The following is a 72,089-nucleotide window of genomic DNA, read 5'->3' on the forward strand; positions in this document are numbered from 1 at the left end:
TGGCAAATGGAATTTAATGTTGGCAAGTGTGAGGTGGTCCACTTTGGTAGGAAGAATGGTAGGAAGGACTATTACTTACGGGGCGAAAAACTGCAGCAGGCGACGGTGCAGAGGGACCTCGGGGTCCTTGTGCATGAGTCGCAAAAACCCAGCCTGCAGGTGCAGCAGGTGGTCAGGAAGGCGAATGGGATGCTGGCCTTCATAGCGAGGGGGATTGAATATAAAAGTAGGGAGGTCTTGCTGCAGCTGTATAGGGCATTGGTGAGGCCGCAGCTGGAGTACTGTGTGCAGTTTTGGGCGCCGCACCTGCGCAAGGATATTTTGGCCTTGGAGGGAGTGCAGAGGAGGTTTACTAGGCTGATACCGGAGTTGAGGGGGTTGAGCTATGAGGAGAGGCTGAATAAACTAGGCTTGTACTCGTTAGAGTTTAGAAGAATGAGGGGAGATCTCATTGAGACGTATAAGATGATGAATGGGATGGATAGGATAGAGGTGGAAAGACTCTTCCCGCTCAAAAAAGACAGTAGGACTAGGGGGCACAGCCTCAAGATAAAGGGGGGGCGGTTCAGAACGGAGTTGAGGAGGAACTTCTTCACTCAAAGGGTGGTGAATCTCTGGAATTCTCTGCCCGTTGAAGTGGTGGAGGCTGCCTCGCTAAATATTTTTAAGAAGCGGGTTGATGGGTTTTTGATAAGAGAGGGGATTAAGGGTTATGGGGAGAGGGCGGGAAAGTGGAACTGAGCCACGACAGATCAGCCATGATCTTATTGAATGGCGGGGCAGGCTCGAAGGGCCAGATGGCCTACTCCTGCTCCTATTTCTTATGTTCTTATGTTCTTATAACCTACCATTTGATACCTTGTCAAAGGCCTTGCTAAAGTCTACGTAGATAACTTCAACTGCATAACCCTCATCTAAAATTCTTCGTTACCTCTTCAAAAAACTCAATCAAATTTGTGAAGTTGAATTTTAACTCAGGGATGAGAGGACGGGGAGTAAGAATAGTTTGCGTGCAGTGAGATGTGGGATCTGAGCCACTTTATTTTTCTATAAAATGGGATCCCTGACTTTTGCGAGAATTAGTTGATGGCTCAGAGAGGAGAGGAAAGATGAGGTTTTTGATGTGATTTGATTTATTATTGTCACATGTATTAACATACACTGAAAAGTGTTCTTTCTTATGTGCTATATAGACAAAGCATACCGTTCATAGAGAAGGAAAGGGGACAGTGCAGAATATACTGTTACAGTCATAGCTAGGGTGTAGACAAAGATCAACTTAATGCAAGGTAAGTCCATTCAAAAGCCTGGCAGCAGCAGGGAAGAAGCTATTCTTGGGTCAGTTGGTATGTGACCTCAGACTTTTGTATCTTTTTCCCGACAGAAAAGGGTGGAAGAGAGAATGTCTGGGGTGCGTGGGGTCCTTAATTATGCTGGCAGCAGCGGGAAATGTAGACAGAGTCAATAGACAGGAGGCTGGTTTGTGTGATAGATTGGGCTACATTCACGACCTTTTGTAACTTCTTACGGTTCCTTTGCATGATAAGGGGAATGTTGCAGTGTCAGACAAGATCATGGACATGGGAAAGGAAGGTCAAGGGCAATGGGGGGAGATGGGGGTGGGTTCCAAGGAATCCTTAGTCTGCTGGCAAACTATTGGTCCATGAGAAAACCAGAGCAACATTAACGCACCTCTCACTTGTGCTGCTTACCTATAGATGCAAATTATAATAAAGCTCCTGGACATGGTCAGCAGGGTCCTGGGTGAAAATTGTATTCTGGCCCTGGTCGCCACACTACCACAAGGATGTGGAGGCTTTGGAGAGGGTACAGAAAAGAGTTACTAGGATGTTGTCAGGTATGGAAGACATTAGCTATGAGGAGAGATTGGAGAAACTTGTTTTTTTCTCACTGGAACAACGAAACTTGAGGGGTGACCTCGCAGAAGTCTACAAGATTACGAGGGGCATGGACAGAGCGGATAGTCAGAAGCTTTTTCCCAGGGTGGAAGAGTCAATTAGTAGGGGGCATAGATTCAAGGTACAAGGGGCAAGGTTTAAAGGAGATGTGCAGGGTAAGTTTTTTACACAGAGAGTGACGGGTGCCTGGAACTCACTGCCGGGGAGGTAGTGGAAGCAGATACGATAATGACTTTTAAGCAGCATCTTGACAAATGCACGAATAGGATGGGAAGAGGGATATGGTCCCCAGAAGGGTAGGGAATTATAATTCAATCGGACAGCATGGTTGGTGCAGGCTTGGAGGATTGAAGGGCTTGTTCCTGTGCTGTAATTTTCTTTGTTCTTTGTCCTTATTTTGACCCCATGACAGTGAAGGAATGGCTATATGTTTCCAAGTCAGGTGAGTGGCCTGAAGGGTGATCTGGGCACCTAGAAACTTGAAGCTGTCATCCATTTCCACTTTGACCTCGTTGATGTAGACAGAAGCATGTCCTTCACTATGCTTCCTAAAGTCAATGACCATCTCCTTTGTCCTGTTGGCACTGAGGACGAGATTATTGTCGTCGCACCAGTTCATCAGATTCTCTCTTTCCTGTACTCCGTCTCATCATTGTTTGAGTCACTAGTTTAGTTATAATATCATTAATCCACTGCCCCCTCTTCCGTAATTGTGCATGAGAAGGTCATAAAGGCAACAACTGAATCACTTTCAGAGGATCTAAGAGTCAACTACATTACTGTGGAGCTGGAGTTACACGTAGGCCAGATTTCCTCGCTTGCAAGCCTGAATTTAAAATCCTCCAGCTGCCATGATGCTTATTAGTAACAAGTCAGCTTACATTAACACTACAATGAAGTTACCGTGAAAATCCCCTAGTCACCACACTCAGGCACCTGTTCAGGTGCACCGAGGGAGAATTTAGCATGGCCAATGCACCTAACCAGCATGTCTTTCGGATTGTGGGAGGAAGACAGAGCACCTGGAGGAAACCCACGCAGACACGGAGAGAACACGCAAACTCCACACAGACAGTGACCCAAAGCTGGAAATAGAACCTAGGTCCCTGCAAGGCAGCAGTGCTAACCACTGTGCCACCACGACGCCCCATGGCATCTCTAGGCTACTTTGGGCCGCTAGCCCTGTACTATAATCATTATGCTATCATGCCCTCTAATGTGGTAAAGAATTGTTGGCCTTTGACCCAGTTTTCCATTAGTGTGACACTTTGCTTATTGCTTAATAGGATGATGAAATATCAAGCTTCCGCTCAAAATTGCGACTTCTTCTTAAATTACCCCTAGAAAACCCAGACTTAACTTTTCTACACAGAGCAACAGACCAAGTGCTGGAAAATGGTATTAGAATGGATAGCTGGTGCAGACACAATGGGCTAAAGGACTTCTTTCTGTTATGAAATTTGATTCAAACTTATTTTTATTAATTATCAAACGCTGCATTACTGCAGCCAGAGATAGTATCTAAATCTGTAAGTATTACAAATATTTTCTGAGCAGGACATAAATACAGATGTTGCTATTTTAAATAGATGGGCTTCATTGTACACAACACCAGTTGTGACAGGACGGCTGAAAACAGTAACGTTTCTTCACTCCCTCAGACTTTGGCGGACTGACAAGAAGACTCTGAAAAATCATTGCTGATACTTTTCCCATATCTTTCCAGCCCCACTAATGTGTATTATTCTTTATAAATGGGCACTGGGTGACTGCAAAAGGCAGGAAGCGTTTGTGGGGATCGTTTCCTATTTTGGCACGTGTAACTGCAACATTGAGAGCCATACAGTGTGGGCTGGTTTCCCATTTCTGGCTCAAGGCATTTTCTATTGTGTACAAGTTTGAGAATGATTTTCTGTTTAAAAAAAGTCTGCCAGGAAATTGACAAATACTGGATGCCATCAGCAGGGTCAGATTGTTAGTTAGTCAGAAAAAAATAGAGCAGTGTCATGTCTGTAGTCGTTGGCGAGAATTGTGAGTAATGCAAGCTGAAGAGCGCTGATCAAGAGAAAGGTGTGGTGGTGGTGGTGGTAGAATAGGCTAAATCAGTGCGGCACGGTAGCACAGTGGTTAGCACTGCCGCCTCACAGTGCCAGGGACTCAGCTTCGATTCCCCGCTTGGGTGACTGTCTGTGTGGAGTCTGCGCATTCTCCCCGTATCTCCAGGTGCTCCGGTTTCCTCCCACAATCTGAGAGATGTGCTGCTTAGGCGCATTGGCCATGCTAAATTCTCCCTCAGTGTACCCAAACAGGTGCCGGAGTGTGGCGACGAGGAGATTTTCACAGTAACCTCATTGCAGTGTTAATGTAAGCCTACTTATGATGCTAATAAATAAACTTTATATACTGGTGGTGCAACCGAGAGTTAGGAATGCCTATCCTTATCATTGGGAAACAGTTAGTGGTTTGAACAACCAACAGCCACAGTAAAAATGATAGGTGGGATGCTGTGTGGTGAAGGTGCGCAGGTCAAATCTCATGGCAGAATGACAGAACCTATACTACGTCTGGCTTACATGAAGACCAGTTGCTTGTTACAGCTACATAAGTGGGACGTCCACACAATAGTCTCCCATGACGTGAATGGCCACCTAAAAGCAGCTACCAAATTCCTTGTTTTTCCTGGTTCATGTGACTACTGGTCCATGACAGGCAGTGCATGCTAAAACAACTCAATGCCTCAGAGTCATGGACCCCACCCACCCTGATGATGCAGTTCATTTTTTTATATATGCAGACTGCAACCCAACACGGGACTTATTTACATTCCATTAATACAGTTATCATGCTCAGCCCGTTACTGCAGATTTCAGCCCACGTCATGTCTCGGAAATTGATTGCAGATGAGGCACGATGGCACTTATACTTTGGGTGGACATCAGTCCTCATGGGGGCCTGGCTATCTTACATTCTGCTGGACTTTCCATCCAGCATCACTGCCATCTGAAGAAGTTTCATAATGATATGCAGACAGGCAAGAAGTGATTCTACTTCACTGCATTTGCCCATACTGAGCTCCGGACAAATAAAAATCTGTTTCCCACAGTGTTTGATTTGATTTGATTTGATTTATTATCGTCACATGTATTGGGATACAATGAAAAGTATTGTTTCTTGCACACTATACAGACAAAGCACACTGTGCATAGAGTACATAGGAGAGAAGAAAAGGAGAGGGTACAGAATATAGTGTTACAGTCATAGCTAGGGTGCTGAGAAAGGTCAACTTAGTGCAAGGTAGGCCCATTCAAAACTCTGATGGAAGCAGGGAAGAAGCTGTTCTTGAAACAGTTGGTACGTGAGCTCAGACTTTTGTATCTTTTGTCTAACCAAGGAAGGTGGAGGGGAGAATGCCTGGGATGCCTGGTTCTTAATTATGCTGGCTGCTTCTCTGAGGCAGTGGGAAGTGTGGACGGTGTCAATGGTTGGGAGGCTGGTTTGCGTGATGGACTGGGCTTCATTCACGATCCTTTGTAGTTTCTTGCGGTCTTGGGCAGAGCAGGAGCTATACCAAGCTGTGATACACCTGGAAAGGATGCTTTCTATGTTGCCCTGAGCATCTCGAAGGTGCCCTTTTCCAACATTGCACCTGGCTCCCTGGAAAATTGGATTGGGAAAAGTGGCCATGACCAGAAATGTGCCAAACAGGTAGCTATTGTCCAACTGGTGATATTTCTCCCCCACATGTAGTGAGAGGGAGCCAGACTCTTCTGAGACTGTGGCTGAGGCTTTGAGCATTGATAAAGTGACTTGAGGAATATATGTCCAAGACAGAAAGTGCTGCTGTCTCATTGGGTTGGCATCTCTCACCTTGATCGGCAGAAATGAATCACAAGAGAAACCACAAATGTAAATTAGAATGACATTGGAATTTTGAAGTATGCAAATGTGAAGCACTGATGGAGGGTGATTTTCCTTTTCCGTTGATGTAGACGTGCACATAATTTAGACTAGCTCAGCCTTGGAGTAATGCATCCGGCCCCTATTCATGAGTCTCACCCACTGTACTGAGATCATGCCGCAGTACTACAGTTCATCATTCTGACAAAACCAGCCATGGAAAGTTTACATAGTTGCACAATGCCAAGCGAAATTCATGTGGCCTTTAACTCCTCTTGAAGGAAATAACAGTGCAGAAAGCTAAAAGGAAATCTCAGTGAATTGTATCAGGTTTTGTTTTAAGGCCCAGTTTCACTGTAATTGCCTGAATAATTTTTGAGGGTGGACAGACAGGTGAAAGTTAGTCTCTGTATGTGAAAGAAGGCAGCCATGATTCAGTATATAATGAACTTGATCCAAGAGATATATTGATAATAATCTGTGGTTTAAAGACAGTTTACTTTTCATATTATAGTATTTCTGATCGGATATTCAGGTTCATATATTTTAACCATTCCTTTGTGGCACCTGCTGACATATTATTGAATAACTGGCACCTTTTAAGAATGGACGGCTTCAACCTCTCACAAAGTCTTTTAGCTGCTCCCCTTGATTCTAAGGAGGCGATAGCCTCGTGGTATTGTCGCTAGACTATTAATCCAGAAACTCAGCTAATGCTCTGGGGACCCAGGTTCAAATCCAGCCATAGCAGGTAGTAGAATTTGAATTCAATAAGAAGTATCTGGAATTAATAGTTTGCTGATGACTATAAAATCACTGTGAATTGTTGGGGAAAACCCATCTGATTCAATAACCTCCTTTAGCGAAGGGAAACTGCTGTCTTTACCTGGTCTCCAGAGCTGCAGCAATGTGATTGATTCTCAACTGTCCTCCAAGGGCAATTAGGGATGGGCAATAAATGCTGGCCAGCCAACAACATCCATGTTTGATGAATTAAAAAAAAGGAACTGCATAGAAGTTACAGCATAACCCTTGTATTTGTTCACTCACATGTCTCCTCTTCTCTTTATCTAATCATGAAAGCAAAATCTTCTAATAACTTCTCCCCCGTGTCCTTATCTAGTATTCCCCTTTAAACGCATCTATGTGATTCACCGCAACCATTCCAGGGGCGACATAGTGGTACAGTATGATTCCCAGCTTGGGCCACTGTCTGTGTGGACTTTGCACATTCTCCCCGTGTCTGCATGGGTTTCCTCCAGGTGCTCCGGTTTCCTCCCCCAGTCCAAAGATGTGCAGGTTAGGTGGAGTGGCCATGCTAAATTCTCCCTCAGTGCACCTGAACCCCAGGGAAACACCACTACAAACCTTCCTCCAGCCCGAAAAATATCCATGTAGAGTGAGTGACCGTTTGTAATCTCTGATCAGAATCACAGCTTCAGAGTTGAATCCAGTTTTTGCAGAGCTCTTAAAGAATTGGGGTTGATGTGGAGACGTGTTTTTACAAGTGAAAAAGGAGCAACTAACTTGTGGCGTCTGCCTTTGCTTACTGTGGAGCGAGGGTGTCTGGGGAGGGCTGTACTAACGGTAAACCCGCCTCTGATTGTGAGTCTCTGTTCACTCTCCAGCTGCTCCCGAACTTCCAGACGCTAGCTCATGTTGATGGGCTGGAGCTGTGTTGTCGCCGTGGTGGCGAGTGCAGTACAAAGATGGCTGCCCCCGGTCTTGCCCTGGATGCTTCAGGCCTCTGATGGATCTCTCCGATTGAGGCTGGGCTTCACATTCCCAAAGGAGCTGGGCTTGGAAAACACGGCAAGCAAAGCCAAGCCATGCCCTGGCGTGGAAACGTGGGGAGTGTTGGGGCAATCCAATGGTGACAGCCACGTGGAAACGTGGGGGGTGTTGGGGCAATCCAATGGTGACAGCCACGTGGAAACGTGGGGAGTGTTGGGGCAATCCAATGGTGACAGCCACGTGGAAACGTGGGGGGTGTTGGGGCAATCCAACGGTGACAGCTCCTTCACGGATGATCTGCTGGAACACATAAACTGGCGGTTTCAATGGATCTAACAGCAAACACTGCCGGTGGAAGGGAGTTCCAATCTTCCAGCATCCTCTTAACGTAGAGGTGTTTTGCCAAATTCGCTCCTGAAAGATCAGGTTTTAATGGTAAGACTATGCTTCCACCACCTCGTCCCCATCCCCCACCCCCACGCCCACACCCCACCCACCCCCATCCCTGCTCTTTTTTTGAATAGTGTTATGGAGTGTCCCACGAGCAGGCAGATGAGGGCTCAGTTTAAACATCTCATTCAAGTGAAAATGCCTCTGACAATGCAGCACTCCCTCAGTTGAGCTGAGGTGTCAGGCGAGATGGGAGGCTTCAATTCTGGGGTGCTGTTTGAACCCACAATCTTTAGACTCAAAAGTAAACAGTACAGCCACGAAGGCAAACTGGCTTTCAAAAATGATTATTTCTAACTGGGAATATTTGATTCCCGGCTTGGGTCACCGCCCGTGCGAAGGCTGCACGTTCTCCCCGTGTCTGCGTGGGTTTCCTCCAGGTGTTCTGGTTTCCTCCCACAGTCCAAAGATGTGCGGGTTGGGTTGATTGGCCATGCTAAATTGACCTTAGCGTTAGGGGATTAACAGGGTAAATATGAGGGATTGCAGGAATAGGGGCTAGGTGGGACTGTGATCATTGCAGACTTGATGGGCTGAATGGCCTCCTTCTGCACTGTTGGGATTCTATGATTGCATAACCTGCAGGTTAGGTGCATTGGCCATGCTAAATTCTCCCTCGGTGTACCCAAAACAGGCGGCAGTGTGGCGACTAGGGGATTTTCACACTAGCTTAATTGCAGTGTTAATGTAAGCCTACTTGTGATGAATAAATAAACTTTAAGAATATTAAAAAGAATTGCAGTGGATCATACAGCCCCCTGAGCTCGCTACGCCATTCAGTATGGTCATAGTTAAGTTTCTGCCTCAGTAACAATTTTCCACCTGCTCCCCAGTGTTAGGGACCAGATCAGAAAGGTATGAAGTTAGCCTAGACCTCAACTTTAACTGATTTTGGCATTAGAATCATAGAGATATACAGCACAGAAACAGACCTTTTGGCCCGACTTGTCCGTGCTGATCAGGTTTCCTAAACCAAGTTAGTCCCGTTTGCCTGCGTTTGGCCCATAACCCTCTAAACCTTTCCTATCCATGTACCTGTCCAAATACCTTTTAAATATTGTATCTGCCTCTACCACCTCCTCTGACAGCTCATTCCATACACACACCACCCTCTGTGTAAAAAAATTGCCCCTCAGCTCCTTTTTAAATCTTTTGCCTCTCACCTTAAACCTAGGCCCTCTAGTTCTGGACTCCCCTACCCTATGGAAAAGGTGAGCAGAAGGTGTTTCGCTCCAGGTATGATTCAGTTGACCTACTAGGAAGCTTTTATTAGAACTAATTTTATTTAACAACAGAGTTAAAATATAACAGAAAGAATCAACATAACTTTTACCGATTGAAAATACTTCAACATGACAAGGTATAATTCTTAACAGCTAAATATCTCTAAAGTTAAAATTTAAGCAATAACCTCACAGACATAAATCCCTCTTCAGACTAAGTTAGCGCAAAAAACACACATATAGATTCACATGTTGCTGGATTTCCAGGCTTTTGGACAGATACAAAAAGACACCTGTGCTCTAAAGTTTATTTATTAGTCACAAGTAGATTTACATTCACACTGTAATGAAGTTACTGTGAAAATCCCCTAGCCACTACACTCCTGTACCTTTTTGAGTGCATTGATGGAGAATTTAACACGGCCAATGCACCTAACCTGCACATCTTTGAACTATGGGAGGAAACGGGAGCACCCGGAGGAAACCCACGCAGAGATGGGGGGAATGAGCAAACTCCATACAGACAGTAACCCAAGCTGCGAATCGATCCCGGGTCCCTGGAGCTGTGAGACAGTAGTGCTAACCACTGTACCACCATGTCGTCCTGACCCTCAAACTGCAGCCTTCAGAGAAAGAGACTTATTTCCTGACAGATCCTAGTCTCCAAATCCAGTGAGAGATAGAGACACAGATGAAACTAACTCTTTCTAAAGATCCCAAGCAACAACTGACCTGATTTGTCTGCGTAGTCCCAGCTCCATCACATGATTTTTCCTGTCAAGCAATCTAATCAAACCCCACTCTGAAAAGCAGTAAAATAACAGAACCACAATAGCCCAGATTAAAACAAACATTCTAGCAATTAGCATTAATCATGCCTTTACAGTATCAACAGGGGCTGCCAGGTACAGACAAAGTAGCGCTGAGTGAATAGAACTGACTGCTTAAAAAAAAAGTCCTGCATAAGAAACACGATACAGATACATTTCTTAAAGGCACAGTATCGTCACATCACATCCCATGATTCCCTGAGAGACCAAAAATCTACCTTAATTACACCCAATGATGGTCATCCGCAATGGTAGACAATTCTAAAGATTCAAAACTATTTGGACAATAAGCAGGTGGCCTTATGAGGGAAGGTTAGATGGGCTTGTTTCCACTGGAGTTTAGAAGATTGGCGGAGGGGGGGTGCGGTGACTTGATGGAGGTATATAAGATCCTGAACAGTCTTGACAAGGTGGATATGCAAAGGATGTTTGCTCTTGTAGGCGAGAGTGGAAGTACGGTCACTGTTTTAAAATTAGGGGTCACCATTTTAGGACAGAGATGAGGAGAGTCTTTTTCTCTCAGAAGGTTGTGTGACTTTGGAACCCTTTGCCTCCGAAGATGGTGGTTGCAGGGACAGGGAGGTAGATAGATTCTTGTTCAGCAAGGGAATCAAAGGTTATCGGGGGTAGATGGAAGTACAGAAATTGAATCACAAACAGGTCAGCCATGACCTTATGGAATGGTGGAGCAGGCTTGAGGGGCCAATTGGCCTGCTCCTTTTCCTGTTTTATATGTTCGGTAAGTCCGAGTGGGGAAGTTTCTCCTCACCTCAGTCTTAAATGATCATCCCCTTAGCCTGAGGCTGTTGCACCTTTGGTCCTATATTCTCCAGCCAGGGGAAACACCAAAAATCTTTAAAAGACTGCAAAAATAAAACGTGGACTGTCACATTCTGATGCAGCCATACACGTTAACCTTAACGTGTCTGTTCTGTCCACTGATCCTGGCTGGCCCATCCTGCCGTGTATTTCCAGCATTTTCATTGAACTGATTTAAATGGAATAGAAAGCAGGCGGGTTCTGTAAAGGATGGGAAATCCACTCTACCAGATCACTGACCAAACAGTGCAGGAGAAAATCTACTCCACCTAGTTTTGCAATGAGTGTCCTCTCCTTGTGCATCTGCGCTCCCCCCCCACCCCCCCCAAACGCCACCCTGCGACACCTCCCCCTTCCCTGTGAAACCAGATGTGAGCTGACGAAATTCCAGGCAGTGCAAAAAACGCCGCAAAGAAAGCTCGCACTCCCAGAATGACAAAGACAAGGAAATAAGTGAAGCCAGATGATTGATACAAGTGGAACAAGAGCCAGAGACTGAACCAGCATGACTGTGCAAAATTCCAGGAGTAGGTACTAGGGGGTGTAGGCAGTAGTGTATGAATCATGATGAAGAAAATCTCTAATAGACCACAAGGAGCATAAACTGGGGGCCGCTCCATTTCTATGTTGGCCAAAGACAGTGCTAATGTCCCTGACAATTGTTGCTGACTCGTGTAAGTGAGTTATAATACAGCTCGGACTGAAATTCCAACAAAGTATTTGCGCCGCTTAAACTGTCACGTTAATGGTTTTTACAAAGCCGTTATTGTTCTGCGATCCATTTCTCTCAAATTACATGAGCTCTACTTATAACAATCACTTCTTCTTTGCACATGGTCTGGGTATGTACACAGATGAACTTGCTGGCAGCCAATACCCCAAAGCTATGACTCAGGAACCAATACATTTAGCATTAATTCCTCACATTACTTCTTCTAAAGCCAAAGTGGTGGCACAGCTGAGACTTTTCAGCATTTTCCAAGAAAACTGGTCTTTGTGAGGATAGAATGACTCTCGTAAAAACCGCTGCTAAACAATTTAGGTTAGATTTAGATTTATTGTCACATGTATCAGGATACAGTGAAAAGAATTGTTTTGCGTTCTATCCGTACAAATACCATACATAATTACATCAGGGTAGTGGAACAGAGTGCAGAATGTAGTGTTTACAGCAACAAAACAAGTACAGAGAGGATCAGTGCAATACGTGAGAGGTCCAGTCAAAATTCTGATGACAGTAGGAAAGAAGCTGTGAGTCTGTTGGTACATTGTTTTCAACCCTTTTTATCTTCTGTCCAATGGAAGAAGATGGAATAGAGTATGTCTGGAGTGCATGGGGTCCTTGATTATGCTGTCTGCTTTCCTGACGCAGCAGGAAGTATACAAGGAGTCAATGGATGGAAGGCTGGTTTGTGTGATAGACTGGGCTGTGTTCACAACTTCCTGTAATTTCTTTTGGTCTTGGGCAGACAGTTGCCATACCAAGCTGTGATGCATCCAGATAGCGTGCTTTTATGGTGCTTCTGTAAAAGTTGTTCTGAGTCATTATAGACATGTCGAATTTCTTAAGCTTTTGAGGAAGTAAAGGCATGGGAGTGTTTTCTGAACCATAGTGTCTTTGTGGGTAGACCAGGACAAATTGTCAGCGCTCTTTACTCCTGGGAACTTGAAACTCTCCATCATCTCCACCTCAGCACCATTGTACAGGCAGGGCTGTGTCCCTCAGGAAAGATCTTCAGGATCCTTCAGGGAGAAATGAAGGGCAAGGAACACAATTAGATGGATATGGAAAGCATCCCCATATAAAATGGGCTGTCATTTTTATGTTGGCTACTAAGCAATGACCATTTTCCAATTGCATTAACGTCAATTTCTAAATTGCTAGTCCTGCTGCTTCTAGCATTTACGTCAGTTTGCACCTCCTAAACAGAACCTGTTGAAAAGGCTTTACTGAGGCAACAGCTCTCCCCATGACTTGCAACTTTAAAATAATTCATTTTATCAAATGACTGCCTCCAGATTTTCCTCACATTCTCTCCCATACATTTCAACAAATGCAACGTTCATCAAGCTTTCTGAGGTGGAAAAGAAAGTGAGATAACAAAAACTCAGAAATAATGTGCGGGTTAGGTTGATTGGCCATGCTAAAATTGCCCCTTAATATCCTGAGATGCGTAGGTCAGAGGGATTAGTGGGTAAAATGTGTAGGGATTTGGGGGTAACGCCTGTGTGGGATTGTGTTCATTGCAGACTCGATGGGTCAAATGGCTCTTTCTGCACTGTAGGGTTTCTGATTCTATTCTATGATTCTAAAGAATGGCACAGTAGCACAGTGGTGAGTGGCACAGTGGTTAGCACTGCTATCTCACAGTGCCAGGGACCCGAGTTCAATTCCGTCCTTGGATCACTGTCTGTTGGAATTTGCACATTCTCCCCATGTCTACATGGGTTTCCTCTAGCGCTCCGGTTTCCTCCCACAGTCCAAAGATGTATGGGTTAGATTGATTGGCCATGCTAAATTGATCCTTGTATCAGGGGGATTAGAACATAAGAACATAAGAAATAGGAGCAGGAGTAGGCCATATAGCCCTTCGAGCCTGCCCCGCCATTCAATAAGATCATGGCTGATCTGTCGTGGCTCAGTTCCACATTCCCGCCCTCTCCCCATAACCCTTAATCCCCTCGCTTATCAAAAACCCATCAACCCGCTTCTTAAAAATATTTAGCGAGGCAGCCTCCACCACTTCAACGGGCAGAGAATTCCAGAGATTCACCACCCTTTGAGTGAAGAAGTTCCTCCTCAACTCCGTTCTAAACCGCCCCCCCTTTATCTTGAGGCTGTGCCCCCTAGTCCTACTGTCCTTTCTGAGCGGGAAGAGTCTCTCCCCCTCTATCCTATCCATCCCATTCATCATCTTATATGTCTCAATGAGATCTCCCCTCATTCTTCTAAACTCTAACGAGTACAAGCCTAGTTTATTCAGCCTCTCCTCATAGCTCAACCCCTTCAACTCCGGCATCAGCCTAGTAAACGTCCTCTGCACTGCCTCCAAGGCCAAAATATCCTTGCGTAAGTGCGGCGACCAAAACTGCACACAGTACTCCAGCTGCGGCCTCACCAATGCCCTATACAGCCGCAGCAAGACCTCCCTACTTTTATATTCAATCCCCCTCGCTATGAAGGCCAGCATCCCATTCGCCTTCCTGACCACCTGCTGCACCTGCAGGCTGGGTTTTTATGACTCACACACAAGGACCCCAATTGGTAGGATGAATATGTGGAGTTATGGGAATAGGACTTGGGTGCGATTGTTGTCAGTGCAGACTTGATGGGACAAATGGCCTCCCTCTGCAGTGTAGGGTTCGATGAATTCTATGAATGTTCTGGGTGGTAGGGAGTCCAGAACTAGGGATCATAGTTTGAGGGTAAGGGGTAAACCTTTTAGAACTGAAGTGGAGAGAAATTTCTTCACCCAGAAGGTGGTAGATGTGTAGAATTCACTACCACAGAAAGTAGTTGAGGCCGAAATGTTGTACGATTTCAGGAAGAAATTAGATATAGCTCTTGGGGCTAAAGGGAACAAGGGATATGGGGGAGAAGGGGGTTCAGAATATTGAATTCGATGATCAGCCATGATCACGATGAATGGCAGAGCAGGCTGGAAGGGCTGAATGGCCTACTCCTGCTTCTAGTTTCTATGATTGGGGAAGCTGACATATTCCTGAAAAAAGCTACACTTTCTGGTGAAAGGTCAGTGATTTGAAATGTGAGCCCTGTTTTTTCTTTCTGCGGGGATACCTGCTGGGTGTTTGCAGCACTGTCTACTTTTATTACTTTTATATTGTCCTCTCCCTAAAACAGGCAAATTGCATCCCTGAGAACAGCCACTATAACAGCCAGTTGTAAATGCGCCTAGTTTGGGGGCGTTTAAGAGATCCGTGGATAGGTTTATGGACGAGAAGGGATTGGTTTAGGTTAGTGGGTCATTGTTTTGTAACTGGTCGGCGCAACATCGTGGGCTGAAGGGCCTGTTCTGTGCTGTAATGTTCTATGTTCTATGTTCTATGTTCTATAAGGTGGGGTGTCTATTGCCGCATTTGGTGTGTTGGCTTGTAGATTAAGGCTCCCTTTACAGAGCTGAAAAAGCAATTCTGAACAATATGTAGTAACGTGGAGGAAGACAAATGCTTGAAAGCTGAGAAAACAACAGAAAATAGTGGCAACGAAGTACATCACTTGGCATCTGCAGGAAAAAGTGGATTCTCCAGTCATTCACATCGGTGGGATTCTCTGGTCCCGCCAGTAGTGAACCCCTTGCTACAGGTTTCCCCATGGCGGGGTATGGCTACAGTGGGAATTTCCATTGACAGCAGTGAGACCAGAAGACTTAACAGCCAGCGAACGGCGTGCCGCTGAGAAAATCTTTGTGGGGAGCCAGGGAACCTCGCCCAGTATTTTGGCCATCATCATTTAATAAGCCTCTGCACAACAGGTTATTAGTAAATCGCATGGAATTGAAGGTAGAGTGTGTTGCAGTGTGAGTTGATAGTCGGTTTGGAAGTAGGAGGTCGAGGATAGGGATAAAGGAAATGTTATAGAACTTACAAGATGTGACTAGCATGGTGGCACAGTGATTGCTGCCTCCTAGCGCCAGGGACCCGAGTTTGATTCCGGGCTTGGGTCACTGTCCGTCGCAGAGTGGGTTTCCCCTGTGTGTGCCAGTTTCCTCCCACTGTCTGAAAGACGTGCTGGCTAGGTGCATTGGCCATGCTAAATTCTCACTCAGTGTACCTAAACAGGCACCGGATGTGGCGATTAGGGGATTTTCACAGTAACTTCATTGCAGTGTTAATGTAAGCCTATCTGTGACACTAATAAACAAACTTTGAAGTGGTATTTTCCAGTGATCTACACTTAGTTTTTCACCCTGCATATATATTAAATATTTATATACATATTTATCTATATAATATATTTCTGAGTTGAATGAGTTGGAGTATGCATTTGATTTTTCAGATGATACCAACTTGCGTAAATGGAAGGAGGAAATTACAAAAAAATATGGATTAAGTACATGGCAAAACTTTGGCAGAATGTCCTGGGTCATTTATCACACCCTGTGGGAAAGTTCAAGCTCATTCATTTTGGATCTGAGAATGGTGAACTTAATGGTGAAGGGCCTCAGAGCTGGGGAAATGGAACTTGCTTCACTGCAAACCACTAAAGATTAGTGTACAGATCAAAACAGTCATCAAAAAAGGCCAATGTGATGTTTACCCAAAAGGATTGGAACTCAGAAATAACATTATGTTTCAGTTGTATGTAGCCTTGGGCAGACCCAAGCGCGATGGGAAGGGAATCCAGGGCAAGGGAGATGACCTTAAAATTAGAACAATGCCATTTAAGAGCGAGATAAGGAATCAATGTTTAACACAGATGATAATAGTTGGGTTTCAATCCTGTTTTGAAATATTCCTGAAGATTCCAGCACATGACTAACTCCCTCTAATTGCATTTTGCTTCCTCCCGTCTCCAATACTTTTATAACTGATAATCAAACATGTTGAAAGAAAATTATGAAATTGAGCATGTTTTAAATGTCTCTGTGATTTTCTTTTCAGCAAGCTTGGGAGATTGACCTGTACTGGCAGTGTTAGCAACCCTATGTGGCAAACAATTGGTACCGACTTTCCAAAAGCCTGTATCTGCTGAGTCCATTAAAATTAGACTGAGATCAACAGACATTCGCAGTTTAGAACTCTGATCAATTGTTCGTGATGAAACATGTTCACACATAAGGATGGAAAGGGAACAACATTTGGAAAGATAAATCGTCCCTTACCCAGCTGCATTGCAGATATGCTGTATGGCTCATTGGTTAAATGACCTACTCCTGTAAACATGAGAGTCACAGAATCCCTACAGTGCCGAATGAGACCATTCAGCCCATCAAGTCTTCACCAATTCTTACTCAGGTGAAACAAAATATAGATTTTCAACATAACAAATATAGGAGAGAGCGCAACACGAAAAATATCCCTTGGCTCATTTAACCCATCCCAACATTTATACACTTCATTAAATTGACAGCAACTGTGTAACTGTTCCCTCACGAACTTTGAAGGTGGCAAAGATTCTGGCCGAGTTATCTGTTCCTCAAAGTGAACCCTAGTCATTGTTTAGTTCAATCATTTTTGGAATACATAGGCATCCACTAGTGATATCTTTGTGGTGGAGTGAAATACTTTGAATTCATGATATCAGATAAAAGTACAACACGATGCCTGTAAAGTCTTGGGACATCTACCACATCCTGTGGTCCATGACGTCTGGGTCACTTAAGCCAGTGAATACTTTGAAAATTCACAATGTATGCAAGATGTGAATCCGAGTGACCGAAGTCTTTTCCTTTAAACAGTTTAAATAGTGCCATCAGCATTTCAGAGGCAACTTCTTTCCCTCCCTGTCAGTGTTGGGTGGTAAAGGTTGATTTAAAATGGAAAAAAAATTTCTAAGAGTTTGCATGACTCAAGCACATGCTTGTTATTATTCCTTCAGAAACCTCATTAGCATTCGTAGCTCAGGGCATTATGTTTTTGCTGCTACAATACATTCACATTCTAAAAAAACAAACCCGACTTGTCTGTCCCCTTAACATCAAACAAACAGCACATCACCAGGACACATTGAAATTATTCATGAATTCCAAACTTTTTAAAGTAATGTTGTAGCCTTTGTGGAAATGGGGATTCAGCGGAAATGAACCACTCCAATAACGGGAATCATGAACGCAGCTCATTAAATTTTGTTCGTCAGTTTGTGCTTTGAAAAAAACACTTTTACACACAATGAGCACATTGTCACACCATTAACGAGAGCTCACTCCCCCCCATCCCCCCCACTGAACATTCAACAACTGTATAAAAACGGGAACTTGGTGACCTCTATTAGAATGTTGGTGAGGCCGCAGCTGGAGTACTGTGTGCAGTTTTGGGCGCCGCGCCTGCGCAAGGATATTTTGGCCTTGGAGGGAGTGCAGAGGAGGTTTACTAGACTGATACTGGAGTTGAAGGGGTTGAGCTATGAGGAGAGGCTGAATAAACTAGGCTTGTACTCGTTAGAGTTTAGAAGAATGAGGGGAGATCTCATTGAGACGTATAAGATGATGAATGGGATGGATAGGATAGAGGTGGAGAGACTCTTCCCGCTCAAAAAAGACAGTAGGACTAGGGGGCACAGCCTCAAGATAGAGGGGAGGCGGTTTAGAACGGAGTTGAGGAGGAACTTCTTCACTCAAAGGGTGGTGAATCTCTGGAATTCTCTGCCCGTTGAAGTGGTGGAGGCTGCCTCGCTAAATATTTTTAAGAAGCGGGTTGATGGGTTCTTGATAAGAGAGGGGATTAGCGGTTATGGGGAGAGGGCGGGAAAGTGGAACTGAGCCACGACAGATCAGCCATGATCTTATTGAATGGCGGGGCAGGCTCGAAGGGCTAGATGGCCTACTCCTGCTCCTATTTCTTATGTTCTTATGTTCTTATGTAACCAATTGTGTAGTGTGACCAATGGTGACAAGCTGTAAGGGTCAGCTGACCCAATAAACTATGTAACCAATGACAAAATGATGTGAAGATCTAGAATCATAGAAATTAAGAGGCCATTCAGCCCATCGACCCATTACTAACCACAAACCCACCCAGGCCCTACCCTCATATATATTTTACCCACTAATCCCTCTAACCCACGCATCTCAGGACACTATGGGGCAATTTTAGCATGGCCAATCAACCTAACCCGCCCATCTTTGGACTGTGGGAGGAAACCGGAGCACCCGGAGGAAACCCCATGCAGACACGTGGAGAATGCGCAGACTCCACACAGACAGTGACCCAAACTGGGAACCGAACCCAGCTTCCTGGAGCTGTGAAGCAGCAGTGCTTCAATAACTTGTTGGGAATTGTTGGAGGGCTTGGAATGGCCCAGGGTGAAGCCACGTGTTGGAGTAATGAAGTGTCTTTATTAAACCCTTTTCTTTGATTTATCTATTGGAGTATCTATTGTTTCATTTTGTTGCCTACAACTGATGAGTACCTTCTGCTGGATCAACAACTTCACCTCTGAAGGGGATATGGGGAGGGAGTGAGGCTGAGTGGAGAGGCACGCACTGAGGAGGATGTGTGTGGGTGGAGCGTAAAAGGCTGAGGGTCAGTCATCCTCATCACTCACTATGATATTGTCTTTCTTTCAGTTTATGACCCTGGAGAATCATGGATCCAGCTGAGTTCTATTGAGCGTGATCGATCTTGATGTGCCAGGACCAGTGCCCTACAGAGGAGGGAGAGGCTGAGCCCATTGTCCTTCCAGGAGCAGAACCACAAATGGTGGAGCCTTGTAGGGGACACTATGGGCAAAGGGTCTTCCACATGCTATGCTGCAGATGTCAGAGCTGCAATGTCAGAGAAGACAGCATCTATCATGATAGATGGTGGACCACCCTTGCCAGGTTATACAAGAGTTGGCACTCATTGACCCGGAGGTCACCCATTGCCCATGGCCCTTAAAGCTATTGCTGCTTTGAACTTCTTTGTTTCAGGGCAGTATGGGTGACCTATGCGGCAGCCCCCAGTCTGTCACACGCATGCATCAGGGAGGTCACAGGTGTGCTATTCGCTCAAAGCCCACGCACATCAACTTGGACCATGACCAGGTGAGGCAGGATGCCAGGCCCATAAGATTTACCCCCTTAGCAGGCACGCCCAGGTGCAGGGTGACATCGACTGTTCCCACATGACTCTGTGGCCTCCATGGCCACATGTGGTGCCATTCATAAACTGCAAGGGATATGAGCTATGAGGAGAGGCTGAATAAACTAGGCTTGTACTCGTTAGAGTTTAGAAGAATGAGGGGAGATCTCATTGAGACGTATAAGATGATGAATGGGATGGATAGGATAGAGGTGGAGAGACTCTTCCCGCTCAAAAAAGACAGTAGGACTAGGGGGCACAGCCTCAAGATAAAGGGGAGGCGGTTTAGAACGGAGTTGAGGAGGAACTTCTTCACTCAAAGGGTGGTGAATCTCTGGAATTCTCTGCCCGTTGAAGTGGTGGAGGCTGCCTCGCTAAATATTTTTAAGAAGCGGGTTGATGGGTTCTTGATAAGAGAGGGGATTAAGGGTTATGGGGAGAGGGCGGGAAAGTGGAACTGAGCCACAACAGATCAGCCATGATCTTATTGAATGGCGGGGCAGGCTCGAAGGGCTAGATGGCCTACTCCTGCTCCTATTTCTTATGTTCTTATGTTCTTATATCACGCCCTCAATGTCCAATTCACCTGTGACCACACGATGCGAATCGTGCAGATGTATGCCTATTTCCTGAGGCATGTCCAGGACAGTTACATCTTGGGGTGTCCACATCTCCCAGCTGTGATCCTTCTCCTTGCCGGCCAACTCAAAGGCCATTTCCTCAAAGGGCTTGAGGCATCTCAGCTTGGACATGACTCGGGCTTACTGTACCCACTCATGGTGGTTACGCTCACCTTTGTCCTGCAAAGGGACAGATGAGGAAAGTGTAGACAGGAGTTGTGCCAATTCAGGTGGTGATGAAGTCTGGCGTGCGTGGAGCGTGAGTGGGAACGGGAATGTGAGGGGCAGATTAGCTACTGGGGGCAACATCGGGAGTGGGTTGGGGGTGGGGAGGGAGAGCCTACATGATTAGTGTTGAGAACCCGTGAGGTAGCTGGTGAGCGGTCACTATGGAGGTCTGAGGGGTGGGTCAAGGGACACAGCAGGAGATATGAGGAGGCAGAATTACCCTGCCTGCTCGAAGAAGCCTATTCATCTTCTCGCAGAACTATTGCCCCTTCCTCTAGCGGAGTGAGCTGGCAATCATGACGACAGCCACTGCCTCCCAGGCTGGGGGGGCGGGTGTGACCTTGGTGGAAAGATTTCTGTGGGAATTGGAAGTATAGCATGTCCCACCTGTGCTGCGCTCCATCCAGGAGTTTGCGTTTGGGAAAATCTTGGTGCTGGTTTACTGACAGCCGTCACACTACCATCACCCACTCCTCCTCCCAACCCCCCCACCGACTGGATCTGGGACAGGTGCTGGGGAGAGTTGGGCAGGAGTTTTTAATGGAGTTCCCTGCTGATTGCAGAGGTGAAGTCGCCCCGAGGCGAGCGAGTCAGCGACAGATCGTCACGAGCGCAATGTGATTCACCTGATTCAAGAACATTTTGAAAAAAAAAGCTCAATATTCTGTGCGATTTCTCACCAGTGACACCAACAGGATTTGCATCAGGTTTTCTCACCGGAACCAACAGTTTGCCAAGACTTAGTAAGATTCCGCCCAAAGTGTTTAAAATATTGGCTCGTACATTTTTATTTGTCTACTTTCATTGTCACAATTTGCATTTCCCATTCTTTGCTAGGGGTATATTTTGGATTCAGTTCAATTCCCAAAGAAATGTTTCTGGGCTTATCCGTCTTTACAATGAAGCAGTGACTTGTTATTATCTAATCTCTGTTATTTTGGTTACACACTCGCTGCTTGTTCACAGGTCACTTAGCAAAAATAGTTTGTCATCAACACTCCTTCTAGAATCATTCCTCATGAAAACTTTCATCTCCATGTAGTATTCCACAGAAGCACTATAGAAAGCATTCTTTCTTGTTGTATCACAGCTTGGCTCCTGCTCTGTCCAAAACCACAAGAAAGTACAAATGATCGTGAATGTAGCCCAATGCATCACGCAAACCAGCCTCCCATCCATTGACCCTTTGACAGAGGGTCGTCTGGACTCAAAATATCAGCCCTTTTCTCTCCTTACAGACGCTGCCAGACCTGCTGAGATTTTCCAGCATATTCTCTTTTGGCCCCCAATCCACTGACTCTGTCTACACTTCCCAATGCCTTGGCAAAGCAGCCAGCATAATTAAGGACTCCACGCACCCCAGGCATTCTGTCTTCCACCTGTTTCCTTCGGGAAAAAGATACAAAAGTCTGAGGTCACGTTCCAGCTGACTCTAAAATAGCCTCTTCCCTGCTGCTGTCAGACTTTTGAATGGACTTACCTTGCATTAGGTTAATCTTTCTCTACACCCTAGCTATGACTGTAACTCTACATTCTGCACTCTCTCGTTTCCTTCTCTATGATTGGTATGATTTGTCTGCATAGCGCACAAGAAACAATACTTTTCACTGTATGTTAATATATGTGACAATAATAAATCAAATCAAATCAAAATTAATAAATCAAATCAAAATGTACTTCTCTTTAATCCATTCCCGATTAATGGCTATGTTTTGTATCTTTGTGGACAGCTGAGATACATCTCAAGGATCCTTGTGGCTCATGGCAATGTTTAAATCCATGCTCCTATTACCTTATATAACTCTTAACCTGTTGATATCAGTAAATCTTGATGACCTGATTAAAGATTTAGCCGTCAAGGATGTTGGATCATCACCGCAAAGCCTCCAGATATATAAAATATGAAAGGGATAAACCAAATCCTGCCTATGCTGCATTTTATCAGTCCCTTGGACGTGTGCAGAGGCAGGGATGGGGTGGGGGGTGAGGGTGGAGGCTGACAATAAGGGCAGGAAGGCATCAGGGTGGTGCCAGCCACCATGTCATTTGGCCAGGACTGGGAAAGGTGATGAGTGGCCCACACACCAAGCCCAAGTGAGTCACTTACTCAGCCGATCAAGGACTTATTGCTACCTCCGCAGGCACTTTGCCAGTGGACAAGGGGGAAGGGGAGACCACCAGGTAAACCCTGCCTCCTAGGAGGCTTCAGGGGGAGAGACCCTACTTTTCTGGCAGCTGTGACCCCCACCGCCCCCCCCTGCTGCCCACCAAAGTGGTGTTGTGAAACAGAGCCTGACTGGGCTGACGTGCTTGGGATGGCCTGATAGCATCTCGCTTTGGGAGCGAGCAGGACTAGGGTGCAACTAGCTCCCCCACCATGGGGACTAATACTTCACTCGTTATGTGGTGTCAGCAATGACGCTGAAACTATTGGTCAGACTCCGCAGGAGAATGGTGGTGACTTGAATTGAGGACAGAGCAATGCTCCTCTCGTTCTCAGTGATATACCTGACAGAGGTCTTAATGCTTTCTGCCAGCAAATGGGCTTATCACAGGGCTCAGATACACACTGTCAGCCACTACAGGCCCCCCTCCCCCATTTCCAGGATCCTGGTGTTCACATCCATCCTACAGCCGAGATTGGCACCCCAGCAGCACCTCAGCTCCGTGATCACTAGACAACTATGCTAGACATGCGAGGGGTGCGTGTAGATAAAGTGGGGGAGAGGGTGCATATTGCCATGGATGGAGGAAGGGGGTTAACCGAGAAGGGATTCAGGAACTAAAGCTCCCCAGACCTGAGGTGAAGCAAAGTGGGAACTGATTGACAGATTTGCCTAATGTCCATGCACAAGTGTGAAGGGAGGCTGCCTCCAGCAACATTATTCCGATCCATTGAGGGATGTAACACACAAATTAGGGCATTTATATTCCATATTGAACAGGAATTACCAGCGGTGAACGAAAGCATCCTGGAGGAATTTCATTACAACATCAAGTGGGAGTTATGCTGGAAATTTTGTCTAACTTCACTGGAAACTTACCTCATACATCCTCAAAAATCTTAATAGCTCCACTTCTCCCCACGCAGTTCAGGCATCAAATCATCAAGCCATCTGTGCAGCCAAATTACTGTGTGAAATAATGGATTGATTCACATCTGGAATATTCACACACATAGGAAAGGATCCAGCAGTGAATGCAGCATGGTTCCTCAGTGAGAGTATACTAGCCGAGGTATAGAGGACAATCAGAAATCCCTGTCGAAGCCACTGATCACACAGTCTCAATATATCTCAGGTCAGCATTGTTTCAATGTATGAACAGAACACATTGCACTGGCCACAGTGTTTAGGGATAATATCTAACAGCTTATTTCAGGGGTCATAGAATCATTGAACCTACTGCACGGAGATAGATCCCTCAGCCGAAACTGGTCCATGCCGACCAAAATGTCCATCTAAGCTAACCCCATTTGCCTGCATTTGGCCAATATCCTTCTAAACCTTTCCTACCCATGTTTCTGTCCGAGCGGGAGGGTGGGAATCCGGTCGTCGCGGTTCATGTGGGTGCCAACGACATAGGCAAAATAGGAACTAAGGATCTGCAGAGGGAGTATGGTAATCTAGGAACCAAATTAAAAAGCAGAACCGACAAGGTGGTCAACTCTGGATTACTACCTGAACCACGTGCAAATTGGCGAAGGGTAAATAGGATTAAGGAGATGAATGGGTGGCTCAAGGAATAGCGTGGGAGGAATGGGTTTGAATTTATGGGGCATTGGCACCAGTACTGGGGCAGATGGGACCTGTTCAGATGGGATGGTCTTCGTCTGAATCGTCCTGGGACCAGAGTCCTGGCGAATCGTGTAACTAGGACTGTAGGTAGGGCTTTAAACTAATTAGTGGGGGGGAGGGTGCAGGGGTGAGGGAAATTACAAATCTAAAGTAAAGGAGAGGGTACGTGTGCAGGTAAATGTTGAGGATGTTCCGCGAGTAAAAGGAGTAGGGGGCATGAGAAAGGTCAGTAGCGTTTCTACAAATAAGGTCCAGATAAAAGATGGTATAAAGACACTTTACCTGAATGCACGAAGCATTCGGAACAAAGTGAATGAGCTGATGGCGCAAGTCAGCACAAATGGATATGATCTGGTGGCCATTACGGAAACGTGGTTGCAGGGTGACAGGGACTGGGAACTGAATGTCCAGGGGTATCAGATGTTTAGGAAGGATAGACGGGAGGAAAAAGGGGGAGGGGTAGCTCTGTTAATTAAGGATAATATCAGGGCGGTAGTAAGGGAAGACATAGGCTCCAAAGAGCAGAACGTGGAATTGTTGTGGGTGGAGATAAGGAACAGTAAGGGGAGGAAGACGATGGTGGGTGTGGTCTATAGGCCCCCAAATAATAACTTTGAGGTGGGGCGGGCTATAAACAAGCAAATAATTGATGCGTGCAGAAACGGAATGGCGATAATTATGGGGGATTTTAATCTGCATATTGATTGGATGACCCAAGAGGGATGCAGTGAGCTTGAGGAAGAGTTCTTGGAATGCTGTCGGGATAGTTCCTTGAACAGTGTGTGACGGAACCTACGAGGGAGCGAGCTATCTTGGATCTGGTGCTGTGTAACGAGGCAGGTAGAATTAGGGATCTTCTTGTAAGGGATCCTCTAGGGACAAGTGATCATAGTATGATTGAATTTCTGATGCAGATGGAGGATGAGAAAGTAGGGTCCCGAACCTGTGTCCTCTGTTTGAACAGAGGGCAGTATGATAGAATGAGAGCGGAATTGGCAAATGTAGATTGGGGGTACAGATTGGTTGGTAGGACGGCTGAGGAACAGTGGAGGATTTTTAAGGAGATCTTTTTTGGTACTCAGCAGAAATATATTCCAATGGCAAAGAAGGACTGTAGGAGAAGGGATAACCAGCCGTGGTTATCGAAGGAAATAAAGGAGAGTATTAAATTAAAAGCTGATACATTCAGAGCGGCTAAAAATAGTGGGCGATTAGAAGATCGGGAAAGATTTAAAAATCAACAAAGAATTACTAAGAAAGCGATAAAGAAAGGAAAGATAGAGTATGAAGCTAAACTAGCTCTAAATATAAAAAATGACAGTAAAAGTTTTTACAAATATATAAAGAAGAAGAGACTGGCTAGAGTGAATGTTGGACCCTTGGAAGATGAGAGGGGGGATTTAGTGGTGGGTAACGAGGAAATGGCTGAGGCTTTAAATAAGTTTTTTGGCTCAGTCTTCACGGAGGAGGACACAAATAGTTTGCCAGATATTAAAGATAGAAGGATGGTAGGAGTTGAGGGCCTGAATGCGATTACTGTCACTAGAGAGGTAGTGCTTGATAGATGAAAGGGACTGAAGGTAGACAAGTCCCTGGGACCGGATGGAATGCATCCCAGGGTTCTGAAGGAAATGGCAGAGGTGATAGTGGATGCCTTAGTGATTATTTACCAAACTTCGCTGGATTCCGGGGAAGTGCTGGAAGATTGGAAAACGGCTAATGTTTTGCCGCTGTTTAAAAAAGATAGCAGACAAAAGGCAGGGAATTATAGGCCAGTTAGCTTAATGTCCGTAGTTGGAAAAATGCTAGAATCCGTCATCAAAGAAGAAATAGCGAGGCACCTAGAAAAGAATAGTTTGATCGAGCAGACACAGCACGGATTCGTTAAGGGGAAGTCATGTTTAACGAATTTATTGGATTTCTATGAGGATGTGACTAGTGCGGTAGACAGAGGGGAACCGGCGGATGTGGTGTTTTTAGATTTCCAAAAGGCGTTTGATAAGGTGCCTCACAAAAGGTTGCTGCAAAAGGTTAGGGTGCACAGAGTTGGGGGTAAGGTGTTAGCGCAGATAGAGGATTGGTTGTCTAATAGGAAGCAGAGATTTGGTATCAATGGGTGCTATTCTGGTTGGCAGTTGGTGACCAGTGGAGTACCGCATGGATCGGTGCTGGGGCCTCAACTGTTTACCATTTATATAGATGATCTGGAGGAGGGGGCTGAGTGTAGGGTAACGAAATTTTCTGATGACATGAAGATGAGTGGAAAAGCAAATTGCGTGGAGGGTGTGGAAAGTCTGCAGAGAGATCTGGATAGGTTGAGTGAGTGGGTGAGGACCTGGCAGATGGAGTATAATGTTAGCAAGTGTGAGGTTATCCACTTTGGCAGAAATAATAGTAGGAGGGATTATTATTTAAAAGACGAAAAGCTGCAGCATGCTACGGTGCCGAGGGACCTGGGGGTCCTTGTGCACGAATCGCAAAAACCCAGTCTGCAGGTACAGCACATGATCAAGAAGGCGAATGGAATGTTGGCCTTTATAGCGAGGGGGATAGAATATAAAAGCAGGGAGGTCTTGCTGCAACTGTACAGGGCACTGGTGAGGCCGCAGCTGGAGTACTGTGTGCAGTTTTGGTTGCTGCACTCGTGGAAGGATATATTGGCCTTGGAGGGAGTGCAGAGAAGGTTCACTAGGCTGATACCAGAGATGAGGGGGTTAGCCTATGAGGAAAGACTGAATAGACTGGGTCTGTACTCGTTGGAGTTTAGAAGGATGAGGGGGGATCTTATAGAGACATATAAGATAATGAAGGGGATGGATAGGGTAGAGGTAGAGAGATTCTTCCCGCTTAGAAAGGACAGCAGGACTGGAGGGCACAGCCTCAAGATAAGTGGGGGGGGCAGTTTAGATCAGAGTTGAGGAGGAACTTCTTCACTCAAAGGGTGGTGAATGTCTGGAATTCTCTGCCCGTTGAAGTGGTGGAGGCTACTTCGCTGAATATATTTAAGTCATGGGTAGATAAGTTTCTGATAGACAGGGGAATTAAGGGTTATGGGGAGAAAGCTGGAAAGTGGAACTGATCCACTTCAGATCAGCCATGATCTTATTGAATGGCGGGGCAGGCTCGAAGGGCTAGATGGCCTACTCCTGCTCCTATTTCTTATGTTCTTATGTTCATATTTACCACCCTCTGTGTAAAAAAAAAGTTGCTCCTCAGGCTCCCATTAATTCTTTCCCCTCTTAACTTAAACCAATCTCCTCTCGTTCCCAATTCCCCAACCCTGGGAAAAAGACTGAATACGTTTACCCTATCCACGCCTCTTGTGATCTTATGCACCTCTGTATGGTCACCCCTCAGTTTCCTACACTCTGAAGAAAAAAGTCAGACTGTTCAACCTCTTCCTATAACTCAGTCCCTTGAGTCCTGACAACATCCTTGTAAATCTAAATCTGTTAACTGTGTTTCTCTCTCCACCAATGCTGCCTAATCTTTTTTTTATTCATATATGGAACATGAGCATCGCTGGCTGACCAGCATTTATTACCCATCCCTAGTTGCCCTTGGAGGGCAGTTGAGAGTCAAACACATTGCTGTGGCTCTGGTGTCACATGTAGGCCAGACCGGGTAAGGACAATAGATTTCCTTCCATAAAGAATATTAGTGAACCAGATGGGTTTTTCCAACAATTGACAATGGTTTCGTGGTCATCAGTAGATTTTTAATTCTAGATTTTTTAATTGAAATTAAACGCCACTATCTGCTGTAGCGGGATTCAAACCCGGGCCCCCAGATCACCAGCTGAGTTTCTGGATTAATAGTCTAGTGACAATAACACTAAGCCATCGCCTCGCCAATCTGGCCCATTACTCCGCTGTGTTACCCTGAAAGGGAGCATCACTCCAGTGACAATTTGTTGTGACCCGGAATGCACTGCCTGAAAAGATGGTGGAAGCAGATTCAAATTTCAAAAAGAAATTGGATAAATACTTGAAAGGAGGACTATGATGGAAGAGCAGTATTTTGGGACAAATTGGATAGCTGTTTCAATGAGACAATACTGGCAAGATGAGTTGAATGGCACAGTGGTTGGCACTGCTACCTCACAGTGCCAGGGACCCGGGTTCAATTCCTGGTTTGGGTCACTGTTTGTGTCGAGTTTCCTCCAGGTGCTCTAGTTTCCCCCCACAAAGATGTGCAGGTTAAGTAAATTGGCCATGCTAAATTCTCCATCAGTGTAACTGAACGGGCACTAGAGTGTGGTGACTAGGGGATTTTCACAGTAACTTCATTACAGTGTGAATTTAAGCCTACTTGTGACTAATAAAAATAAACTTTAAAAAAACTTTTTATTGCAAGCTCCAAGCAAATGTTTACAAAAGGAAAATGCTAACTCTTGTTTTTTTCCCTCTCCGCAGATTCTGCCTGACATATTAAGTGTTTCCAGTGTTGTCTGTTTTTATTATAAATGCTTCAGGATTCTAGTCTCATATTACCTGACACTCCTCACATTAGTGACGTAAATAAGCGCTGAAGACAACAATGCTCTCCTTTCTGTGTGTGACCCAGCTTAAGAACGTTCAGTCGCTGTAAAACAAATAAACATCATTTGTGTCACTTGGTTTCAACAGCTGACAACACACATACTGCAAGTTTGTTTTTTGGATGGACTCACATTCCTGCAAATAGAATAGAATAGAATCCCTACAGCGCAGAAGGAGGCCATTTGGCCCATCGAGTCTGCACTGACTTGCCGACACAGCATCCCACCCAGGCCTTATTCCCATAACTGCCACATATATATCCCGTTAATCCCCCTAACCTACGTACCTTTGGACACACATTTGATCATCTGGTTTAAATTCATAGAATCATGGAGTTCCTACAGTGCTGAGGGAGGCCATTCAGCCCATCGAGTCTGCACCAATAATAATCCCAATCAGGTCCTACCCCCAAAACCTCACACATTTACCCTGCTAAATCCCCACCCTGTGCATCCCACGACACTAAGGACCAATTTAGCATGGCCAATCCACCCAACCTGCACAGCTTTGGACTGTGGGAGGAAACTGGAGCACCTGGAGGAAACCCACACAGACATGGGGAGAGGATGTGCAAACTCCACACAGACAAATTTTAATTACTAGCTTTCACTTCCCACTGCTTAGGATGTTGAAACCTTCAAACACAAGAGGCCTTAGTGTCAGAATATGAATAAGCAGATGTTGCCAAGGTTTCACAAAGTAAGCCAATAAATAGCCCAAAGTAAATTTAATTCTTTCTTTACAGATCAGAGCCCAACAACAAAGGTTGCTTTTTTCTCTATTAGGGCCATTTTCCAGGTTTGTTGTTTTAGCAACCTTTTCTTCACCTCACAATAATGAAAATATGTTAGCACAGCATGGCAATGGTCCCAAAATCCCCAAATAACCTAAGTCATTAAATTTGGAACTGTCAAGTGCAATAAGATAGATTTTAATCAAATATCTGCCTATTGTGGGATTAGTGTTCTAAATGTTAGTCACTGTGAGTTCACGAGAACATGCTCTTCTTTGTACACAAAGGAGGGTATCACATTATTCACTGCCACCCTCTGTTTGCCTGTAACAACATGAAGAAATGGCAGTGTGCCAATCCTCATTGCATGCTCACATCTTGCTGGCAACTGGGTATAGCTCAAAAGTTCAGGAAATAGGCTGATTGCCCAATTAGTTATCCCAAGTTGACAGAGGCCAGCTGATTATTCAAGGAATCTTGAGGATGAGGTTTAATGGCTGTGTCAAGAGAGGAAATCAGGTTCGATTCTTGTCAGAGTTTGATGCCAGTGAGAGTGCAGGTTCAAGGTGTGGACATAGTTTGAATGCCAGTGTGATGAGCCCATGACGATGTGTATAGAGTTTGAGAGCCATCATAGATCTCAGTATATTCAAGGGAAATATGCTTGCACTTATGTCTGACAGCTGAGCTCCTTAAGCAAAAGATGACTGTTTGAGGAATTAATAGGTTCTTGATTTACAAGGACATCAATGGATTCTTGGAATTGGGATTTGAGGCCACAGTCAGATCAGCCAAGATCTTATTGAATGGTTTGAGGGGCCAAATGACCTATCCTTGCTCCTGTTTCTATGTCCTTTTACACGCCAAGAATATGATGCACGGGTTTGGTCTCCTTACTTAAAGAACGATATACTTCTCTCGATTAGTGGTGCATTGAAAGTTTCCTAGATCGGTTTTCCTATGACGAAAAGTTGAGTAAATTAGGCTGATACTCCCTGGCATTTAGAGGAATGAGAGGTGTTCTCATTGAAGCTTGCAAAATTCTGAAGGAGCTTGACAAAACGGACACTAAGGGGCTGTTTTTGCTGGCTGGGGAATCTAGAACATGGGTCACAGCCTCAAGGAAAGAGGCTTATCATTTTGAACTGAAATGAGGAGAAAGTTGGAGGATCACGAATAGAAACATAGAAGATAGGAGCAGGAGGAGGCAATTTTGGTCCTTCGAGCCTGGTCCATCATTCATCACGATCATGGCTGACTGTCCAACTCAATAGCCTAATCCTGCTTTCTCCCCATAACCTTTGACCCCATTCGCCCCAAGTGCTATCTAGCCGCCTTTTTGGAATTGTTTACACCAGGGTGTTGTAGGTGGTCCACTGAGGATATTTATGACTGATATAGATGGATTTTTGGTGTCTCAAAGGATGTGGAAAATGGGTGGGAAAGTGGAGCTCAGGCCAATGGTTAGCCATGATGGTACTGAATGGCAGAGCTGACTTGAAGAACTGTATGTTATGTTTCTGCTCTCATTTCTTATGTTTTTTTTAATGTTCCTCATGATTCCATTGTGTTCCCTTCTCCATTTGAATGGAGACCATTTAAATTAAGTGGAGTAAGTTCTTCATTAAACAGAGATGTCGTGTGAATGTATTGTGGTGTTGATAAATTCATCGTTACGCACTGTAATTTCCAGTTTAATAATTTCCGACAATTTACTTTTAGATTCACATCCTGTTAACCAGTTCACCAATGATGTGGCGATCCCATTCCCATTTCAGTAACAGACGTGATGAAATAGATGCTTATGCAATGTTGTTTTATCACAGGAAGAAGCGGTTCAGCCGCAGAAATTTAGGAAGTGGAATATTTCACTAACGAGAGACTTTTCACAAGGTGAAAGAGTGGAAAGCTGTCTTGTTCCAGCCCTAGCCCCAATCCCCGTCCCCACTCTGCTCCCAAAACGGCAGCCATGCTTGGGTCAAGGTTCTGTCTCCATACTGTCTGGTCAGGTCCCAGATAAATTGCAATCCTCCCCCCCCTCTCCACACACCTTGAGGACAGGGTTGGCGAGAAGGAGAGATTTTTCAGCTGCTTTGCATTTACAACACTGGTCAAAAGCTATAATATCGCCCCATCTGCGTCAAAAACCAGCTCATAACTGGAGAAACATGTAAGCTCTTTTAAGAGAAACTGAAAAACTTGTGCTTACAGAATAACTCTCAAAAGCCGCTCTCAAAATTGCGCAAGAATCAAAACGTAATACCTGGAACTCACTATTGCTCACTGACTGATGATTAAATATTGGGAATTTTAGTGACTGTTACACTGGATCATAGAAAACTGGAAAGCATTTTATTTTCCCCTCCATCGACATGTTTGCAGATGTATATGGGTGCTCCCATAAAATCCCTTGGATGGCCTTCACAATGGATTCCTACAGGCCCCAACCTCTCTGCAGGTTTATAGTGGGAAGAGTAAGGCCTAAACCCAGATAGTCACCTTATCTCAATTGAGGGCTTTGAGTGGCCAATTATTGACTACTTATGGGGCTATCCCAACCCTGAAGCTGGTGGGACGAGTTCCGGGGCAGAGAGGAAGCTCGAGAAATGGCCTTATTTGGTGCCCGGGTAGGAAGGGGCGGAGTGGCAGGGGGAGGGGAAGGGAGTCATGTAACTGGCCTCATTTTAACATCGGATGCAACCCCTTGACCCTCTGGCCTTTCCATCAATACCCCCTCCAGCCAACCCAACCAGACCTCATCTCCCTTCCCTGCCCTCAGATCTCCATACGTACCGATTCTTGGACTCCAGGATTTAAGGGGAGAATTCTCCCATCCCACTTGTGGTGGGTTTGGCGGTAGGTGGGAGCAGAGAATCGAGCGGGAGCGATAAAGTTAGAAAGCCGCTGGCATAAAATCAAGTTGGAATTTTCCCAGTGGGTTGTTAATAGCGTCTTGGTCTTTCTGCTGCCTGGGTGGCATGAACTCCATTTACAAAAGACCGTAAGATGTGGGAGTAGGAGCGGACCATTCAGCCCATTGGGTCTGCTCCACCATTCAATGAAATTATGACTGATCTGCTGCGATAATCTCCAACCCCACTTTCCTGTCTAATCTCCATAACCCTTACTGATTAAAAATCTGTCTATCTCAGCCTTAAACATACGGAATGACCCAGCCATCTCATACCGGAGTTGAGGGGGTAGGCTTATGAAGAGAGATTGAATAGACTGGGTCTGTACTCGTTGGAGTTTAGAAGGCTGAGGGGGGATCTTATAGAGACTTACAAGATAATGAAGGGGCTAGATAGGGTAGAGGTAGAGAGATTCTTCCCGCTTAGAAGGGATAGCAGGACTAGAGGGCACAGCCTCAAAATAATGGGGGGGTGGGGGGGGGGGGTGCGGGGAGTGGGGGCAGTTTAGAACAGAGTTGAGGAGGAACTTCTTCACTCAAAGGGTGGTGAATCTCTGAAAATCTCTGCCCATTGAAGGCTGCCTCGCTAAATATATTCAAGTCACAGGTATATAGGTTTTTGACAGACAAGGGAATTAAGGGTTATGGGGAAAAAGCGGGAAAGTGGAACTGATCCACTTCAGGTCAGCCATGATCTTATTGAATGGCGGAGCAGGCTCGAAGGGCTAGTTGGCCTACTCCTGCTCCTATTTCTTATGTTCTTATGTGACAGTACTGTGTCTTTAAGAAATGTACTTTAATCATGTTTCCTTGCAGGACGTTTCTGAAGTCTTTGATAATTTGTCGGCACCGTGTTGTCTGTAGCCGGTGTCCTTTATTGTTGATGTGGTAGTATAATTGAGATCATGTTGATTTGAATCTGGACTAATGCACTGTTCTGTGGTTTTAATGCTCCCCTGGGATTGCTGAATCGAGCTAGACTGAGGTTAATTGACAGGTCATGTCATACAGCTAGGGACAGCTGTGCTTCACAGAAAAGTCAGGTTTTAGTTTCGTCTCAGAAGCTTGTGAAAGAAGACGGTGTCTCTCTGTCTCTGTCTCTCTCTCACTCTCTCTCTCCAGAGGCTTTCTGCAAGTTCCAGGACTGGGAAGTCTCGGAGAGTTGATCCAACATTCAAAGGGCCAATCCCCAGCGGGTGATAAAAGCTGCAAATGTGGTATCACCGTCTCAGATCAGTACTGAGCCTGGAGGTTGGGGAGCAAAGTGATCTGTTCCACACAACAATGTCTATCGGTGCTGTGGGGCTCCTGCAGCCGTCAGAGCAAAGGTCCAAATTTTGACCGGGGATGGAGTGTGAGGTGAGGGCAGGGATTGAGCAGACAAAGACAAGGGGGACAATGTGTAAGGAGCACTGTGCGAGGAAGGGGGCAGAAGAGCAAGTGCTCATGATGGCAGCAGAGGGGCAAGGAGGTGGATGAAGAAGGTGAAGAATGGGAGGCAGAGGGAAGACCAAGGGGAGGGAAGCTCGACCCCCACAAAGCTGCAAGAAAAGCTCACAAACACGGGAGTCAAAGAGATACCACATTGTTTAGTCCAGGGATTGTGGGTAGAGGGGCAAGTGTGGTACGGGCACCTCGTACGGATGGGCTTGGGTGGAGATTAAATCAAGCAATAGACTTCTCCTTGACGCTGCTGCCTTTTCCCTCTGAATTGCTGACATCCTGTCTGGTAAAGACAGATGAGGCCGGAGAGAGTGATACGACTGTGCTGGATGCCAAAGGTAAGGTGAGAGTGACTGCCCTTGATATCAAGGCAGCATTTGACAAAATGTGGCATCAAGGAGCCCTGCAAAACTAGAGTCAATGGGAATCAGGGGGGAAGCCCTCCTCTGGTTGGACTCTTACAGACACAAAGAAAGATGGTTGTGGTGGTTGGAGGTCAATCATCTCAGCTCCAGGGCATCACTGCAGGAGTTCCTTAGGGTAATCCAGGATTTTGATCCAACACCAGTGAAGAAACGGTGATATATTTCCAAGTCAGGCTGGTGAGTGACTTGGAGGAGAACCTCCAGATGGTGGTGTTTCCAGGCATCAACCATCTTCAGCTGCTTCACCAATGACCTTCCTTCTATCATAAGGCTAGAAGTGGGAATGTTCGCTGATGACTGTACAATGTTCAGTATTATTCCTGAATCCTCAGATACTGAACTAGTTCATGCCTAAATGTAGCAAGATGCGGACAATATCCAGGCTTGGTTTAACTAGTGGCAAGTAATATTTGTGCCATGCAAGTACCAGTCAATGACCATCTCCAGCAAGAGCAGATCTAACCACTGCCCCGTGACATTCAATGGCAGTAGCATCATTGAATCCCCCACTATGAACATCCTGCGGGTGACCATTGAGCAGAAACCAAACTGGATTAGCTCTATGAATATTGTGGCCACCAGAACAGGTTAGGGGGCTAGGAGATAGCAATGAACTCACCTCCTGATTCTTCAAATCCTGCCCACCATCCATTAGGCACAAGTCAGGAGTGTGTGGAATACTCTCCACTTGCCTGGATAAGTGCAGCTCCAACAGCACTCAAGAAGCTCGACATTGTCCAAAGCAAGCAGTCTGTATGATTGCTACCCCCTTTACAAACATTCAATCCCTCCTCCACCGACAAACCGTGGCAGCTGTGTGCACCATCTACTAGATTGTAGGGACTCACCAAGATTCCTTAGGCAGCATCTTCCAAACCCATGACCTCTACCAGCTAGAAGGACAAGAATAGAGATACCTGGCAACACCACCACCTGGATGTTCCTGTCGAAGTCATTCACCATCCTGACTTGGAAATATGTCACCATTCCTTCACTGTTATTGGGCCAAAACCCTGGAATTCTCTCTCTCTAACAGCACTGTGGGTGTACCCACACCTCAGGGACCACAGCAGTTCAAGAAGACAGCTCACCTCACTTTCTGAAGGGCAACCAGGGATGGAAAATAACATAAATGCTGGCCTACCAGCAAAGCGGAGCTCCCATGGACAAATTTTTTAAAACGTAAATATGGCGTCCAAAGCCCTCAAAGTGACCAACTGACAGTGAGTGGGCAAATTAGCTGCCAGGGTGCCAGGGGAAGGGACCACGCCTATGCATAATTAAGGAGGTTCCGAGTATAGAATCTGGCTCGCGATGCCATCGTTCTGGGTGACAGGTAGGATTCCGCTGGGTCTGCACGCAGTTCCAGTTCTGGTGCTATTGGGGCTGGAAAGCTGCCAGCCAATCTCTGAGGGGGGGGGGACTTCCTTCTAACTGAGGGCCTCAATTCTCCTGTCCAGTCAATGAATGATCCGTGGAGAGTGAAACTGCTGGGGGGGTGGCCGGCAGTGTTGCTAATGATGCTTTCACTGCCAACTCCAGCAGCAGGGGGAAAGCCCTCCATCATAAAAATCTTGGTCAATGAGTAAACCATCCAGTTCTGTCCAGAAAGAGAAATAAAATGCAATTATAAAAAAAACTTGACTCCCAGTTAAAATCTTCTAAGAGGATTTTGTTCAGAGTTGCAAAGTTGCTCTGCCTAAAATTACATCATCACGAAGAAGTGTTACATCCTTCAGTAATATCATAAAATCCCTTGACCTTTGTAATGGGCAAACACCAAGTATTCTGTATGCAGCAATGTTCAACAAACAATAATGAGATAAATTACCGGTTAATGTTTTAAAAGTTGATGTTTGTTGAGGAAGGAAGGTCACACAGATACTGCGATATCTTCCTTCATTGGATAATGCAATGGGATCTTCAACATCGAAGCCTTGGGTCATCACAGGAGCATTCTTGCCATATTTACTTGGTGGTATTATTACAATAACATTAGTTGGAAGCGTGCAATCTCATTGTGGCTGAGATTCAGTAGCAATTATGTGGCATAGAAAAGTTTAATTATTAGTTAGCACTGCAATGAAATTACTGTAAAAATCCTCCCATCACCACACTCCGGTACCTGTTCAGGTACACTGAGGGAGAATTTAGTATGGCCAATGCACCTAACCAGCACGTCTTTTGGGCTGTGGAAGGAAGCCGGAGCATCCAGAGGAAATCCGCACAGATATGGGGAGAACATGCAGACTCCACACAGGCAGTTACCCAAGCCAGGAATTGAACCCGGGTCCCTGACGCTGTGAGGCAGCAGTGCTAACCACTCTGCCACCGTACCATCCTATTGAAGAATTCATTTGGCCTCTAGTGTTGAGACTGCAGTTATATTGCTGTCTGTTGCAAGCATTTTTGTGCTGATTTATAAGGTTGTGGGTTCATGTTCAACTCCAGAGTGGGCTCACAGAGGGGATTCGACGAGAAAGGAACGTAACAAGGAAGGGGTGCGAATTTAGGTATCTGGAGCAGAGGGAAAAAAGGAGGTGCTGATTTTGTACAGTTTTTCAGCCCCCTGTAACTGGTGTGCGTTCAAAGAGATTCATAAGATGAGAGAGTAGATTGGAGAGATTGAAGATTTTATCTCTCTGAAGGAAGAAGCAGTTTGAAGTTGTAGCAATGAGATAAAAGCACAGTATTAAATTTATAGTTTATCTAATTAAACTACTTCATATAATTACGGGTAATAGTTTAGTGATATTTCCAAACTTGATACCTAATGACTTAAATAAAACACAATAAAGGTTACAGGATAGGTGAAGTGTTGTAGCTATAGCATGTGGGACAAATGGATTCCGGTGTGATCCCAGCAGTCACCTCTGCAGTATCTTCACTCAAGGAACTTTGCCTCAGGGCTGATGAGCTGGAGTCTGAGCTGCAGACACTTGCTTCGATTTTATGTCCACATTCGCCGTGGGGACAAATGGCAACATGGATGCAGAATCTCATGAGATTTGGAAAACTCAAATCTCGCCGGCGAGATCTTGTTTCTTGATTGTCCCCACCCCTCGGCAGTGATGTAACAAAGTTGCCATCCTGGAAGGTCAAGAACCTCTTTACATTAATCTAGATAGGCTGAGCGAGTGGGCGAGGACCTGGCAGATGGAGTACAATGTTGGCAAGTGTGAGGTTATCCACTCTGGTAGGAATAATAGTAGGAAGGACTACTACTTACAGGGCGAAAAGCTGCAGCATGCTACGGTGCAGAGGGACCTGGGGGTCCTTGTGCATGAGTCGCAAAAACCTAGCCGACAGGTGCAGCAGGTGGTCAGGAAGGCGAATGGGATGCTGGCCTTCATAGCGAGGGGGATCGAATATAAAAGTAGGGAGGTCTTGCTGCAACTGTACAGGGCACTGGTGAGGCCGCAGCTGGAGTACTGTGTGCAGTTTTGGTCGCCGCACTTGCACAAGGATATTTTGGCCTTGGAGGGAGTGCAGAGGAGGTTCACTAGGCTGATACTGGAGTTCAGGGGGTTGAGCTATGAGGAGAGGCTGAATAGACTGGGCTTGTACTCGTTGGAGTTTAGAAGGATGAGGGGGGATCTTATTGAGACGTACAAGATGATGAAAGGGATGGATAGGGTAGAGGTGGAGAGGTTCTTCCCGCTCAGAAAGGACAGCAGGACTAGAGGGCACAGCCTCAGGATAAGGGGGGGAGCAGTTTAGAACAGAGTTGAGGAGGAACTTCTTCACTCAAAGGGTGGTGAATCTCTGGAATTCTCTGCCTGTTGAAGTGGTGGAGGCTACCTCGCTAAATAAGAGAGGGGATTAAGGGTTATGGGCAGAGGGCGGGAAAGTGGAACTGAGCAGCGACAGATCAGCCATGATCTTATTGAATGGCGGGGCAGGCTCGAAGGGCTAGATGGCCTACTCCTGCTCCTATTTCTTATGTTCTTATGTTCTCCCCATAACCCTTAATCCCCTCTCTTATCAAAAACCCATCAACCCGCGTCTTAAAAATATTTAGCGAGGCAGCCTCCACCACTTCAACGGGCAGAGAATTCCAGAGATTCACCACCCTTTGAGTGAAGAAGTTCCTCCTCAACTCCGTTCTAAACCGTCCCCCCTTTATCTTGAGGCTGTGTCCCCTAGTCCTACTGTCTTTTTTGAGCGGGAAGAGTCTCTCCACCTCTATCCTATCCATCCCATTCATCATCTTATACGTCTCAATGAGATCTCCCCTCATTCTTCTAAACTCTAACGAGTACAAGCCCAGTTTATTCAGCCTCTCCTCATAGCTCAACCCCCTCAACTCCGGTATCAGCCTAGTAAACCTCCTCTGTACTCCCTCCAAGGCCAAAATATCTTTGCGCAGGTGCGGCGCCCAAAACTGCACACAGTACTCCAGCTGCGGCCTCACCAATGCCCTATACAGCTGCAGCAAGACCTCCCTACTTTTATATTCAATCCCCCTCGCTATGAAGGCCAGCATCCCATTCGCCTTCCTGACCACCTGCTGCACTTGCAAGCTGGGTTTTTGCGACTCATGCACAAGGACCCCGAGGTCCCTCTGCACCGCCGCCTGCTGCAGTTTTTCGCCACGTAAGTAATAATCCTTCCTACCATTATTCCTACCAAAGTGGACCACCTCACACTTGCCAACATTAAATTCCATTTGCCAGTTCCTGGCCCATTCGCCCAGCCTATCTAGATCCTTCTGCAGACTCTCCACACCCTCCGCACAATTTGCCGTTCCCCCAATCTTGGTGTCATCAGCAAATTTCGACACCCTACACTTGGTTCCCTCCTCCAGATCATCTATATAAATGGTAAAAAGCTGAGGCCCCAGCACCGACCCCTGGGGCACTCCACTAGTCACCATCCGCCAATCCGAATAGCACCCGTTGACCCCCACTCTCTGCCTCCTATTTGACAACCAATCCTCTATCCACGCTAACACCCTACCCCCAACTCCATGTCCCTCGACCTTCTGCAATAACCTCTTGTGAGGTACTTTGTCAAACGCCTTCTGAAAATCTAGAAAGACCACATCCACCGGCCCTCCTCTATCCACCGCCCTAGACACATCCTCATAGAACTCCAGCAAATTTGTCAGACACGACTTCCCTTTAATGAAACCGTGCTGCGTCTGCTCTATCAAGCAATTCCCTTCAAGATGCCTTGCAATTTCCTCCTTAATGACAGATTCTAACATTTTACCTACCACAGACGTTAAACTAACCGGCCTATTATTCCCCGCTTTTTGCCTGGCACCTTTCTTAAACAACAGCATAACATTAGCCGTTTTCCAATCATCCGGCACTTCTCCGGAATCCAGCGACATCTGGAAAATAACCACCAAGGCATCCACTATCACCTCTGCCATTTCTTTCAGAACCCTCGGATGCATTCCATCCGGTCCTGGCGACTTGTCCACAATCAGCCCCTCCAGTCATGCTAAATTGCCTCTTAGTGTCCAATGATGTGTATGTTAGGTGGATTAGCCATGGTAAAAGTCGGTACAGACTCAATGGGCTGAATGGCCTCCTTCTGCACTTTAGGGATTCTGTGATTCTATGATAGGCAGAATAGTAAAGGAGGATGCATAGCCGTCATAATCAAAGATGATGTAAGGGCGTTAGTGAGAAAGACACCTGGTTCAGAAAATCAGAAATGGAATCAGTATGGGCAGAGATTTGAAATAGCTAGGGCCAAAAAATGGTGGTGGAAGTAGTTTATCGGCCTCCGACAGTACTTATACCACTGGACAGAGCATTAGCTCTCACCCACATGGCGACTCCTCTCACTACTTAGTTTAAGGTCCTTTCTACCGCCCTCGTTATACAGAAGACACTGGTCCCAGCCTTGGTTCAGGTGAAGGCTGTCCAAATGATATAGTTCCCTTTTTCCCAGTGTTCCGTGAACTTGCAAGAAAGGCAATGTAGTATTTGTACGATGTTAACCTTCATAGAGACTGGCCCAATCAAATTCTCAGAGGTGGTCCTGATGATTCTTTCATAGAATGCTTTCCTAGAGCAATATGTTGTGGAACCAACTAGGTATAAAGCTATTTTAGATCTAGTATTATGCGATGAGGCAGGATTGATCTGAAATGTGACGGTAACAGATCCACTGGGAAATAGTGATCATAATACCACTGAATTACACATTAGGTTTGAAAATGGCATACTCCAATCACAAACAAGAATCTTGAATAAAAATCAACTACATTGGTATGAGGGGCGAGATGGCTAAGGTTGATTGGTTAGATCAATGGTAATAAATGTTCAGTGGAAAACATTTAAAGAAACAATTCAAAAAGTTCAGCAAAAATACATTTCATTGGAAAAGAATGACTCAGCCAAAGCTCCCCATTACTTACTAATACTTTGACTACAGCAGATGTTAACTGCTGAGTAAGCCAATTTCTGGAGGGAAACTTGACCTACGGACCATAGCCCTTTTTGCTTGTGCTCTGAAAATGAAACAAAGCCTACTGATCTCAGCAGCGTAGAATTCCAGTATAACCTTTGGGATTCAAAATATTGAAAGCTTTATTAACAAATGTAAAGGGGTTTCTTGTAAATTCTTTATTGTGGCCGGGGATGGGGGAGTCTTGTGCAGGCGTCAGTCTGCGTCTTCATAACAGTTTATCAGAAGTTAGAAGAGGTTCTAATTCTTCTAACTTTTTCTGAGTAACTATTGATGTAACACAGTTGGAATGAACTGAAGTTTGCAATTTAATTAACACATTTTCAAATAGTTCCCAGCGCAACGCAATTGCCCAGAGGAAGTTTGTGTTTCTGGATCGTTGCTGTGCAAGCCTTTACCAATGGAGTTCCGATAGGGTTTCCTAAGTGCATGTTTAGGATACCTATCCTCCCCAACCCTAGGGGAGCCTGGAGGTTAATGACCCAATATATGACACCAAGCCACATAAAGAGATATTAGCTGGAATTATACTGCCTCGTCCACTACTGTAGTGTGCGAGGAGGGGCTGACAACGGAAATATCTGCTGTCCTCAGTTGGGATGTTATGGCCTTACTCAGGAGAGGCCACAAAATCCCACCCATTGGGTCAGATGACCAAAGTTTGATTGAAGAAGTGGCTTTCAAAGAAGTATCTTAAAGGAGGATGCTGAGCTAGAGCAATAGGGAGGGTTTTCCAGGGCTTGGGCCTAGGCAACTGAGGGGACAGGAAGCCAAGAATGGAGCAATTAAAATTGGGAATGCCCAGAAGGCCAGAATTAGAAGATACAGGTAGCCCAGGGATTGTGAGGTTGGAGGCCACAGAGGGATTCGAAACTAATGGGTGGGAAAATCAAGATGTGTTTGGAGCCAAGGTTCAGCCAGGACAGGGACCCATAGGTGAACAAGGCTTTGTGGGAGTTAATACACAGGTAATAGAGTTAGAATCATAGAATCCTTACAGTGCAGAAGGAGGCGTTTCAGCCATCAAGTCTGGAATAAACCCCATGTATTTATCCTGCTAATCCCCCTAATCTATATAATTTGGGACACTAAGGGGCAATTTGGCATGGCCAATCAACCAAATCTGCACATCTTTGAACTGTGGGAGGAAACCAGAGCACCCAGAGGAAACCCACACAGACACGGGGAGAACATGCAAACTCCACAGACAGTCACCCAATTGGCCCCTGGCACTGTGAGGCAGCCATGCTAACTACTGTGCCACCAAACGTTTTGGGTGATTTCAAATCTACAAATGTGGAAGATCAGTCAAAGATGTGTTGCAACCGTTGGACTTAACAAAGACATGGAGGAGGGTTTACAGCAAAAATTGATCTGGGACAGGAGTAAAGTCGGGTGAGGTGGATAAGTAGTTTTAGTGATATCGTGAATATATAGTCAAGAGACTCATATGACACCGAGATTGTAAACAGACTGGTTTAATCTGAGATTATTGGGAGGCAGAGGGATGAAATTGGTAGCTAGGGATTGAAGTTTGGAGCAGGGAGCAAAAAGGCTGGTGTCAATCACCCCAATATTTAATTGGAAGAAGTCAGTATTTGCTGCTTGATAAGGATTCTGACAATGTAGTTACAGTGGTGGTGTCAAGGGCAATGGTGGTGAGGTGGAGCCCGGTAGAAAACTAACACTGGGTGTGAGAAAACTAGAAAACTTACACTATGCTTCCAGAGGGTGTCATCAAGGATCAGTGTGTAGATGAGGAAGGTAAGGGGGCCAAGGGTAGATCACTGAACAATATGATTAGATAGATAAGAATGGAACCAGTTGAGTACCAAACTGAGTTACACTGGAGAGGCTTGGGAGGAGGATGGTGTGGTCAACATTGCCGACGGCTGCTGGCAGGCTGATAGAGAGGATGAGTTTATCATTGTGACATTCACGTGGGACATCACCGGACTTCGAAATGAGTCATTTCAGAATGGGGAGGCTGTGGCAGAGTGGCATTGTCACTGGGCTAGTCATGCAGAATCCCAGGGTTCGAATCCCACTGCAGAAGATGGTGAAATTTGAATCTAATAAAGCGAAAAGTCTAATGAATCGATAATTATACAGTCTGATTTGGCCCTTTAGGGAAGGAAATCAGTTGTCCCTTGTCTGGTCTGGCCTACATGTGACCCCAGATCCACTGCAATCAGGGGTTCAATTAATGAATAAAACAAGACTGTGGCAGGGCAGAAACCTATACTGGACATATTCAAACATTGTGTTCTAGGAGCGGCACAGTGGCACAATGGTTAGAACTGCAGTCTCACAGCGCTAGGAACATGAGTGACTGTCTGTATGGAGTTTGTAAGTTTTCCCCATGTCTGCTTGGGTTTCCTCCCACATTCCAAAGATGTGCAGGTTAGGTGCATTGGCTATGCTAAATTGCCCCTTAGTGTGCAAAGATGTGTAGATTAGGTGTGTTAACCATGGTAAGTGAGATGGGGGTTTTTTTTGCAAAAATATACTTTATTCATATAAAATCTGCAAAATACATAACAAAAGACAGGCAACACAGTGGCACAGTGGTTAACGTTGCTGTCTCACACAGGTTTCTGCTAGGGACCCAGGTTCAATTCCGGCCTTGGCTGATTGTCTATATGGAGTTTGCACATTCTCCCCGCGCCTGTGTGAATTTCCTGCGGTGCTCCGGTTTCTTCCCAGAGTCCAAAGATGTGCAGGTTAGATTGATTGGTCTTAAATTGCCCCTTAGTGTCCTAAGATGTGTAGGTGAGGGGATTAGCAGGATAAACACGTAGGGTTAAGGGGATAGGGACTGTGGGGGATTGTGGTCGGTGTAGGCTCGATGGACTGGATGGCCTCATTCTGCACTGCCGGGATTCTATGATTCTAAATTCACAAATTTGCAGCCTCAAGCAGGTTATTTTTTAAATACAGAGGAACAGAGTTTTTGGCGCATTAATAAAGTAACCACTGAAACTGTAACCATAATGGCCTTGATTATTATCATACTGACCTGCTTATTTGTAATTTCAGACTTCCAGTACTCTAACCACACAAGGTGACTCTTGGAGATACAGAGTGAGATGCCTGGTATTAATCCTGAGAACTTGGACGAAGATGGCATGACTTATTAATGTACTTGGTCACAATGGGACCAAGGTTAAGTTGAAACTAATGAGATGTCCTATAGCTGTTGCTCTGCGCTCCCACTTGCTGACTACAAAACAATACAGCTTATAATTAATACCTGGCCTCTACCTGCTGAAGTGATGACGAATTTGCCCTCTGGATGATTAGGAATGTTGACAAAGTTGGCTGCAAAAGGCCCTTTGTTCAGTTATGATGATAGGAGGGTTCAGTAGTTGGCTGAGAGGTGAATATTGGCAAACTCCCCACAACACTTGCAACAACTTGATTCTTGGAACTCACGTGTACAACGTTAGAGTGATAATAAATCAATCTGACTGTTCAAAATTGGTGCTGCTGCATTGACTTGTATGAATTGTTTTTGCCCAATATCGATACAAAGCAGGGAGTGTACTCCATGGTGCATTCTTACGTTTGTACACTCTGCCCCTTCCTGCGAAGCTGTGATTGTCATTGCCCTTACTCTTCAGCCTTGTCTTCTCCATTTAATTTATCACATCTTCCCAAGTTTCAACTCCTGTTATAACTGCCTTTGTTATACTACTCGCTAGAACACTCAAGCATGATTCATGTGCTGACGATACAACTCCCACTTTTCCCTCTACTGGTGTCAGTGCCCCATAAATCAAAACCCATTTCTCCCATAGCAATCTCTGAGCCATGCATTTTAACTCTGATCTGATTTACCGTACGCCAATTTGCTCATGACTCAGTTAGTACTCTGGGGATTAACTGTGAGGTTCTGTTTTTTTGATTTAGCCCCTGGCTGCTCACGCTTCTTCTGAGCAGCTTCATTCCTGTCTCTGCCTATGACATTGGTATCTACATGAATCACAATCATTGCATTCTCCCTCACCCATTGCACATTCCTTTCCAACCCAGAGCAGATATACAGAGCCCTGGTACCAGGCAGACATATGGACTCCCCTTCTTGGATGTCTATTCCCTCGACTAGACTATCCCCTACTATCACAACATTCCTGTGGACTCACCCTGTTTCAGTAGTCTACTTCACTGTATCATGATGTCTTGGTCAGTTTCTTTATCCATGCTGCAGCCCCCATTTTCATCTATACAAATTGCAAAGAACTTTGAACCCATGGGACAACTGCCAGGGCTGAGGCTCCTCCATTTCTACCTCTGGCTCCCCTTATTTGATTTCATTTATCATTGTACACGCATTAACATGCAGATAAAAGTATTGTTTCTAGTGTGCTAGAACAGTAACACTACATTCTGCGCTTTCTTGTTTCCTTCTCAATGAAGAGTGTGATTTGTCTGTATAGCACGCAAGAAACAATACTTTTCACAGCTGGGGTGTAGAGAAAGATCAGTTTAATGCAAGGTAAGTCCATTCAAAAGTCGGACAGCAGCAGGGAAGAAACTGTTCTTGAATCGGTTGGTACGTGACCTCAGATTTTTGTATCTTTTTCCCAACAGAAGAAGATGGAAGAGAGAATGTCCGGGGTGCGTGGGGTCCTTATTTATGCTGGCTGCTTTGCCGAGGCAGCAGGAAGTGTAGACAGAGTCAATGGATGGGAGGCTGGTTTGGGAGGCTACCTACCTCACTCGCAGTCACGTCCTCCTGGTCACTGATCTTATAGAGGTCTATAAAATAATGAGGGGCATGGAGAAGGTAAATAGTCAACATCTTTTCCCAAAGGTAGGGGAGTCTAAAACTAGAGTGCAAAGGTTTAAGGTGAGAGGGGAGAGATACAAAAGGGTCCAGAGGGGCAATTCTTTCTCTGAGAGGGTGGTGAGTGTCTGGAACAAACTGCCAGAGTCAGTAATAGAGGTGGATACAGTTTTGTCTTTTAAAAAGCATTTAGGCAGTTACATGGGTAAAACGGGTGTAAAGGAATATGGGCCAAATGTGGGCAATTGGGACTAGCTTAGTAGTGATAACTGGGTGGCACGGACAAGTTGGGCCAAAGGACCTGTTTCCATGCATGTTTCTATGATTCCCTTTGACCCTGACCAATCAGAAGGCTAGAGTGTGTGACTGCCGTCCAGTACAACGTGTCCAGGTAGGTTTCTGCCTCCCTGATGCAGTGGGGTGTCTGCAGCTCAGCCTCCAATTCAGTGACTCGGAGCTAGAGCTCCTCAAGACGTAGACACTCACTGAAGATGATGTGTTTGCCCTGGGTCACCTCAGGAGCAAACACATCCAGTGAGCAGGAATCCGTCCAACAACATCTCCCAGGATGCGGTGAGGTGGTTCGATAGTGGAGTGACTAACAGATGGAGTCCGCTCCCACACAAAGGTAAATTTAAAAGGCTTGGGTGAGGACCTTGTTACATTGCTAATACACTTGGTGTTCAAAATAATGTTATTGTGTTTCCTTCATGTACATATTCCTATCAGTTTGATTATCGCCCAGAGTCAGGGTCTACATCCAGACATATTTAGATGTCTAAAGTCTATACTCTGGTGTATTGTGTACAGTTTTGGTCTCCTTATTTAAGAAAGGGTATAATTCCATCCCTGGTTGATCCATGGGATGGCGGGGGGTTATCTTTAGTTTAAGTTTATTTATTATTAGTCACAAGTAAGGCTTACATTAACACTGCAATGAAGTTACTGTGAAAATCCCCTAGTCGCCACACGCCTGCACCTGTTCGGGCCAATGCACCTAACCAGCAGGTCTTTCAGAATGTGGGAGGAAACCCACGCAGACACAGGGAGAACGTGCAAACTCCAGACAGACAAGCCGAGAATCGAACCCAGGTCCCTGGCGCTGTGAGGCAGCAGTACTAACCACTGTGCTACCATACCAGCCCACAGTAGCATTCGTAAATGCTGGACAGCCCTTTATCCATTAGAATTTAGAAGAAAGGGAGATGATTACAGCAGGAATTTGACAGGATGGATGTTGTGAGGATGTTTTCCCTTGTGGGAGTGACAAGAACCAGGAAACACAGTTTAAAAACAGGAGGTTTCCTGTTTAGGATGGAGATGGGGAGAACTTTTTTTCCTCTCAAATGGTCATGAGTCCCTGAAATTCACTTTCGCAGCGAACGCTTTTTCAGGCTCAGTTGGATAGATTTTTGATAGATAGGGGATTCAAAGACTATGAGGGATAGATAGAAAAGTGGAGTTGGGAGACACAATCAAATCAGCCATTGCCTTATCAAATGGCAGAACAGGCTCGAGGGGCTGAATGGCCGACCCTCTGCACAAAACCGTACCAACACAAGAGAGTACTTCTTGGCTGGTTCCGAGAATGCAAAGGTGTGATGTTTTGACTCCTGCAATTGTTGTTATCACTGTGAATGCTGACAAAATACATTCCTATTGTAGATTCAAAAACATCAGGCTACCTGGCTGTTCTCTCTCCTGCCCTCCCCAAATTGTGCAATTTCCAGGAATGACCGAGATATCGCAAGCTGGGCAACGCAACAGCTCAAAGCAGTGACTTGCAATGCGATACATTCAACCTCAAATACTCGCTGCCTCAGAAGCTTTGAGGTTTGTTTTGTTGCCCAATGATAAAAGGACAAAGATTTTCTTTGTGTCTTGTGCTGGAGCTTTGCAATGCATTCTGCGCAAGCATTCAATGACATCGGAACTGCCCTGAGTGCAAAGTTGGGGGAGCTTCAATCAATGCCCAGACTCTTTCCAAGATAAACAAAGTCAACTTGTGACCACACATGCACATCATGCACATTCAGAGTTATTTATTTTTGAAACTGTATTTCCCCAACACAGTTGACCGAGGGGAGATTGCAGGTGGTCTTGCTTTATCTGGGGGGTTGGGGGAGGGATGGGAGGACGAAGAGCACATTAGGAAGAAAACTGGAGTTTGGATCAGGAGTTCCGTTGCATGTTAAAACTTAGTTCGCGCACCCCTCGCCCCTGGAAGTGGGTCTCTTTTATCGAGCTGTTGATTAGGAATTTGACATTTTGAGGCTATAAAGAAAAAATATATATTTTTAGACTTCCAGGCTGCCAAACCCAACATCATGAGGTGCAATTAAATACTGTGGTTTTTCACTGCTACCGGCTAACAAGTCCAAAGATGTGTGGTTAGGTGGATTGGCCAGGCTAAATTATCACTTAGTGTCCCAAGATCATAGAACCATAGAATTTCGACAATGCAGAAGAGGCCATTCAGCCCATTGAGTCTGCACTGACTCTCTGACTGAGTATTTTATCGAGGCCCTCTTGCACCCCCCCCCAATCCCTGTAACCCCACATGTGGCTAATTCACTAATTGGGACACTAAGGGGTAATTTAGCATGGCCAATCAACCTAACCTCCACATCTCTGAATTGTCAGAGGAAACCGGAGCACCTGGAAGAAACCCACGCAGGCACGGGAAGGACATGCAGACTCCACCCAAGGCTGGAATTGGACCTGGGTCCCTGGCACAATGAGGCAGTAATGCTAAAAGCAAATTACTGCGGATGCTGGAGTCTGAAATCAAAGGAGAAAATACTGGAAAATCTCAGCAGGTCTGGCAGCATCTGTAAGGAGAGAAATCTTGTTGTTGCTTTGACAAAGGGTCATCTGGACTGGAAACATCAGCTCTTTTTTCTCCTTACAGATGCTGCCAGACCTGCTGTGATTTTCTCTTTTGGAGGCAGCAGTGCTAACCACTGTTGCACCTATGTAGGTCAGGGGGATTAGCAAGGTAAATGTGTCGGGTTAAGAGGTTGGGTGGGGGGGGTTGGGTTTGGGCCTGGGTAAGATGCTCTGTTGGAGAGTCGGTGCAGACTCAATAGCCCAAAGGGCCTCCTTCTGCACTGTAGGGATTCTATGAAATCTATGAAAGCAAGTAGAAAAGTAGGCTCGAGCAGCTTGAGTGAATGGCCTGTTTCTCCGCCTGCATTTTTTAAGCAACTCGATTTAATAAAAAGGGGAAAATCTCATTGAAATTAGTCACCACAGGACCATGAGAAAAATGGTCTACAGAGAAAACTTGCCAGGTTGCAGTAACGGACAGGTGGAACCAATGCTCCTCACCCTAAAAGTCAACTGCTTTTAATGTGTATTTTGAAAGATTTGATGCAACAATGTTGAGCTCCAACAAATAAAATACTCTGTCCACTTCCCTCACTTCCTCCAAACACCGATCACTATCTCCATTCTGTCCCTCACTCACAATATTCTGGGTGGAGATCAAGAAATTCAGTCATTTTTACAGACACATTTCTAGCGTGGAATAAATGTGTATGTTTCACCTGCCATATTAGAACCTAAAGTGTCCTCTCTCTGCCTTGTAGATTCATAGTCACCTGTGGAAAGCTACCTGCTACTGGTTCCACTGACTTTCATTTCTTTACTTACATCTCCAAGGTTGAAGAGTCCTCGTGGTCACACCCTTGCTGGTCTTGCACCCGGGAGGTGTGATAGTATAGAATCCCTACAGTGCAGAAGGGGGCCATTCAGCCCATCGAGTCTGCACCGACCACAATCCCACCCAGGCCCTATCCCTGTAACTCCCACATATTTACTCAGCTAATCCCTCCAACCTAAGCTTCTCAGGACACTAGGGGGTAATTTGGCATGGCCATTGCACCTAACCTGCACATTTTTGGACTGTGGGAGGAAACCGGAGCACCTGGAGGAAATCCACGCAGACATGGGGAGAACATGCAAACTGCGCACAGACAGTCACCCAAGCTGGGAATTGAACCCAGGTCTCTGGAGCTGTGAGGCAGCAGTGCTAACCACAATGCCACCATGCCACCCAGGGGGCTCGGGACTCCCATTTGGTCCCCACATTGAGGTCATGAAGCCTAAGGTAACACCCACCAAGGTGAAAGCATGATCAAAGAGAATAATCTGAAGAGCATTCTGAAAGAAGGGGATGGTGTGATGAGAGAGTGTGTTTAAGGAGAATGTCCACAGCACCTGAAGGCTTGGCCGTCAATGGGGAAATAAACAAGAGACTGAGGAGTAAGGAAAACAGAGAGTACAAACAGGTAAGAATGTGACAAATGGAGGGATTTTTGATTGAAGGCGAGAAATGTCAAATCAGTTTGCTGGAGTGTGCGTAGCCAATGTAATTTGGCAATATGGGTGATGGGATTCCAGGGTCTAGTGAGGATAAGTTCTGGACAAATTATTGATGCTAATCCATGTGTTCGCTTGATCGTTTTTGGCAGTAATATGAAAGAATTATCTCTGCAGCTTTCATTCGCCACGAAACAAGTTCTGCATTAAGAGAGACAGATGCTTGCAATATAGACTGAAATCTGTTGCATGGGATGTGAGGGTTTGTATGTGTCCAATACCAGTTGTTCAATCTCAACAGCAACTTACATTTATATAGCACCCTTAATGCACTAAAGCATCCAAAGATGTTTTACCTCAGACACATTATCAAACAAAATTTGACGCCATTAAAATTATAATTGGTTCCTGCGATAGTTGGTCACAAATGTGGCCAAAGACAGAGATTTTGAGGAGGACCAAGAGAGAAGTAGGGGCAAGGAAGTTTAGAGAGGGAATATCAGAGCTCAGGATCTTGACAGCTGATGGCATAAAATGTTTAAGTTTATTTATTAGTGTCTCAAGTAGACTTACATTAACACTGCAATGAGGTTACTGTGGAAATCTCCTAGTCACCACACTCCGGCACCTGTTCGGGTTACACTGAGGGAGAATTTAGCACGGCCAATGCATCTAACCAACATGTCTTTCGGACTGCAGGAGGAAACCATAGTGCCCGGAGGAAATCCCCTGCAGACACAGGGAGAATGTGGAAACTCCACACAGACAAGTCACCCAAGCCTGGAACTGAACCCAGTGAGGCAGCAGTGCTAACCACTGTGCCACCGTGCCGCCCAACGGTGCCAATGTTATAGCAATTAAGTTCAGCGACATGCGCGAGGCCAGAATTGGAGATTTTGCAGAGAGCAGTAAGCTGGAGGACAGCATGATGGCACAATGGTTAGCATTGCCGTCTCACAGCACCAAGGACCCAGGTTCAATTCCAACCCTGGGTGACTGTGTGGAGTCTGCATGTTCTCCCATGTCTGCGTGAGTTTTCTCTGGGTGCTCTGGTTTCCTCCCACACTCCAAAGATTAGGTGTATTAGCCATGCTAAATTGTCCTTTATTCAGGGTAAATACATGGGGTTATGGGGATAGGGTCTGGGTTGTCAGTGCAGGCTCAATAGGCCAAATGGCCTCTTTCTGCATGGTAGTGATTGTATGATTACAAAGATAAAGAGGCTGAGGCTACGGGAGATGTGAAAACAAGGATGAGAGTTTTAAATCAATGGATGAGCAGGGCTTAGTGTGATTTAGGATTCGGGCAGTAGAGTTGTGAATGAGTTCAAGTTTATTGGGGGGTTGGTGGAAGATGGAAAACTGGCCAGGAAAGTTTTGGAATAGCCAAGTCTGGAGGCTACACAGGCAGCATAAGGGTTTCAGCTACAGATGAGATGAGGCAGGACAATGTTGGATGATGTTATGGAGGTACAGCTAGGAGAATCTTGTTTATAGAATGTATATGTGGTCTGAAACTCAGGGCCAAATATTAGGACTAGGGGGCACAGCCTCAGGATAAAGGGGGGGGGGCGGTTTAGAACGGAGTTGAGGAGGAACTTCTTCACTCAAAGGGTGGTGAATCTCTGGAATTCTCTGCCCGTTAAAGTGGTGGAGGCTGCCCCGCTCAATATTTTTAAGACAGGGGTTGATGGGTTTTTGATAAGAGAGGGGATTAAGGGTTATGGGGAGAGGGCGGGAATGTGGAACTGAGCCACGACAGATCAGCCATGATCTTATTGAATGGCGGGGCAGGCTCGAGGGGCTAGATGGCCTACTCCTGCTCCTATTTCTTATGTTCTTATGCACACCTAGGCTATGAATGGTTTGGTTCAACATCATCCATGTGGTTATGGGGAAAGGGTCTGGGTTGTCAGTGCAGGCTTAATAGGCCAAATGGCCTCTTTCTGCATGGTAGTGATTGTATGATTACAAAGACAAAGAGGCTGAGGCTACGGGAGATGTGAAAACAAGGATGAGAGAGTTGGAGGCGGTAAATACCCTGAGATGGCCAGGAGAGAGTTGGGAGGTGGTTGCCAGGTAGTTATAGCACTTTTACAGTGATATGGTTACACAAATAATACTTGGGCTTCAGAAACTGGTTCAGCTCAACAATAACCCCTCCAAATTAATCTCTCTGAAAATGTCATCAATACTGACAGCTCATCAACAACAATGACACCTTGCACTTTTTGTAGCACCACTAATGTAGCAAAATGTCCCAGGAGTTTATTTCACCTAATATGACACCAAGACAGATAGGGAGTGTAATAGTGTGACCCATTAAGGAGGTGTGGTGTTTCCCAAGGGCCATGTGATTGGCGAGGACCCTATTGATGGTTCCTGTGGGAAGCTGAGTCAATCGGCAGGACGGCGCGTACCACGGGTCGAGCAGGGGCTCACAGTTGGAGCCAGGGAGTTGAGTAGAGCGGGTCGCATTGTAATCTAATCTGATCTTGTTGTATATAAATTATTCTGTATTTGGCAATAGAGCCTTTGTTAATTCAAACCATATAGAGTCTCTCTTGATCTATTACACTGGCAACAGAGCAAAACATCAAAGTCATTAGGGCCGCAGTGTCCAGCTAGAAGGAGGGAGAGTTGAGTATGGAGAGGAAGAAGAAGTAAAGCACATTTACTTAGCAGTGCCTATGATCAGAAAAATTGAGTCATTTCACCTCGCTATAGAAAGCGAGGTTGACACCAGAGATGAGGGGGTTAGCTTATGAGGAGAGATTGAGTAGATTGGGCCTGTACACGTAGGAGTTTAGAAGGCTGAGGGGTGATCTTATAGAGACATATAAGATAATGAAGGGGCTAGATAGGGTAGGGGTAGAGAGATTCTTTCCACTTAGAAAGGAAACCAGAACTAGAGGGCACAGCCTCAAAATAAAGTGGGGGGGTGCAGTTTAGAACAGAGTTGAGGAGGAACTTCTCTCAGAGAGTAGTGAACCTCTGGAATTCTCTGCCCATTGAAGTGGTGGAGGCTACCTCATTGAATATGTTTAAGTCACGGGTAGATAGATTTCTGATCGATAAGGGAATTAAGTGTTATGGGGAGCAGGCAGGTAAGTGGAACTGATCCACTGCAGATCAGCCATGATCTTATTGAATGGCGGGGCAGGCTCGAAGGGCTAGATGGCCTACTCCTGCTCCTATTTCTTATATTCTTATGTAAAGGTTGCCTTATTTCTTTGTAGTGAATGAAATAACCACTGAAGAAAAGTGAAAGGATTTTAGGCTTACAGTTTGTGGCCCACAGACTTCCAATTTACTGAGAACTTTAACAGTGTCAGATGCTCCAGATATAATAGGGCAGGACTTTTGACCAGATTGTGGAGCTGGGCAATAGTCATTTTAACCCCTGTCCCTCGTTCATTAAGCCCAAGTATAAATCTCATACAGCAATCCAAGAGCCAGGGGAGGCAGTCTCAGGCTTCATAGCAGGACGTAGGGAACTGGGAGAACACTGCAAACTCAACCCAGCATTAACAGAAATCGTCCAGGGACAGATTGATCTGTGGTACAAACAATGCAACAATACAGAGAACATTACTGGCAGAGACTAAAATTACGTCAATTAAAGATGTGGAGCTGACCCAGGTTACTGACTGCATGAAACAGGATGTATCAGAGTGGCAAAGTTTCCAAGGTGTACCGAATGCAGTAAATCATTCGTGGCAGGAAAGTGCTGTGACGCAAAACAACCCAGGTGCAGGCGTAACAGTGCCCAATAGAAGAAGTGCAACAGGGAGGACTGGAGTATGTTACTAATGTGGGGGAGGGCACTCCCAAGAAGTCTGTCAATGCAAGAATTATGCGTGTTTCAAGTTTGACATAAAAGGTCACTTAAAGGAGTGGTGCACAGCAAGAAACCAGTCAAGGCATCCAGGTCCTGCTAAGCAAAGTGTCCCCAATAGAGATAACTTTGCTGGTAAATAGCAAAACATTCGGGATAGAGGTTGATACAGGGGTCACGGGTATTTCATTATCTTCAAAAGGACTCCAAGCATTAACATTAAGTGAGTCAGGTGTTATTTTGTCCACAAATACTGGAGAGACACCGCAGACTTTAGGAGCAGGAACAGTAACCATGGCATATGGTAGATGTAGGGAGGATATTCCCAATGGCGGAGGAGAACCAGGGGTCACAGTCTGAGGATTCAGGGTAGACCATTTAGGAGGGAGGTGAGGAGACATTTCTTCACCCAAAAGTGGTGAGCCTGTGGAATTCATTACCACAAGAAGTAGCTGATGCCAAAACATTGAATATATTGAAGAGGCACTAGATATAGCACTTGGGGCAAATGAGATCAAAGGTTATGGGGAGAAAGCAGGATTAGACTAATAAGATGGACGATCAGCCATGATCATGATGAATGGCAGAGCAGCCTCGAAGGGCCAAATGGCCTCCTCCTGCTCCTATCTTCTATGTTTCTATATCAGAACAAAATGCAAAGCTACTGGTCTTGGTAATCCAGGGTCATGGACCTTGTTTAATAGGCTGTAGTTGATTTAAGCAAATACAACATTTCACATCTGCCTGATCTATAATCCACTTGAAACTCTGTCTTAGTGAAGGAAATGGAATTGAATGTCAAGTGGGGTGCTTAATCTGTTTCATGTGTTCAGTTCTACAGTCCAACACATGTTCCAAGCCAGGGATATGACAATGTCATGTCCATTTTCTTGACATTCAGTTGGGTACCTGTGCACCTTTTATGCAGAGTGTCAGCCTCTGAGCGGTAGCACACTTACCAATGATTTGCCGAGTTGTGGGTTCAAGACAAAAATCAAGGCTTGATGTTTGTGTGATACTGAGGGAGTCCTGCACTGTTGGAGGTGCTGCCTTTTGGATGAGATGTTAAACTGATGTCTGCTTGCTTGGTGTATGTAAATGATCCCAGTGTTCTGTTTCGAAGATGAGCCGGGAAGTTCTCCCTAATGGTCTGGTCAATGCTTTTCCCTCAATCAACATCCCCTCAAAGAAAAACACATTATCCTGTCATTGCCACATTGCTGTTTGTGGGAATGTGCTGACAAATTAGCTGCCACATTTCCTACGCTGCATCAGTGTCAACACTTCAGAAATTACTACATTGGCCATAAAGCACTTTGAGAAACATAGTCGTCGTGAAAAGTTCAAAACTTTTCTTTGTCTGTGAGCCCAATGCTCTCCTTTGCTTGGAATGTCTGTCTAAAGTTCAAAACTCCTCCCTTTGAAGGCTTTATTATTGCAGCTGTTCTATAAGAATAAGATGTTGCATGTCATATGCGCAGTTTATCTGTATTTAGTAAAGGGGTGAACCTTTACAATTGTTATGCTGCACCTTGTCTCCAGCTAATGCATTCCAGCAGCTGAACTGCCAATCCTCAATTTTCTCACAAGTTGCATGGAATATTGGACTGAAATTAGCACTGGGACGGGACTGGAGGGAGGAATGAATGTACATGGCCACAATGGCTTTATATCATCCTGAATTCATCAAAATAACCATGGGACAAATACCTGCTTTTGGCATAGTGGAGGGACTTGCAAACAACAGCTAGTGATATACAGAAATCCAAGCCGAACATCGTGCACCAAACCTACCAGCCCACCAATCACTCAATCCAAACTGCCACACGGACTTTGATAAGATCTACGGCCAGTGTGCGCCCTGTTGCCCACAGTGATGGGCATGAGCCTTTCCTCCCTTCCACCCTCATTTCTCCCTACTTGGCAGGGGTTGACTTTGCCCATGGATCTCACCGGGTTGTCGCCTAGTTGGATAGAGAGGTTTAGGTGTGCACATGTATGCGTTCGGAGGGAGGGTGGGGGGGGCGGTGGTTAGGAATCAGTGTTGGAGGAGAGGCAGGATGACTCAGGTCTGTGCATCGACTCCTCCCAGCTCCGTGTTCGGATAAGTATGAGGCCCTTCCTGCTGGTTAACAATATGTGAATTCAGCAGCGTATAATGAAATAAGTGTTGGAGTGATTTTAGGCCCAGACTAATATCTGCCTTATAGACTTGATAATAAATCCTACTCATTCTGAAAAACAGATAGGAAATATTTTATGTATTGCTCAGTCAGTTATTGAGATACTTAGGAAAAAGTCTCACTTTGGGATCCAGAACAGATTCAACAAATGAAAATCAATTCATCCCTTCAGTTCTGATGAAGTGTCTGGACTTCATCAGAACTGGCTGGAATCTTACCACTGCTCACCCTGGCGGGATTTTCCCAGTGAACAGAGATTTGGCTGGCTGCCAAATTCTCCTTCCTCGCTGCACCAGGAGCACAGCACAAACGGGTGGTAAAATCACACTCATTAACTCTGTTTCTGTCCTAACAGTAAGAAGTTAGGATGCAAGACTGGGCGGAGAAGTGGCAGATGGACTTCAATGCATGCAGATAAATGTGTAGTGGTCCAGTTTGGCAGGACCAATGGGATGAAGGAATACAATATCAAGGGTAGGAATCTTAGCAGTGTTGAAGAGCAGAAGGATCTTGGGGTCCGGGTCCATAGGACTCTTAAATCGGCCTCGCAGGTGGAGGATGTGGTCAAGAAGGCGTATGGTGTACTGGCCTTCATTAATCAAAGGTTGAGTTTAGGAGTCGGGAGGTAATGCTGCAACTTTATAAGACCCTTGTCAGACCCCACTTGGAGTACTGTGCGCAGTTCTGGTCACCTCACTACAGGAAGGACGTGGAAGCTATTGAAAGGGTGCAGAGGAGATTTACAAGGATGTTGCCTGGATTGGGAGGCATGCCTTATGAAGATAGGTTGAGGGAGCTGGGACTCATCTCCCTGGAGAGACGAAGGTTGAGAGGCGACCTGATAGAGGTTTATAAAATGTTGAGAGGAATAGATAGGGTGGATTCTCAGAGGCTATTTCCCCGGGCTGAAATGGTCGCTATGAGAGGACACAGGTTTAAGGTGCAGGGAAGCAAGAACAGAGGAGATGTTAGGGGTAAGTTTTTCACTCAGAGGGTGGTGAGTGAGTGGAATCGGCTGCCATCAGTGGTGGTGGAGGCGAACTCGCTGGGGTCTTTTAAAAGACTTCTGGATGAGTATCTGGGATCTAATGGGATTGGGGGTTATGGATAGGTCTATAGCTTAGTAGGTATAGATGTGATCAGCGCAACTTGTGGGCCGAAGGGCCTGTTTGTGCTGTAGTGTTCTATGTTCTATGTTAAGTCTCACAACACCAGGTTAAACTCCAACAGGTTTATTTGGAATCACGAGTTTTCGGAGTGCTGCTCCTTCCTCACTCACCTGATGAAGGAGCAGCGCTCCAAAAGTTCATGATTCCAAGTAAACCTGTTGGAGTTTAACCTGGTGTTGTGAGACTTTTTATTGTGCCCATCCCAGTCTAATGCCGGCATCTCCACCTCTGTACTAACAGATGCTGACAGACTTGCTAAGTTTTACCGGTGTCGTCTGTTCTTGTTTCAGATTCCAGCATCTGCAATTTTGTTTATTTTAGTGTTTAGATCACCGCCATTTCTTTTCCAGGAATGCCTTCCTCAAATAAATACTGCTCTTGTCTCCGATGGATTTCCGTTTGTCTCTTTTACCCTGTTCCATCTGTCTTTTGTTTTCAAAGTTGCTACTTCTTGGTGCAGTTTCTACAACTCTAACATGTTCTCCCTCCTTCCAGTTCTGGCGAAGAGGCAAGGGACTGGAAACGTTAACCCTGTTTCTCTACTAACAGATACTGGTAGACCTGCTGAGTTTTTGTGAAATCCTCTGTTATCATTTTGTGGGTGCTTGCTTCACTTAGCAACAATGTCTCATAATGATTCCAACTCAAAACTGGCACAAAGCATGCTTCTAGAGTAATGTAACCATGTTCCCAGATCCTCCATCACAGAGAGTTTGATTAAATAATGTTGCAAGCTTGAGATATTTACATAATATGATGCTTAAATAACATCGCTCTTAACGTTAGTCTAAGTGGGGGACATGTGGCACAGTGGGGAGTGTCCCTGCCTCTGGGCTAGAAACTTTGGGTTCAAATCCCACTCCAGCAATTAATGGCCACCAACTATATGTTCATACTGTGGCCAAACAGGTTGAGTATCAGCCTGTAAATCCTTCCAGTATGCCAATGGCAGGTAGTAAGAGTGAGAGAGACTCCTGATCAGCCATGCTTGATGTGGAGTGGTGCCTCTCAAGCTACAAGATACTGGTGACAGGCTAGTTTTCTACAGAAACAGACATAAACACATGTTGTGTCCACCTCAAGTGCAAATGGGCACAGGAAATAAATAAAGGAAGATAAGGTTTTTTTCAGTTTATTTATTAGTGTTGTAAGTAGGCTTACATTAACATTGCAATGAAGTTGCTGTGAAAATCCCCTAGTCGCCACATTCTGGCGCCTGTTCAGGTACACTGAGGGAGAATTTAGTTTGGCCAATGCACCTAACCAGCATGTCTTTCAGACTGTGGGGGGAAACTGGAGCATCCGGAAGAAACCCACACAGACACGGGAAGACCACGCAGGTTCCACACAGACAGTGATCCAAGCTGGGAATCGAACCCGAGTCCCTAGCACTGTGAGGCAGCAGAGCTAACACTGTCTCACCATGGCCCAAATTAGTTCAAAACTTTTCCATTTTCCAGGCATATTTCCAACAGAAGAGAAGTACTGATGCTGTGTAAATGAGGCTCGTTAGCTTAATTTGGATGCGTTTCTATTTAGATTATCCCTGTTCTCCTATTTTCTTTAGGAATAAACAGAGAAAATATGCACACATTCTGTTAAGATGCATGTAAACAGCTGGCCTGAGTGTTACACAAAAGTGGCAAACGCATGTTTATCAGAATTAGATTCCTGTGCAGACTTACATATCTCATCTTGTCTCAGAATCCTTACGTTGTTGCAGCCAGATCTGCTGTTGTGCCATGAATTAAAACCAAAAATGCTGGAGCCAAGCTGTAGAGGGAGAAAAACACTGAGTTAACATTTCAGATCCACGACCTTTCATCAGGACAGGAAGAAGCTAGAAATGCGGCAGTTTTGAAATGAGTACAGAACACACATGGGATAAGGACAGGAAGGATAAAAGGAAAGGTTTATATTAGTCTATTTTTCTTTATTCATTCGTGGCACATGGGTGTTGCTAAATAGCAATCAGTGGAAAAGCAAATTGCGTGGAGGGTGTAGAAAGTCTGCAGAGGGATCTAGATAGGTTGAGCGCGTGGGTCAGGACCTGGCAGATGGAATACAATGTTGGCAAGTGTAAGGTTATCCACTTTGGTAGGAATAATGGTAGGAAGGACTACTACTTAAAGGACAAAAAGCAGCAGCATGCTACGGTGCAGAGGGACCTGGGGGTCCTTGTGCATGAGTCGCAAAAACCCAGCCTGCAGGTGCAGCAGGTGGTCAGGAAGGCAAATGGGATGCTGGCCTTCATAGCGAGGGGGATTGAATATAAAAGTAGGGAGGTCTTGCTGCGACTGTACAGGGCACTGGTGAGGCCGCAGCTAGAGTACTGTGTGCAGTTTTGGTCGCCGCACTTGCGCAAGGATATTTTGGCCTTGGAGGGAATGCAGAGGAGGTTTACTAGGCTGATAGCGGAGATGAGGGGGTTGAGCTATGAAGAGAGGCTGAATAGACTGGGCTTGTACTCGTTGGAGTTTAGAAGGCTGAGGGGGGATCTTATTGAGACATATAAGACGATGAAGGGGATGGATAGGGTAGAGGTGGAGAGGTTCTTCCTGCTCAGAAAGGACAGTAGGACTAGAGGGCACAGCCTCAAGATAAGGGGGGGGGAGCAATTTAGAACGGAGTTGAGGAGGAACTTCTTCACTCAAAGGGTGGTGAATCTCTGGAATTCTCTGCCGTTGAAGTGGTGGAGGCTGCCTCGCTAAATATATTTAAGACGCGGGTAGATAGGTTTTTGGTAGGCAAGGGAATTAAGGGTTATGGGGAGAAAGCGGGAATGTGGAACTGAGCCACTTCAGATCAGCCATGATCTTATTGAATGGCGCGGCAGGCTCGAAGGGCTAGATGGCCTACTCCTGCTCCTATTTCTTATGTTCTTATTTATTGCCCATCCCTAGTTGCTTTTGGAGGGCAGTTGAAAGTCAACCACATTGCTGTCTCTCTGGAGTCACATGTAGGCCAGACCAGGTAAGGACAGCAGATTTCCTTCCCTAAAGAACTTTAGTGAACCAGATGAGTTTTACCAACAATCGACAATAGTTCCATGGTCATCGGTAGATTTTTAATTCCAGGCTTTTTTTTAATTGAATTCAAATTTCACCATCTGCCGTGGCAGGATTTGAACCCGGGTTCCCAGAACATTAGCTGAGTTTTTGGATTAATAGTTTAGCGATAAAAACACAAGGCCATCGCCTCCCCTCATCGTTAATTGTTAATGGTGTTAAGGGCAAGGCTGCTGGTAAATAGTGAGCTGTTCAAATCCCAGAAGGGAAACCTGAACCAACTGCCCTCACATTTGTGTTTCCAATTTGTATAGTATGAGGAGAGGCTTTGAACTCCAGAGATTATATCCCTGACTACTTGTGATGACTTTATAGTAAATGTTTATTAAGAAATAGGAAGAAATACAATGGAATAAAGTACTTAAACACGACAATGGCTTCACAGTATCAATACTTTAAAAGCATTCCAAAACATCTTAACTTAATTACCTTCAGAGCTAACTTTCCCTATCAGTTCAGCAATACATTATAGATTTGAAGATCTCCAAAAGTCCAGTAGCCTTTACCACACAGTGCCTTTAATTGCTGTTGGGGGTATCCTCTGCGGTTAATAGCAACTGGCCTTTTAGATCTGGTTCATTCACGCTGCTTGCCATGAATTTGGCCAACAGCTGCTGCTGAGATCACTCCCTGCATATGTTTCAGTATTTCCTTATATACATTCTTTCCCCTTCATCTCTCCACTATCTCACCCATTCTCCTGAGAACTGCTGTCTCCTAGAATTGATTAACTTCATCGCTTTCCTTTAGCTTTTAGAATTTAAAAGAAAAGTAAACTCACTCAATCCATACTTTACCTACAACACCCTTCCTTCAAACATGATTGGAATATTACCAACAGAAAAATATGACATTTGCTTGGGTTTTCCGGACAGAGTTTCTTGGCAATGACAATATAGATCAACATTAATGACTTAGATGAAGAGACAGAGAGTAATGTTATCTATGTTTGTTCATGATACAAAGCTAGATGGAAAGTTAAGCTGTGGGGAAGACACAGAGAAGCAGTAAAGAGATATAGGCAGGTTAGGTGAGTAGGCAACAGGGTGGTAGATAAAGTATACTGTAGCAAAACATGAAGTTATTCACTTAAGATATAAAAAAAACTTTTAGAAATGTGAAACTTGTAAGTACAGATGTATGAAGAGACTTAGGTATGTTTGTGCAAGGAACACAGAACATTAGCATGCAGGTGCAGCAAAAATGGCATCTTGGCTTTAATTGCAAGATTGGAGCCCAAGAATAAAGCAACCTTGCTACAATTGTATGAGGTTTTGGTGAGACCACACCAAACTGTACTGTGTATGGTTTTTGTCTTCACATTTAAGAAACGATTTAAAAGTAAAGTTTATTTATTAGTCACAAGTAGGCTTACCTTCACACTGCAATGAAGTTACTGTGAAAATTCCCTAGTCGCCACACTCCGGCACCTGTTTGGGGACACCAAACGAGAATTTGGCACGGCCGTTGCACCTAACCTGCACATCTTTGGACTGTGGGAGGAAACCTGAGCACCCGGAGGAAACACACACAGACACAGGGAAAAATTGCAAGCTCCGGACAGGTAGTAACCCAAGCCAGAAATCGAACCTGGGTCCATGGTGCTGTGAGGCAGCAGTGCTAACCTCTGTGCCACCGTGCTGCCCTATTTACTTGCATTGAAGATGGCACAGTGAAAAAATTGCCCCTCTGGACCCTTTTGTATCTCTCCCCTCACCTTAAATCTATGTCCTCTAGTTTTTGACTCCCTTACCTCTGGGAAAAGATGCTGACTTTCTAGCTCACTCATGCCCCTCATTATTTTGTAGACCTCTATAAGATCATCTCTAAGTCTCCAATGCTCCAGGGAAATATGAATCAGCCTCTCATTGTAACTTAAACCATCAAGTCCTGGTATCATCTTAGCAACCCAACATTCTAGGGTGCAGAATATAGTGTTGCAGTTACAGATTCACTAAACTGATCCCTGGGATGAGTGCGTTGTCCAATGATAAGGGCTGAGTAAGTTCTGCCGATATCCTCTGGAGTTTAGACTGAGACCTCATTTAAAACTACAAAATTCTGAAGGGGATTTTCACAGTAACTTCATTGCAGTGTTAATGTAAGCCTACTTGTGACACTAATAAAAGAAAAGCATCGGGTAGAAACTAAGAGATTGTTTCCACTGGTTGGGGAATCTAAAGCCCAGGGGTACAATTTCAGGATACAGGGCCATTCATTCAGGACTGAGATGAGGAGACATTCCTTCACTCAAAGGGCTGTGAATCTTTGGAATTCTCCACTCCAGAGGGTTGTGGATGTTCCATCGTTCCACTTAAGACTGGGATAGAGAGATTTTTGATTTTTCAAGGAATTAAAGGACATGGGGAGGTTGTGAGTTGTGAACCTTCAGAGCTCCTTGCCACAGAGAGCTGTGGGGGCAGATTCTGTGTGTATATTTAAGGCTGAGACAAATGGGTTTTTGATCAGTAAGGGAATCAAGGATTATGAGGAAAGGGCAGGAAAGTGAAAATGAGAATGTTGGATCAGCCATTTTCCTACTGAATGTTGGAGGAGGCTTCAAGGACCGAATGGCCTACTTCTGTTCCTATTTCTTATGGTCTTATGGGAGCCAGCAGGGAAATTGAATTGAAGCTGAAGATCAGACATGATCCTGGTGAACGGCAGAGCAGGCTCAATGGGCCATGTGATCTATCCGTGCTCCTATTTCTTGCGTTCTGGTAGAGACAGGGAATATAAAATGTCAAAGAGTGTTGATAGTGCAAGACGTGATGTGGAGCTGCCAGTGTTGGACTGGGATAAGCAGAATAAGAAGTTTCACAACACCAAGTTAAAGTCCAACAGGTTTATTTGGTAGCACAAGCTTTCGGAGCACTGCCCCTTCATCAGGTGAGCAGGAGTTCTGTTCACAAACAGGGCATATGAGTTTGTGTCTGTATATGCCCTGTTTGTGAACAGAACTCCCACTCACCTGATGAAGGGGCAGTGCTCCGAAAGCTTGTGGCCTGTGCTACCAAATAAACCTGTTGGTGCAAGGCTGGCTGGAGGCTATAATGGGACGGGTTACAAAACAAAAGCAGGGAGAGATATCCATGGTAATAGTGGAAACATTACCAGCACTTCCTATCTGAGAAACAGGAAGCCGTGGCCAGAATGTAAAGCTGAGTCTGGAAGGTTTTGATGCTGTTTTCTGAGCTGCACTGTATCAAAGTAGGAGGCCAAGGACAAAGAGCTCAGGGGAGCTATGTATCATGTCGGAGGGAATGGGGGAGATCCTGAATGAATACTTTGCGTCGGTATTCACAAAGGAGAGGGGTTTGGTGTCGTGTAGTGTCTTGGAGGGAGCTGTAGATCAGTGGAAGGAAATATCCATTATGAGGGAGGAAGTGCTAGGGTTTTTAGGTAGCATAAAAACGGATAAAGCTCCAGGGCCTGATGGTATTTATCCCAGGCTGCTTAGGGAGGTGAAAGATGAAATTGCTGGGCCTCTGACGCAAATCTTTGTCTCTTCTTTGGACACAGGTGAGGTCCCAGAGGACTGGAGGATAGCTAATGTGGTACCGCTGTTTAAAAAGGGTAGTAGGGATAACCCTGGTAATTATAGACCAGTGAGTTTGACATCGGTGGTAGGAAAATTACTGGGAAAAATTCCTAGGGATAGGATGTATGAGCATTTGGAGCGTTGCGATCTGATTAGGGATACGCAACATGGCTTTGTTCGGGGGAGGTCTTGCCTTATGAATCTGGTAGAATTCTTCGAGGAGGTGACAGAAACGGTTGACGATGGGCGAGCCGTTGATGTCATCTATATGGATTTCAGTAAGGCGTTTGACAAAGTCCCTCACAGTAGGCTGGTAGAAAAGGTTAAGGCACATGGGATACAAGGACAGGTAGCTAGGTGGATTGAAAACTGGCTGGGCAATAGGAGACAGAGGGTCCTTTTCTGGCTGGAGGTCAGTCACCAGTGGTGTGCCGCAGGGCTCAGTACTGGGACCTCTCCTCTTTGTAGCATATATAAACGACTTGGAAGAGGGCGTACCTGGTGTGATCAGCAAGTTTGCGGATGACACCAAGATGGCAGGATTGGCAGATACTGAGGAGGACTATCAGGTGACACAACAGGATATAGATAGGTTGGTATATTGGGCAGATAGATGGCAGATGGAATTTAATCTTGACAAATGCAAGGTGATGCATTTTGGAAGGAATAATGCAGGGAGGAGTTACGTGATAAAAGGTAGACCGATTAAGAGTATAGAAATACAGAGGGACCTGGGAGTGCAGGTGCACAAGGCTCTGAAGGTGTCAACACAGGTAGAGAAGGTTGTGAAGAAAGCTTACGGAATGCTAGCCTTTATAGGAAGGGGTATAGAGTATAGGAGCTGGCGTCTAATGCTTCAGTTGTACAGAACGTTGGTTAGACCGCATTTGGAGTACTGCGTCCAGTTCTGGTCGCCTTACTACCGGAAGGACATGGAGACCCTGGAGAGGGTGTAGAGGAGGTTTACCAGGATGTTGCCTGGCATGGAGGGGCTGAGTTACAAGGAAAGGTTGGAGAAACTGGGGCTCTTCTCCTTAGAAAGACGGAGATTAGGGGGGGGTCTGATAGAGATGTATAAAATAATGAAGGGAATAGATAGAGTCAACAGTGGTAGGCTTTTCCCTAGATTGGGGACAATTACGAGAGGTCACGATCTAAGGGTGAGGGGGGAGAAGTATAATTTGGATATGAGAGGAAGGTTTTTCACACAGAGGGTCGTGGGGGTATGGAACGCGCTACCAAGTAAGGTGGTGGAGGCAGGCACGTTGGACTTGTTTAAGGTTTACTTAGATAGACACATGAGTGAAACAGGGATGGAGGGTTATAGTAAACGGTATTAAATAGAGTCAGAGCCTCGGGACAACACCGGAAATGTAGTATTACATGTTAATATTTTGTCTTTTTTAATCCACAGGTGCCGGTCCACCTTGTTGTCAAACGAGGGGCGTGCACACGGTGGGTCGTGCGTGGGCTGCTCTTGGAGGTTCCGAGAGTGGCCTAGTACTTCGTGTCGTTGTGTGTGCTTAATCCTGGACCAGCAGACGGGCACCACAACAGCTCAGTGACTATCACTGCTAGCTGTGCAGATACATGGATTTGGGCCTGTGTCTGTGGGAGTTTGCGCATTCTCCCTGTGGTTGCATGGGTTTCCTCCGGGTGCTCCGGTTTCCTCCCACACCCCAAAGATGTGCTCTTAGGCTGATTGGTGGACCAAATTGACACTATTCTCCCCTGCATCTGGCTACATTAGGGGTTCCGTTCACATACACACAGGACAGGGTAGGTGTAGGAAAATGCTTTGTTGAAGGGGCGGCGTGGGCTCGTTGGGCCGAAGGGCCTGTTTCCCGTGCTGGGTTGTTCTTTGTTCTTTGATCTCGCTGATCCTCGCCTCAGGCACTGGACCTAGGGCAGGTACATGGAGTTAGGCCACAGATCAGCCATGATCTTATTGAATGGTGGAGCGGGCTTGAGGGGCTGAATGGCCTACTTCAGCTCCTAAGTTCCTATGTTCCACTGAAGCTCAATGCAATGCCACAGGACAGTATCCCACCATTCAATTAAGCACTTTACAACATCCTCAGTTAAAAGCTGAGTGAATCATTTAGATCATGCACACTGTTTTTTTTTGCGTGAAGTAGTTACTGGTATTAGTTCTGCTGTTGCCACTTACGCCTCTTCTCGAACCATCTTCCTTGCCACATTGCCATCGTACTTTTCCTTTGCCCCGCAAATCTCTTTGGGTCTTTTAATAATTACTGCCCTCCGCCAATACAACAGAGTGAAGCTTCTGTCACTATGCATTCAGAGTCTCAGAGCAAAAGCCAGCTGGTGTCTGTCGGCCTCCTATGTCTGGACTGGTTAAGAACACAATCATAGGGACTTCAAGCTTTCCCAGCTTTGACAAATTATGTAAAAATAAGAAAAGATTGAGAAATGGAAAATACTTTTGAGATAGTGAAATACATTAACTGAGCCAGCAAGTCAATCCCTTCTGTTAGAATTTGACAACCAGTTTGTTGTTGCTGGGAGGAAGTTGATGTTGATGCATACCTGCTGCCTTGTGCTCCATTCATCCACCCATTCATCCCTAGAGTTTTTGACCTGAATTCCTTAAAGCCCTTGATTTGACACTCAGACCATTTCAGAGGTTTGAGGGTTGCAAGGCCAACTTTCATTTATTTACGTTGCGCCCTTTGGCGTATTAAAGGCATGTTGTGGAAAACTAATTAAAGCAAGGAGAATTCACAAAAAGCTTGGTCAAAGACGTGGGTGTTTAACGAAGGTCTCATAGGAAGAGAGGGAGGTGGCTAACTGGGGGTTTATGGAGGAAATTCCAGACTGTCTGAGTAAATTGGCGTCTGGATCTGCAAGCAAGTTGTAATAGTCACACACATATTATATCATACAGCGCTTGCAGTGCAGAAGGAGGCCATTTGGCCCATGGAGTTTGCACCAACTCTCCGACAAAGCATCCCACCCAGATTCTATTCCTGAAACTCCACGTATTTACCCTGTCAATCATCCTAACCTATATATCTTTGGACATCGAAGGAGAAATTTAATATGGCCAATCCACCTAACCTGCACATCTTTGGACTACGGCAGGAAACTGGAGCACCCGGAGGAAACCCACGCAGACATGGGAAGATGTGCAAACTCCACACAGACAGTGACCCAAGCCGGGAATTGAACCCTGAAGCTATGAGGCAGCAGTGCTAACCACTGTGCCACTGTGCTGCCATAAAACACTCGCCATTGGGGATTTGAACCCCTATCTCCGGAGTGATTGGTAGGGATACTAACCAGTATGATGAATATATAGCTGGAATTATAACAGCAGTGTCATTAAGTCAGGAGAAAGAACAAAAGGAATTTATAATTGTACTGCCTTTCACATTCTGATATCAGAAATTGCTTCAGAATTAACCAATTTCTTAAATTTGACTTAAAAAGTCACAACATCAGAACCCTATAACAATAATTGAACAATAAGTTTACTAGCAGTCAAGATTGCTGAAACAGTTGGGTGGATAATTCTGACCAACACTTGCTGAAATTAAAGTTTAAAGCTGAAGTGAAATTGTATCCAGTTCCTCTAATGAACACACACAGACACAAAGAAATATACACGGGATTCTACCGCCCCACCTACCATGGAATCCAAGCAGGCCAGTGACGTCCATTGGCCTCAGGCAGGAATTTCTGGTCTTGTTTGAGCAAGGCTGTAAAATCCCACCCATAGAAACTAGAAACAGGAATAGGCCATTCAGCCCTCTGAGTCTACTCCGCCACTCATTATGATAATGGTTCTTCATCGAATTCAATATCCAGATCCCCCCTTTCCTCCCATATCCCTTGATCTTGATCTGATCTGATTTATTGTCACACGTATTAGTATTTTGTGATAAGTATTGCTCCTTGATCGCTATGCAAAGCATACTGTACATGGAGAAAGAGGAGCGGGTACAGAATGTGTCACAGTCATAGCTAGGGTGTAGACAAAGGTCAACTTAATATGAGGTAGGTCCATTCAAAAGTTTGACTCTGTTAGCCCCTAGAGCTATATTGAATTTCTTCTTGAAATCAGGCATTGTTTTGGCCTTAACTACATTTGGTGGTAATAAATTCCACACATGCATCACCTTCTGGGTGAAGAAATTTTTCTGTCCTAAAAGGTGCCCTTATCCTCAAACTTTAACTCCGAATTGTGGACTGGCCCACCATTGGGAACATTCTTTCTGAATCCATCCTGTAAAACCCTATTAGAATTTTATAAGCTTCTATGAACAAATTTACTTATATAAACAAATATATTTGACATTTTTTTAAAAAATGATTAATATCACCATGAATGGAGTACAGAAAATAACATTTTAATATTAATATTCAGAATGGTTGCTCAACTATATCATCAGTGCTGACTTATCATGTTTTTTTAAGCTTAAAGTTTATTTACTGATGTCAGAAGTAGGCTTACATTAACACTGCAATGAAGTTACTGTGAAAATCCCCCAGTCACCACATTCCAGCATCTGTTTGGATACACTGAGGGAGAATTTAGCATGGCCAATGCACCAAACCAGCACGCCTTTCGGAGTGCAGGAGGAAACCAGAGTAAACCCACGCAGACACAGGGAAAGTGTGCAGACCCCGAACAGACAGTGACCCAAACTCGGAATCGAACATGAATTCCTGGCGCTGTGAGGCAGTAGTGCTAACCACTGTGCCGCCGTATCGTCCACGCATTGGGGACATTTTTTCTGAACCTATCCTGTCTAACCCTGTTAGAATCTGATAAGTTTCTATGAACAAATCTATTTATATAAACAAATATAGTTCACATTTTTAAAAAAAATGATTAATAACTCCATGAATGGAGCACAGAAAATATCCTTTTAATATTAATATCCAGAATGGTTGATTCACTATATCATCAGCGCTGACTCATCATGTTGTGTCATTTTGAAAACTCATTAGGAACCAGTGAGGGAATCTTACTAAGCATTAAACTTGTCAGTCAGCAAGCAATGACAAATGTGTTGTTCAGTCTCGGTGGCGTTACAATGTGCCTCATTTAGAAAGATGTTTTGCTGGACTTTGAGCTGGAACCAGACAGCGCTGCTAATAATGCAAACTTTCACTCAATGATTTCCTCATTTCGACACATGGTTGTAATCACCGTTCAATTGTATTAAGTTACTGTATCCCTGCCAATCTGAAATTGATATGCCGAATTAAACTAGCTGGGAGGCTGATTTAATGGGGGGGGCTTAAAGCATTTGCAAAACAGGGCTTCTCTTATTGCAGAGTGTCTGGTCACAGAATTCATGAGCTGGAAGCGTCGGCTGCACATTGGGGAAATATCTGGAATAGAAGCAGTAACTTGCATGTCTGCTACTGAAATCGATTCCTTCAAAACTGTGAAAATGCACTTTCTCACTGGCCCGTGTTTTAATATGAAGAATGTATGCACGAGCATCCTCAAGCAAATCTATTCTCTTCATCAGCTGACTCCTTTGTCAGACCTGGTATTGTACAAACCGCAGGGCGTCTGGCTTTTCTCTTGCCGTTAAGTCCTGACTCAAGCAGCTACCTCAAGATATCCTTCAACATCTAGGAGAGAAGAGCGGGCTGAATCGCAGCGACTGCTTGCCAGCTGGCAAAATCCTTTCGCAATCAGTTGGCAGGAAGTGCAGTTTGGCGGGGCTGAAACAGCTGGAGTCCTCTCTTCCCCGCCCCCCCCGAAAGATCGAGCACTTTGCTTCCTGTCCCTGGCAGCTCAGTAACTTGTCTGGGAACTTGCACTGTACCAAGGCAAATAACTCGGAAAGCCAGCATGTCTGGGTCAACATATAAGTCAAGTGTTCGTATCGGTTAAGATGTTGAAGCTGAATTGCTTCAGTGTGGCGGTGGGTCAGAAGGCTCATGGAGCAAGAACGTTGTAAGCTGTCTAAACCAGTTCAACCCTTGGTATGTGCTGTTCCTGATCACAGTGGGCAGTATTATGTCTGTATGAGTTTTTAATTCATTCGTGGGATATGGCTGGCCAGCATTTATTGCCCGTCCCTAATTGCCCTTGAACTGAGTGGTTTGTTAGGCCACTTCAGAGGGCATTTAAGAGTCAACCACATTTCTGTGGCTCTAGAATAACATGTAGGCCACTAAGGAGTCTCACAACATGAGGTTAAAGTCCAAGAGGTTTATGTGGAATCACGAGCTTTCGGAGTGCCTACCGCCAGTCCCACACTGGCATCTCCACATCACATGTAGACCAGACCTGGTAAGGATGACAGATCTCTTTCCCTAAAGGACATTCGTGAACCAGGTGGGTTTTTTTCAACAATGGTTTCATCAATAGATTCTTGATACCAGATATTTTTCATTGAATTCAAATTCCACCATCTGTGGGATTCGAATCCGGGTACCCAGAACATTAGCTGAGCTGTTGGATTAATAGTCTAGTGATAATACCATTAGGCCATCAGCTCCCTTCTAGGGTTAAAAAAAAACAGTCTGGTTTCCTGCACCTAATTGCTACATGGCAGCCTGACCTGTTGCAAGCCTGAATAATCATAGATCCCCTTCATTGCAGGAGGAGGCTAATCAAATCTGCACCGACAACAATCCCATTCAGATCCTCTTTCTGTAACCCCACACATTTACCCTGCTAATCTCCCTGACATTGGGGTCAATTTAGTGTGGCCAATCAACTTCATACATCTTTGGACTGCGGGAGAAAGGCAGAGCACCCAGAGGAAACCCACACAAACACAGGGATAATGTGCAAACTCCACACAGACAGTGAGCCAAGACTGGAATTGAACCTGGGTCCCTAGCACTGAAGGCAGCAGTGCTAACCACTGTGCCACTGTGCTGCCCAATAATGTGAGGCGGTAGATGAGCTGGGATGGCCTCCCTGGTTAGTGCTTGTTAATGTTCACTACTGGCATACCCATGAGAAATAACTGCCCCAACGAGGTTCAGGAGATTTGCTGCTTTCAATGAAACAAGAAAGAATTTGCAGAGCTGAGTATGATGTAAGTGTGAAAAGGGAGGAGGGCGAGAGATAGATTTGCATATTTCACAACCTCAGGCTGCCCCTGAATGCTTCAGAGCTGATTAAATACTTCCAAAGTGTAGTCACACTTACAACGTAGGCAACACAGCAGTCAATCTGATTCACAACAACAAACTGCAGTGTGGATATCTGTCTTAAATTCATAAAATCCCTACAATGCGGACGGAGGCCATTTGGCCCATTGAGTTTGCGCTGACTTATCTGACAGAATATTCCACCCAGACTCTCCCATTTGCAACCCCACACGTTTACTCCCACTAAATGCCCAACCTGCACATCCTGGAACACTAAGGGGAAATGGCCAGTCAGCCTAACCTGCGCATCTTTGGCGTGTGAGAGGAAACCAGAGCACCCGGAGAAAGGCACAGGGAGAATCTGCAAACTCCACTCAGCCAGTCACCCAAGCCCTTGTCCCTGGCGCTGTGAGGCAGCAGCGCTGACCACTGTGCCACGGTGGCACCCCAAGGGGTCGAGAGTGGTGATAGTTTGAATGGTGATGGTTGAAGGATAAAATATTGGGCAGGGCTCTAAGGATAACAAGCTCTGTTTCTCTACCAAATTGTTGCTCAGGGATCTTTTCTGTCCCCCTGAGAGGGACTTGGCCTAATGCCTCATCTGAAAGTTGACATCAGTGACACTGAAGTGTCAGCATGGATTTTAGACTGGACCTTAAACTGCCAGCTTTCTGACTCCGAGGTAAGTATGGTCCCACTGAGCCACAGCGTGAGACCACATTGTTCAAGTTGGAGAAAACGGAGAACATTAGCTGTCTTTTCATCGGAATGCAGTCACTTACATTACACAGTTGCGTAGTAAATGTGTGCTTCCAATTTTATTAGCAGCAATCCCTTAATACCTAACACCTTTTGGGGGACCAACAATGCCTGTGCTCGGAAATGGATGCTCAAAATCAGTGAGCTCAGCCTTTTCCTTTGACACACGAGAGTTTTAAAGAACAGATCAGACCCTTGTTTACCTCAAACCTAGGTTTGAACTCTCTTTTCTTCAAGAATACCAACCGACACAAGAACAGCTTCTTCCCTGCTGCTGTCAGACTTCTGAATTGTCCTCTTATATATTAAGCTAATCTTTCTCTTCACCCTGTTTGTAACTGCAGCACTATATTCTGCATCCTAGAATGTTGGGTTACTAGGATGATACCGGGACTTGATGGTTTAAGTTACAAGGAGAGGCCGGATGGACTGGGATTTCCCTGGAGCGTAGGAGACTTAGGGATGATCTTATAGGTGTCTATAAAATAGCGAGGGGCATGAGTGAGCTAGATAGTCAACATCTTTTCCCAAAGGTAAGGGAGTCTAAAACTAGACGGCATAGATTTAAGGTGGGGGGAGAGATATAAAAG

This window comes from Carcharhinus amblyrhynchos, chromosome 9 (genome assembly GCF_965287045.1).
Source record: "Carcharhinus amblyrhynchos chromosome 9, sCarAmb.v2.hapA, whole genome shotgun sequence".
Lineage (NCBI taxonomy): Eukaryota > Metazoa > Chordata > Chondrichthyes > Carcharhiniformes > Carcharhinidae > Carcharhinus > Carcharhinus amblyrhynchos.